The following is a 72,089-nucleotide window of genomic DNA, read 5'->3' as shown; positions in this document are numbered from 1 at the left end:
CTCTTGAAGACAGATATTCCTATAGTACTTTATTTGTCACTGCTGGACTTAAATGGGAAAGAACCAAATGCCAATAGGGTATGTGGAAAAAGAAGTTCCAAAGGCAGACATGGGTGTGCCCTTGGCTATCTCGGGCTGCCTTGGATGGTGGTTCTGGACGTTCTGGCCTCTCACTTTGGAAATTCTGCATGAAAAGGAAGGTGGCCAATCCCAGATCACAGAGTAAATGTATGTAGTATGTGAAAGCCCAGTGGAATCAGTCCGTGTAGCGTAGGGATGGTGTACAAAAAGCATTAACACGATTTTGGACCACATGATCTTTGCTCACTGGTGTTAGACCTAAGGATGTTATGTTACATGGCAAATGGGATTTTGCAGATGGAATTAAGATTATGTGCTTTAAGAGAGGGTGATTATCTTGGATTATCTGGATGGACCCAGTGTAATCACATGAACCCTTAAAAGCATAAGAGGGATCAGTCAGAGAGATGCAATAGAAGAGTCAGGAGAGATTCAATCCATGAGAAGGACTTACTCTGTCACAGCTGGCTTTGAAAATGCAGGAAAGGGCCATGAGCTAAGGAATATGGTGGGCTCTAGAAGCTGGAAATGGCCTTTGGCTCACAGCCAGGAAGGAAATGGAGACCTCAGTTATACAATTACAGAGAACTGAATTCTACCAATAATCAGAATGAGCAAAGAAATAAATTCCCCCCTAGAGCCTCCGGAAGAACATAGTCTAGCCAGCACCCTGACTTTGGCCCAATGAGACTCATGTTGGAATTCCAACTTAAAGAAGTGCAAAATAATACATTTGTGTTGTGTAAATTACTACTTTAATGGTAATTTATTTAGGACAGCAATAGAAAACTAATACAAATAGATTTCAACATGAGTACAAACTCTGACCTGCTCATTTTGGCTACCTAGAAAAGCTGTTTAAATCAAATTTACAAGGTCACTTTCTGGGTTCGATGGAAAGGAGTCCCCGATCAGTTGATAGGGCCAGTCTCAAGAGACATGGATGGCTAAGGATGGACACATATACTCCACCTTCACCATGCCTGGTATAGATTCTCTGTGTGTTTCTTAAGTAACAGAAATTTATCTTATAATTCTGCAGGCTATAAGTCTGAGATGAAGGTGTCAGTGGGCTGGTTTCTTCTGAGGCATATCCTCTTGACTTGAAGTTGGCCATCTCCCTGTGTCTTCACATGGTCTTTCCTCTGTGTGGGTCTGTGTCCTAATCTCCTCTTCTTATAAAAACCCCAGTCATAGTGGATTACGGCCTCTCACAAGATCTCATTTTACCTTAATTACATCTTTAAAGGTCCTATTTCCAAATACTGTCACATTCTGAGATACTGGGAGTTAGGACTTCAATGTATGAATTTTGGGAGACACAATTCAACCCATAAAATCATGATAATTCGGTGTCTCTTGGGTGAGGCTAGGACATCAAAATGTTTTACTGACTAGGTTTGAAGAGATGGTACTTTTTATAAGGGCTATAGGAGGCCTTTGGAGATTCCTCTGAGAAGCATTAACTAAATGATGTGTGATAATCTCATTTCAACCCTCCTTTATCTGCAGGGATCGGAGTGACTGAAAGGAGACCATCTTATTTGTGCAGAGAAGGAAAGGGCTCTGATTACCCTAAAACATAAGTCTCATTCCCCATGCCTTCCAGGCTCATGATGACTCAAGGAAATGAGCAGATTCTGGTAAAACATCTAGCTCTGTGTGTGGCATAAACCTATAGTTTCTTTGCTTTGCTCTGCCAATACTAAAATGGTGGTACCAATCCACAGAGACATCAGGGAAGCATTTTGGGAAATGATACCAGAGCTGGCTTTTAGCAAACCGTTAACCAAACGCCTGGCTCTGCAGTTCTCCCAAGTTTAGTGTATTTCCCCAGTGTATCAGTAAGGATTCTTTGATCACAGGCAAAAGGAATGGGTTCTGACTAACATCAGCGGAAAAAGAGACCACTAAAAGGATATGAGATAACCCAAGGGAGGGATCGGTAACCAGGCTTAAATGATAAAAAAAGGAGTCAGTGTGGATCAGAGGTCTAGCCCTAGGAACTACTTCCTCACTCAGTCTTACCAGGACGTCACCGCTGAAATGAATCAACTCCAGCCTTCTATCGTATTTGTTTTCCTATTGTGTATCACTCCACTTCACATCTGCTATGGATTAAAGCTTTGTGCCCACCCCCATTCATATAGTGAAATCCTAATGCCCACCGTGATGATATTAGGAGGTGGGGCCTTTGGGGGTGATTAGGTCATGAGGGTGGAGGCCCCAGGAATGGGATTAGTGCCCTTAAAAGAGAGACTCCACGGAGCCCCCTCACCCACTCCACCATGTGAGGACACAACCAGAAATCTGTGACCCAGAAGAGGGTCCTCACCCAACCACGCTGGCACCCCGTTCTTTGACTTCCAGCCTTCAGAACTGTGAGAAGTAAATTCCATTGTTTATAAGCCTCCGAGTCTGTGGCGTTTTGTTAGAGCAGCCAGACGGACTAAGACAGCATACAAAGTCTTAGGAGAAAGAATCCAATTGGCCTGACTTGGCCATATCTGTAGCCCTTGGCTTGATTTCTTGTCCCTCCAAGACTGAACAGATGAGCAAAGAAAATTAACCCCAAAAGGACAATGGAGTGCTGGCTACCTCAGGGTAGGAACGTTTGCTGGCTGTGACAACAAACAAGCACGTGCCCACTACACCCACTGTTTACCTGCACATCCGCACAGCCGACATGCTGGTTCTCTCAGGCCATGAATACAGTGGGGGGGGGGGGGGGGGGGGACCCTGCTGTCTCAATCAAACTTGCCTTCTTCTGTCCCCAAGTACAAGAAACTACAGAGGACTTATTTATCTGCTTCTTGGTCCAATCCCCCTCCCTACCAAGTGTATCTTATTTTTCCTGGAATGATATTTAGATCTCAGAAGAGCAGAGCAGCAAGGCAAGTCCTCGCTGAGGCATCAGTCATAGGAATGAGGAGCGGCTACGACAAATTGAAATGTCAGCATTATTAGCAATTTTGCTTGAAGCTGTTTGGTACCGATTTAATGATGAAACAAGAAATGGGGCAGATTTGCCCTGGAAAAGGGGATGATAACTAGGGATAATGGGCTAAAACTAAAGAGAATAAATATTAGACCAAGTGTCCTAAATGTGATAACTTTGGATTCTTCCCCAAAGAACGTGTTGAAATGCCTGGGGGAACACAAAGGAGGGCAGATATTTAATGTGCATGTGAATTACAAGATTTTGCACCAAAGACACAGGGAGGTGGCCACCTCCACATTTCCTTATTTACCCATGTCTCATAGTGAGGTTGGGGAAATCAAAATCTGTAATTAGTTGGCTGAGTTCTTGATCCATTCCCCTTCATGCTCATTAATTAATGGGCCTTGCAAATATCGGGGAACGCGGGAGATCTGTAAGGAAGAGTGTGCAATGCAAGGTCTTGTGAAGACAATGCTCTTTTAAAAAACTTATGTATTTATGAATTTTTCATAAATTCTGATGGTCTGAGTTTCTGCAGTTTCTACAAGTAGAGAGTTTACTTTGCAATAAACTCCCTTTTGTGGGAGAAAATCACTAAAATGAGACCATTACTTACATAAAATGAAAGCAAGCATTGATTAGTTTTTTCCATGTGCACACGTGCACACAGACATATGTGTGGGACTTGCAAGAAACTGGGTAGGACCACTGACGGTGGGGATCTAAATACCCTGGGGGTCCTCTCTCCAAGTTCCCTTGCACAGTGGACTTCCATTACCTCCTGAGCATTCAGCAAAGCTTTGTCAATCACTGAAGTCTGACTTCAGCTGAGTATTTGTGATATTAATACAGAGAGCAATGTCCATGCTTCCAGAGAAGTGGTTCTGAAGACAAAATAATCCAGACAAGCAAGTTATAGACATTTCTTTGGAAAAGAAAGTATTCTGAAGCAGCTGAACAAGAGTGTGCAGAGGACGAGCGCCAGGATGTACATGAGGAAGAGTTTACCCTCGTTGGGGAGTTCCCGAAATTACTTGGTAAGGGATCCTGAGAGAAAGGATAAATTTATTCTTCCATTCTAGACTGAGGGCATGTGGAGCCTTTAGAGCTGGCACATAAAAATAAGCCTACTTTTACTTCATGTTTCAAGCCCCGTGTCAGCTATCTGTACTTTAGAAGTCATCTCATTTGGGATGGGAATAGTTTGCTGAAAGCTTGTTAAAACAAGAAATCATCTTTGAAGAGGTTCCTTCAATATTTTGCTTAATGTAAAACATATTAATGTGCATCAATCTGTTGATCTTTGATGTGAATCTGAGGTGTCTTCTTTGAGTGATTTCTGTTGATCGAAATTCCTCATTATCGTTCCCAGAGAAAACCTCATCCAGATTTCATAGTCTCCAGGAAGGATCAGCCAAATATGGACGAGGGGCCAAGTCTGGCCCACCACTTGTTCTTGGAAACGAAGTTTTATTGGAACACAGCCTCACTCATCCGTTGTGTCTGTAGCTGCCTAGCGCTGTGACGGCAGTGTTGAATGGTTGCAATAGAGACCATATGGCCCATGAAGCCTGAAGTAGCCACTATTTGGCGCTTTACAGGAAAAGTTTGCTTTTTAGGAAAAGTCTGATCTATATTATCAGTTCTGGTTTTGTTTAAAGTGAGGTAAAAATTTCAAGAAACACTGGAAAGGTTCTAACTGCAGAATCTGTCCAGATTTCTGAGGATTCTTTTTCCACTAACAGCTAATCAAAATAATTGTTGAAACTTGCTCTCATAGAATGTTTCCAAAGCATTAACTTAGTTTTCATAGAAACAGCTCTTTTTCTTACTGCACTCATTTTTCATCAGTTTACACAATATTCCACTAAATAATGTAATTACAATAACAAGTGCAGCTGGCAGAAGCAGGTCTGGGAATAAATACAACTGACTCTTGGCAAGCAGACACCTCAGAGCAGAGAGAAAGGTAAGACTGTACAAAACAGCCACTTCACAGGATGGCACGGGCACGCATCAGTATGTTTAATAAAGGGACTGGACGGGAAGTGTTAATTTGGTAAGTCCGGTAAGTGGACATCAACCAGGTAAGCTTCCCATCCATGTGCTTTTATATAACAGCTCTCATTTCAGGCATTTGTCACTTTCACATGTGCAATTTTGTCACGGTTATTTCACAAATTCCTATCTTCTCTGCTAGCCTGTAAGGTACAGGAAGACGGGAATGTGTAGATTTTGGTATATCTCCACTATCTAGCACTGTGGTTGGCATATGGTTCATGCTCAAAACATATTTCTGGAATAAATAACTGAATGGAAGCAGGCACTCTGTAGTCCAAAAATCACGAATGCTATGAGGTTTCATCAAGTAATGGGGGGCTTACATTCCCTTCTCTGTTGCTCAACCGGCTCCTGAGGACAGGTTGGACTTTAGAAGGGGGTGGGGGCAGGGAGGCAGGGGAAAGGTGTCTCTGATTCTGATAGCTCACTTCCAAGGCAGCCGGGAAGTTTCATTATCTGATGCCCGGATGAAGGCAATGGGTTTAAGCCAAGAAGACCATTAGCAATTTGCATTCTGCAATCCACATCACTCTTGTATCTAGCAGAAACGAGAAACTTGCTTCTAACTGGCAAATTAAATATTGATAATGCAGAACGGCTCGACACCATCTTTCACAAGGCTGGCACTGTAATTTCAATGTTTCTGAAACTTCGGTCATTTGCATTCCAACGTCACAATTTTTGTCATAACTGCGGGCACTCTGTAACATTATGTAGTTAATATTTGTCTTTCAAGCAACTCATTTTTAACCTAAATAGATGTATTTGCCAAGGAAACTTTGTGTTGCCACTGTAATTGGAAAACCAGTGTCAGTTGTCATAAAAAGAGTTAATGGGAAGAAAATAAACCCATGCATATCTAACAATTATTAAGAATCTCTTCCATACTAGACAGTATTCTAAGAACCTCATATGCATTTGTTACTTTAATCTTTGTTTGCAGGGGCACACATATACACGGACATACGACTTATGGAATATGCAATTACCTCCATTATACAGAGGAGGCATTCGAGGTACAGAGGATTTCAGTAACCTGAACAAGTAGTAAATTACAGACCAGATTTTTATCTCAGCAGGGCCTAGCTCCAGGCCCCTCATTCTCAACTACTATATTTTGCAAACAATGTTTTTAAAGTCTAGATAGATGCTTGGCTGCTGCAGGCTCCAAGCCTGAGGCACACTCCCTTTCTGTTAAAAACAGGGCTTAGGACCAGTGAGACACTTGTCAAAGATACTGTAGTTTAAACTGAGAGTTTCTCATTGACATAAAAAGGGTTGAGAGAAAATTGAAAAAGGAATCACTTTCTAAATAGCTTCCCCTTTCTTAATGACTAGATGTTCACCACCTGAAATCGGTGAGTACCACACACAGGGCAGGTGTCTTACACTTTGCAAAATGCTGAGCTGGACACTGGGTGTAGGACACCTATTTCCCAGGATCCTTTGCCTGGCTCTGATCTCCAAGTTTGGAGGGCACAGCAGACATCCTTGGGGATATTTACTCAGCTGGTGATGACTCTCTCCCTGATGATCAAGTCCTCAATCGCTGCCCCTGGGTAATGAGGTTTATTTATCCTGCTTCTCCGGACACCGCTGATTGGACCAGAGTGAACAACTGAGCTAGACTGGGCCAATCACATGCCTTTTCCAGGAATTTGTAATCAGGGGGCATTAACAGTCCCTATACCTGCAGGAACCTGCAGCATAAATCTTAGGGGCTGAAAGGTGCCACAAGCTTAAAAAAGGTAGAGATCCGTTTTCAAAAGAAAATTCCAGAGTGGGCCCACAAGGAGAAATCAAGATGAGGGAGGAGGAAGAACTGCCTGAGTTCTGACAGCCTTCTGATGCTAAGCTCCTTGGGAGGCCTAGTTGTATGCATTTTACGCTTAGGCTAACCTGAATCAGTCCTTATTATTTGCTTAGCTAAATGAGAGGCAGTTTTCTTCTAAATATACCACCATGCCATCAACTATGGAACCTGTCCTTTGAGGTTTTTGTTGCTGTTGTTGTTGTTTAATGTGGGGCGGGGGGTGATGAGTGGGAATAGATATGCTGGATATCTGTATTCTCTGCCTGGTATTCCTAGTAGGAAGAGGAATGAGAGAATCATTGGGAAGAACACTATATTAACAATAGCTAATATTGCTGATTATGAGCCACACATTTTTTAAAGTGTTTTACATAAGTCATTTTATCCAACCAACAATCCTGTGAGAAAGTATCCCCACCTTATACACAGGGAAACTGAAGCTTTGAAAAAGGAGAGCAAATTTAGATCTGAGATATGAACCTAAGTCTATAAAACTAGAGCTCCTGACCACTCCTAACCACCTGTTGTACCATGCTGACTCTCATGGTATCCATTCGCCATATTGCTGATAAAGATTTTGGTCCATGAACAAATACTGACCCACCTAGGAGCCAAGCCTTTGCCTGCTTAGTAGTGTTCTAACCAAATATGTTAAACAGTCTCCAAACCAGCATCAGATACTCACAGCACAAAAGATGCCTTTGTAACCAAATATTTTATGTGAATGCTAACAAACATGGTCATTTGATCCCCTACCTTATGACCATACCATCTTTCCAACTGGTAGATCTCCCAACTACTAGTTGGGAGGAAGGCACAGGGCTACTGAGGTCACATAATTTCTCTCTTTGTTGTTTTTCTGTCCATTTGTCACTCCAGAACAGTAAATGTCAATGGCTGGGTTATGGTAACTGCACAGCTAGCACTACCCGACCTGTTGGCTTCATTCACCAGTGACCCTGGGGCAAGGTAGTAAATACAGCCCATAGAGTCAGGAGCACTTAATGTACAGATCTCATGGTGAGCTCTTGTGGATCAACTCCCCAGCAGAACCCAGTGACAATCTGAAATGGAAGCCCAGAGGAAGGCTCAGCCAAAACCTGGGATGGAGGAGTAAACAGGTTTTCTGTTCTGTAGTTTGCTCACTTGGGAACACGAGTTCCTTCTGACAAGGGCAGATCACGGGTCAGGAGTAACTGGATGAGGCCTTTCTCTGGGGAAGAGTAGAGACTAGGAAGCTCATGGACAGTATCTCTGGGGCTGAGCTGGGTGCTGGGGTGAGATGCACTGTCAGTAGCTGATGCTGAGGGGAAATGAATGAAGACTCATCTGGGCTGGTTCCAAAGAACATAAGGCAAAATACAAAGGGAGGGTCAAGATGGGTAGAAAAGGTAGAATGGGGAGATATGATCTGTGAGAAGTTGGCAGTGAAAGCATCTATGAAATTCCATAAGCCAGAGTTCAGGTATTTGCTGGGGCTTTAGATGTGGCTCCCATGGCCATGTGTGTGGGATGAAAGGGAGCACTGAAAGGAGTTGGCAGGAAACAACACCATGAGGGACAGAGAGGGCCCACGCGGACTCCTTTTGTGGTAGACTCCATTGGGTAATGCCACCAAAGATATCCACAAATCCTGTTTTCGATCAGGTGACAATGGGCCTGTCCCCTGGGATGACTAATGCCTGTTGTAGCCAATCACTGAGATCCCAGGACAGTGGGAGTGATTGGCATAGAGATTGGCCAATGCGATGAAAGAGAACCTCTATAGAGAAGGTTTCCGGGAATGATTTTCCTCCAATTAAATGCAAGAGCTATGAGAAAAACCTCTTCTTCCCCTTCCTCCCCAATGAGAATGTTATGTGAGGAAGGGATTCTTGTCCTTCCTCTTGGAAGAAGCAAAGAAAGGCCAACAGAAGCACAGAGATTCCAAAGCACTGCACTAACACCAAAACTCCACTAAGTGAGCCCTGGCATTGGGAGGTGATGAAATGTTTTTATACTTTAAATAATGCATAGTTTTTCTGTATTTGTAGACTATAACATCCTAACTGGAAAAAATAAAAACTGATGTCATTTTCAAGAGTGTTTCTCGAGAGTATATTCTCCATCCAAAAATGTTCTATGATCAGATGATTTTACAAAACATTGCATATTATATCCATCTCCCTGTACTTCACTTTTGCACATTAAAGGCTCTGAAAAGTCCTTCAGTTATCTAAAAAAAAAAAAAAAAAGTTTGCCTTTCTTCAACTTTTAAAAAATGAATTAGAGAATTAACTAAATCGGAGAATTTGTTTTAGATTTGTAATATCTTATAGACATGTACCTTGGAGTCCATTTTGGAAAAAAGTAATTTAGAATTTGTGAGAAAGAGAAAGGAGAGCAGAGGAGCAGGTCTGGGGCATGCCAGTCCCTACAGAGTGCCCACATGCACAAAACAGGAAGAGCAGCTATATCTTTCTGCATTAGCTGCTTCTTCCAGGAGGCCAAGAAAAAAGGATGCATTTTACAATTATCCACTTGCATCCCTGAATTCTGACAACGTAACAGAATGAACTAATGAAGAAATATGAACTCGACCACATGCCCATGGTCTGGTCATCTTGTACAGCAAATCTGGAAATGCAGCTTGATTGCTGTATTTAAAACATATTTTTGAAAGCGTAGCTGGCAGGCAGGCACTCTTGAATGGTGATGGTAACTAAATGGATAACTATTTTTCTCCCACTGACTCTCTTTCTAAAAAGAAAAATATGAGATTAAGGAAAATGCATTTCATTGAGATGGCCAAGTATTAGAATTTCAAATCAGAACCAAATTTCTTTCAGGGACCCTAAAAAAAAAAAAAAAAAAGGTAAAATAAAATAAAAGCCATCACCTTAATCAAGAAAGTTCTCTTTTCAGGTAGTATAGGGGCTGAGTACACAGCTACGACAGGAAGACAAGGAGGAGACAGAGTAAATATCCACAGATGTCAAAGGCCAGACAGCATAGTAACACTGGGCGTCTCCCAGGAAGGAACTAGATGCCTAAGATTCAAACCAGAAAGGAAGCCTTCACTGCATTCCCTTTGATATCATTTAAATTTTGAACCACAAAAATGTGTATTCCATCAATTTAAATGTGTTTTCTATTGATTCAAAACAGAAATTAGTTTAAGATATAAAAACAAAAACTACAATAGGAACAACAAAGCACCAATTCATGATATCAGAGATAATTTTATATGGGGCTATTGGAGCCACACGGGGACTAAAATATATGACCCATTGTATCAAACCACTGCTTGAATTTATTCAACAGAGTGGGGAGGGCGCCATTCTTGCTCCTAAACCACCCCCCTGTTGACAATGTCCTCATCAATGCAAAATAATAAACCCCTCAAACTGCACACAAGCACTTCATTACCTCTGGAGTCTTTCATTTGCCAGGCGAGTCTCATTTGCAACAGAGATTTCAGGATTATCTTAATTCTGAGGAATTTATCAGGGATTCTGGAGACAAAAACATGCATTCCTCTTTATCTAGCTCTGACCTAGTTCTGGCCATCGTCCTCATCCAAACAGGAAGAGAAATCTGAAGTTGCAATACATTATTTACCAGGATGAACCAGTAATTCAGACTGCAGGGAAAAGCAATAAGAGAGCTCGGGAAAGCTTAAAACATCTTGAAGGCTATTTCACGAAGGAGTCACAGCTAATGTAGGCACAGGTACTTAGGAGTGAAGTGGGTATAGATGAGAGGTTAACGGAGAGGGCCATGCTGGGAGACCACATAAAATAAATATGCATAAAAGAAGACATCCGCAACTCACTTCCTCAGTTCCATGCAACCAGACTCTGTTTTACACAAGGATTTAACAAACCTGATGCCAACAGCAATTGTAAAATGGAAAGAACTCTACAAATCATTGTCATCTTGAGACTGGCATTAAGTAAATGCTCTGAAAAGTTACAAGGCAGTGTATAAATGACATTCGACTGGTTTAATAAATTATTCTGATGCATTAGATTCCTTTGAGCACAATGGTTCCCCAACCCCAAACCTCGCTGTGATGCTTTTAAAAGCAGTGGGTTCCTCCGGGTTTTATAACACGGAAACACGATGATAAGGCGCACTGTCCAGTAAAAATTGCCAACTTTCATCAGCGACATTAAAACTGGGCCAATTATGATTTCAAAGTCATCCATCCAAAATATGAACACATTTTTAAAAAATACAATGGGAGGGGGTGGAGACAATCATACTATTTCTTAAAATACCATACCCACGCCAAGAAGGATATCAACCGTGATACCATGAGCAGAATGATGCCAACCAGCTGCATTTATAAGCAAAGCATCCTCCCCTCATCCAGGGAACACTTTTTATCCCAAACACACTTGAGCACTCAGAGAGTTTCATTCTTAAGAAGGTAAATAGCATATGAGGTTTAAAATTCTGTCTCTTTCTTCTATATACACAAATGCCACCAAAACTAAAAGGTCTACAGAGGACTTGAATGCTCCTAGAAAATGTCCTTGACATATTAGTGGTTCACCCACCCCAGTTAACAGCAAGAGAGCATTTTAGCCACTCAGCAAACAGCCTGGTATTCACATTAAGAAGGCAGCAAGACATCCTTTTGACCTTTGTTATTACTTAGACCTCGTGTTGTACATAAAAACAGTACAATGATGTCAAACAAATTCCAGAAGAGAAGTATTTATTGCTGAATCTAAATCAAAAAATCCATATCTACTATAATGGCACTTCAAAGGAAGATATACTGTATTTACCAGCTCAATCAATACTAAATTAGCTGGGATAAATATTTTCAACTCTACCAGTCTTAAGATGAAGCCCGCTATTTAGAACCCTGTGTCTTGGGAGAGACAAGGAAATTTTTGCTTATCATACAGAAACGAGAACCAAGAATTATTTCACTGGCAGGTGCACCTACCCTTAGTTGCTCTCTTTCACAATTCATCTGTTGTCTTGAAACCTACAAAGAAAGAAAAAGGGGGGAAATCAGCAGGTTCTGCACAAAAACAACATGAAAGAAAATGGAAAGTTGCTTCTAATCACTCGGCTCAAAGCAGACCCAGGATTAATTAATTATGTATTTAATTTTTTTCTTTAGGTCTACATAGCTGGAGCTTCACTTGGATTTTCAGTCATGTGATCCAGAAACACAGCTAGGATGAGCCAGAGTCTTGGAGAGAAATGAGGAGAGAGATCCCGTAGAGGGCGTGGGAGGCAAAATGTGCCCGGGGATGAAGGTTCCCCTCGGCGTGAAATTCCCTCTGGCCCTAAGGGTGCTGGCACTCTTCACCAGAGGCCCACTCACAATGGTTGGGGCTAGGCACTGGCCATCACACAACGTCTTGTCCCATGTCAAGGGCCCACAGTGTCACCTACATGCCTTGGCAAATGGGCTCCGTTTTATGGTCCAGTTCTAATCAGACTGTAGTTAAGTCCCCACATAACTGTATTGGGGAGAATTCTGAGGACAATACTTATATCAGACAAAGAAATTCTGATGAATTTGTGGTATCTACCGTAAGCTCAAAAAGGAGAGACTGGTGACACATATACCATGCCTCGATGACCCTGGCCCTACCAAAATGCGCTTCTTAAAATCAAGGATGCTTCTTTAGAGTGACCACAAAACGTATTGTCCAAACAGGAAAAATGGATGTGAGTTGGAGGAGAGGGTAGGGTGGCATTAGTGACTATGCCAGGGACAGCAGATGTGAAGTGGGAGTGACAAGGCAAACTGTGACATATGGCCACTCTACCTCTGTGGGGACTGGCTCACTCTACCTTCAGCTCAAATAGCCAGGCTGGAGTAAAATCTGCGTCTGCGTTCACAATGGATTCTGTGTATTTGTCACATATTTTTTTTTTTTTAACCAATGAAGCAACCCCTGACTCCTTGCATCTGACAGTATATTGCAAGTTTTTGAAACTTTCACTAAAGGATAAAAAGGTTTAGGAACTGACTTTTGATGTATATTTTATGTATTTTGTATTGAAAGCTTCTTTCTACTTTCTCCAAAACAAAAACAAAAACAAAAACAAGAATCTTTATTTTGGATTTGCCAGAATCCAAAATCTATAAATTGGTGTTTTGCGATGCCCTTTAACCCAGAAGCATCACCTCAGAGAATAGCACCTAAGAAAATAAGAAGAAATACAAACAGATGTTTATTTACATGGCAATTAACTACAGCATTATTTCTGAATGAAAAAAAATTGTAACTATTAAAATGTGCAGTAATGGGAAAATTAAAAATAAATTCTAGTACACTCATATGATGACACGACGTGCAGCATTTGGAACCACAGTTTGGAAAAACAGAAATGGGAAATGCTCAAAAGGCACCATTTAGTTTTTGAGAAAAGAAGCTACAAAGGTGCACACATGTTATAATCCCTGTTCTGTTTTAAAAAACTCAGTAAAATAGACCATTAAAAAGAAGGAAGAAAGATAAAAGAAAAGAGAGGGGGAACAACTGGGAGGAAATATTCCAAAATATTCAAAAGAAAATGGGTACAATTCTATAAATATATTAAACACATACACACAGTGGATTATACACTTGAAATAAGTGACTTTATAGTATGTAAATTTTGTCTCCATAAACTGTTAAAAAAAAAGGAAGTGGAGCAAATCCGCAGAGACAGAAAGCAGATTAGTAGTGGCCAGGGGATTTGGGGAAGAGGCCGTGAGGAGTGACAGCTTCATGGGTTTGTAGTTTCCATTTGGGGAGATGGAAAAGTTCTCACACTAGAGAGTGATGGCTGCACAATACTGTGGATGCATTTAATGCCCCTAAATTGTACACTTCACAGTGGCTAAGATGGTAAGTTTTATCTTATGCGCATGTTCCCACAATATAATAAGTGAAGCAGGTGAGGAGGTTCTGGTTCTAGGTAAGATGGAATAAGCACGGTTCACCCCGTCTCCACCCAGTCGGTGCAAGTGTTAAGTGTGCGTGGAATGCACCGAGCAACGATTTGCGCTCTCTGCAAGGTAAGCAACAGCAGGGGAGTGGGCAAGAAAAGAGATCAAAGTACCACTAGACATGTGGTAGGTTCTGCCCCCTTCCCCTCACTGGCATCCCCAGATATGGATTCAAGGTGCCCTAGAACCCAGGATTAAGCATCAAAACACAGAGAGAGAGATGCCCAACATCTGCTGAAGGGAAAGTTTCTCTGTGATCTGAGGTGCTCTGGTCCCAAGAGGTATCAAATCCCCACTGACTTTTCGCTCTGTCCTCTTTTCCACTTGGCCACAAAGGCAGGCTTTGTTGCAGGAGCACAGGAACAGGGTAAAAAAGCACCAGCTCTCTGGCTGGAGGACAAGAAAGGGGAGGCCTAGTAAATAAAAAATACTTTGAGGATCCTGGAAAGAGTTTGGAAAGAAGGAAAGAGTTTGGGAAAATGACACCATGTAGTGCTTTTATGAACTCGACACTCACCCCTGAGCCACACGTATATGCATATGACCCAAACAGATACCACAGACTTTGCAAAGTGACCTGGATGGCCCATTGCTTGGGTCCCAGACTGGCCACTAGCATGCATACATATGGGACAGATCCAACTATTACTGCAAAGACTTTGACAGCAAAAATGATATTGGAAGCAAAATGCACAGAAGGAAGGCAAGAACTTTCAGCCCGAATATAACTGGATCAATTGCCTAACACAAAAATATCAACAATTTCCATAGAGGAATAAGACCCAATGTGTCATAACGTTAATATTCAGTCTACCCAGGTTACAACCAGAATTACTAGGCATACAAAGAAACGAGAAAATCTAAACTCACATGGGAAGAGACAATCACAGACACTGACACGGGGATGACACAGATGTTGAAATGGTCAAATAAAGATTTTAAGCAGCTATTATAAAGACATTCCAACAAGTAAGGGAAAACACAGTAAAACAAATGAAAAAAAAAAAAAAAACAATAGACAGTGTTGGCAAAGGAATCGAAGCTACAAAGAAGAACAAAATGGAAATTTTAGCACTGTAAAAAAATAGCCTAAATTAAAATAAAATAAAACTCTATGAATGAGTTCAAATGTGGAATGGAGATAACAGAAGAGATTCAATGAACTTGAATACATAAGAATAAAAAGCATCCAATCTAAACAACATCCAATCTAAAGAAAAGTAAATCCAGGGACCTGTAGAATAAAACCAATAGACATAACATTCATGTCACTTCAATTCTAGAACAAAGATAGAGTTCACTGCAGAAAAATTATTTGAAAAAAATAATGGCTAAAAATTCCCCACATTCGGCAAATGGCACAACCCTATACATTTAAGCTTAGCAAACCCTGAAGAGGAAAACCCAAAGAAATTCACATCCAGATATAATCAAACTGCTAAAAACTAAGAAACAAAACAAAGAAAACAACAAAACAAAACAAAACCACGCTTCGAAAACAGCCAGAGACAAATGATGCATTATTTGTGAGACAGCGACAATTCAAATTACTGTGATTTTTCATTTAAACAAACAAAAACCAGGGAGGCCAGAAGAAGGGGGCACATGATTTTTTTAAGTGTTGAAAGAAAAGAAGTGTCAATCCAGAATTGTAATTCCATCAAAAAGAGCCATTAGAAATGAACATGAGATATTAAAGAAACTAAAAAAATTCATTGCCAACAGGCCTGCTCTCATAGAATTGTTACAGGAAGATCTCCAGACAGAGGTAATTTGATACCAGAAGAAAATACGGAACATCAAGATAAGAGGAGCAAAGGAAATGGTAAACATATGGGTAAATATAAATACAATAGACTGGTCTACTCCTCTTGAGTTCTTTCAAACATGTGTCATGGTTAGAAGCAGAAAAATTACAAAATCGTCTCGCAAGGTTTGCAACGTACCTAAGATAAACCAACATAAAGAGACAAGAGTAAAGGGGTACATATGTCAAGAAGGTTTCTATATTCCGGCTAAAATGGTAAAATATCGACACTATGTAGACTGAGAGAAGTGAAGTATGTGTGTACTGTAATCCTTACAGTAACCACTTTATAAAAAAAAACATGCTAGAATAGTTGGATGTCTATATACAGAAACCAAACAAAACACCCCAACCTGAAACTCACTCTATTTATACAAAAATTAACTCAAACAGGCCACATATCTCAATCTAAAACTAAATTGTAGTAGGTTCAATTAAATAGTGATGACAATATTTTTTTCTTAACTCTTTGCTGTGGTTTTCAAAGTATCCTTTAGGTCACGCAGGACACTTATAATCGGAAAATATTTTAGTATCAGTGGCTTGCAGTAATATGTGTTTTTACAGTTATTGTTATTGTAATAGTGATAGCTTTCATTTTAATTAATTAGCTAAATTGCTTTATCTAATAACAAGATTAATATTTTTAACAGGTGTCCTCAAACCCAGGAGGGTTTGTCAGACACATGGAAGCGCAATGACATTTAAAAAAACAAAGAGCCTATTGAACTACACAATGTGATGTGACGCCATGTTATAATGTTCCCATTACAGAGCATGTCAAATGCAAAATTCAACAGCAGCCATGAGAATAGCTATGTTGTCCTTCGAATGAAGCTGATTAAGGAAAATGAGATCTGGAGATAATAAAAAAAGGACATTTTGAGTAATTTCTATAGTGGACATTTTTTTTTGAGTTTTTGATTGATTGATTGATTTTCATTTTTCCTGGATGGCATCCCATATTGTTTTGCCAATATTCTTTTTTTTTTTAAGATTTTATTTATTTATTTGTCAGAGAGAGCGAACTAGCACAAGCAGGGGAAGCAGCAGGCAGAGGGAGAAACAGGCTCCCTGCTGAGCAAGGAGTCTGATGCGGAACTGGATCCCACGACCCTGAGCTCATGCCCTGAGCCGAAGGCAGATGCTTAACTGACTGAGCCACCCAGGCGTCCCTGTTTTGCCAATATTCTAATAACAATTTCCTGCTTCTCCTTTTTGGGCATTGTTCCTGTCCGATCCCATAAATACTCCGTGAATTGGATGTCCTCACCACCACACTCTACCTGCTGCCTAATGGAGCCTACATTTGCCATTATCTCTTTGGTTAGAAGTCAACTCTGTAACACCCGCATCTTCTGAGCAAGATGGCTGCTCACCGCCCCTTCTTCACCAAGTGATAGACTGTAACTGGCCAGTTAGGCAAGATGGCTGAGTCCCATCATAGGTCTGTTGCAACTGTGCTCATCACACAACACTCTGAGCAGGGTGTAATGATGCTCTGAAGGCTCACTAGTTATTGTTAGACCTCTTAAATTTTTTTCCCATAACCATTACGAGAGAGGGCTAAAGAATAAAAGGCACCTGTAAATTCTTATCATCTGTTATGAAGAAAGACCCTTCCAGTGCACTCTTTAAAAGCCAACCTTGAAAAATACCTTAGATGTACACTTCACTAAATGTCATTTCATTTGGAAACTAACATGCAATATTTTTTTTCCTCTCATGGCGGTAATGCACAGAACCAATATATTTTATAGCCTAAATGAAAAAAGGGAAAGTGGGAGGTCTGGTGCTGCTCCTTTAAGATGCTTCCAGAGAATCAAATACCACTCTCGATAGGGCTGCCAAGTAAGCACTTATGAAAGGTTAGAAACTGAAGCAATAAACTTCAGCATGAGACCCTTTGCTCTCCTGGTTGAACGGGATGTTTAATAGCAGGGATTCATCTTCTCCCATCTCCTATCTTCATTGAGCCAACCAGCCCAAAGAATCTTTCTCAGACTCAGCCTTTTTCATCTTCTACTGACTTTGAGCTCTCTCTTCTCAGTTCTTCCCACTTTATCCTGACCCTATTACTAGTTTGATTTCCCCTCCCACACATTGGACTGGATCTACAAGGGAAAGGACTGAGTCTTATTCGACTTTCTTTTTCTAGAGACTGGACAATATTTGGAATCCATTCATTTTATTTGTTTGTCTATCCATCCATTCCTCCATGTATCCAACAGCAAATGCATACAGACACTGTATATTCTGTATATGAGACACTGTTCTAACTACTAGGAATGCAACAGTAAAAACAAAAGACTTCTGGAGCTCACTAAGTGGGGAAAAACAGCAAATTGATAACTGCAATACAAAAAACATTAGCTACAATGAAGTATAAGACATGCCAATAGCACACAGGAGGGACAATCACCTTGTTTTAGAGAGTTGAAAAAATGTGCTATTTTTTGTTTGTTTTGTTGTTTTTTAGAAAACGTACCCAGAGAAAGAATGACGTAAACAAAATCCTTTCAAGGAGAGAGGAGAATGTGTGGAAACCTCAGTGAAATTATGAAGTGCAAGTAATTCAATACGGTGGAAAAATCAAGCAAAAGAGGAAATTGATGAGAGATTAAGTTAAACTGGGAAAAGTACAAGTCAAATGAAATAAGACACACAATAAATTAATGGGTAAATAGATGTGTAGATTGTTTGAAATAATATAATGTTAGAAATTCTAAATTTCAGGGCGATTGTGAATTATTCAGAAGAAAAGCACCAAAGAAGTCTAGCAACAGAGAACTCAATAAATCAAATCAGTTGGTACCTCATACATTTCTCAAATTCTCCATTTCCGTAGTCATTATAAATTCTTCTAAAATAAGATGGCATTCCCTATAAAGGCATGCTTCAAAGTACCTAGGGCGAATTCTACAGTTTGCCTTTTCCTTCATGCATTTAAGGATTATTGTATATATTTGGCATGCGTACTCTGAGTTACTACTATCTGACAAGCACTGTGTAATGGGAGGAGATACAGATATAAATGACACATGGTGAATTTTCTAAAAATTAAAAAAAATTAAAAAAAAAAAAGAAGGAAAGAAAAAGAAAATTCCCAAAGACAGAGGACGAGATGAATAAAATGGAGATTATAGTGCCTGGCACGTAGTAGCTACTCAATTAACGGTAGCTATAAATAACTCCCCAAGACACCAAAAGGGTAAACCCAGGGTGGCCATCCTAGAAAAAGTTCAACTCCAATTTTTCAGGGAAATTATATAGTTTAGTTTGCATTCCCTTCAGTGGAAAAGTGAAAAATAAAAAATAAATAAATAAAAAGAAATGTTGATCTGCCTACTGTACTTCTGGGTTCTTATATGAAATGTTTATTGGAGATCTGAGTTCAGGAAGACCTCAAATCCCTGAATATAATGCTGTGCATCACACTGGTTGTAATAAAGCTCATTGCTCCTTCCAAATGTATCCCACAATGAAGTGTGTCCTCTGAATCCAGGCAAACAGTACCATTTATGTCAAATATGAAAATACAGAGCCCATCACTTGTTGTGGTTGGGTTTTTTCATTTGTTTTTGTTTTTGTTTTTTTTGTGTAAGGGAGAAAAAAAGTGTGTGAAAGTGTGAAAGTAGTAATTGCTTAGGATTCAGAAAAGGAAGCAGGGAATAATCAATTGAAAAAAAAAAGAAACAAAAAGTCACAACAATGAGTCAAGTCAGCCATGATTAATTAACTCGATTCTCGCTCGTGTTGTATAAATGGAAGAAAATGCATTTTAGAGAACAACCTGGGGAGTCCACTCATCTCTTCCCCAACAATTTCACTTCAACTTTGGGAAGAACTAGAATTTGTTCCTTAAGTCTTGTCGTTGTAGAGGTCCCGGCTTTGGGGGCAGACAGCAGGGCGGGGGGAGGGGGGCAGTGGTGGAGGGGACAGGAAAAAGAGCTTGGCAAGGCTAAGTACTAACTGGGGGAAAAAGTAATGGGTTTGTTGTTATATAAAACCTTGAGCAGATAAGCCCAAAGACCGAAAGCTCTAACATATCTAATTGATGGCTAACAACGCTTGGGATATTGAGCATGTCCTGAGATCTCAAAATACTGAGTGTTTCTAGCACTTAAATGACCTATGGTATGGTATGTGCCAGGCACTACACATTTAGCAGTGAGCACTTCTCCTGCTGTTCCTGGTAAAACTGTATCATTTTGATGATATCGGTACTTCTATCAAGAGAGTCCCTGCTCCAGATGTAAGTCACTGGGGAGATCCAAGTGTTGGTTATCTGATTAAAAGGAAGTCAGAGGTCAGGATGCCTGCAGAACTTGAATGAGTCTCAAATAACAGGTTTTAAGGAGCTGTTTTCTTTAGGGAGAAATGCTTTTTACACTTCCTCTGCCATGCACCCACTTGTTAAATACCGCATTAGCAAAAGAGCAAGGCCCCCAGGTCTGAGACAAAGGAATCCAGGCAGACAGATTCGATACACACACAAACACCAAGCAAGAGGTGGCAGCCACAGCAGCACCTGGCAAGGATCCCCTTCAGCCTCCTGCATCCATCTGCTTCCTGCAAGGATGCAGTCTCTCTTGGAGTTGTTAATTTCAGGCCTCCAAGTGACAGGGCAGCCCCCTGGCCACAAAGAGGCCCGGCTGCTCGGACACACGCACACACTTGTCCAAGGGAAACCAGAGAACGTCTTTGCACCTGATAACTTGCAAGGTGGGGGAAACATATTGCCTATTATTTATTCTAATAATAAACCATTACCCCAGGCACATTTTTATTCTCCAGATTTAATAAGGTATTTTGTGAACCGAGGCAGAGGAGGGAGGGAGAAAACAATTGTGGTTATTAGGAAGATGATTTCTGTTTGTTTCAGACGCAGAAGTAATCATCATTCCTTTCCTTCATAATCAAGGGTTATAATTCCCCCCCCCACCCCTCCCCAACCTCTTGCTCAGGCCAAGAAAATTCAAACAACACTCACCAAAATGTCCTGAGGAACTAAAAGGGCTTGGCATGCTTCCCTGAGCCATTCTCCTAGGACCATCATTACCTTATAGTCAGAGAACTCCGACTATGGAGCAGGGAATCTCAACACCTCCTATTGTCCCCCTCTCCATATCCAGAGGTGGGAAAGAGTGGGGAGAACCGGGTGGGTGATTTACATATCGCTCGTGTATCTCTACTTAGATGGGATGGATATATGTTCTCAAGACATTTTCACATTAAGACGTTTTAAGTGGAGTTTTTTTTTTTTTTTTTTCCTTTCTGGTTAGATGTCGCAAAGCTCTAATGATAATTTTATCACAAGTTGATAATTTTATAATCTGCATCCCAATTAAATAGATTCAGCGGAGACACACACAGGCCACTGGCCTTATCTGGGCAGTCATCCTGATCATGTTAATTGAGAGACATCTGAAAGGCAGCTTAAACGCAGTGGTGAAGAGGACAAACTCTAACAGTCAGATTTCCAAGGGTCAACTCTCAACCCTGCGACTTATTAATTTAAGGAGCTTGGACAAATTCCTCACCTGGACCTGCCCGCACATCCCAAAGGGTCATCGCGAGGTCTGAATAAGTTAACATCTGCGAAGCAATTAGAGAGTGATTTGGCACACAGAAAGCACCAAATAAGTGTCTTTTCACTGTAAGAAAGCTAACTTAATCCAAAGTCTATTGGTTGCTGTTGCTGTTATTTATTCTTTTGTATAGGTTGACAATATACTGGGTCTGCCCAGCTCTGTGCTTGGATGTTAGGTGGACAACAGCACAGTGACAGAAAACCAAGGATTTGAAAAGTGGCTGATGCTTCTGGAAGTTTTGTGCTGCAACATTAAAAGTTCACATCCACAGATCACAAGAGTATGTCAACAAAAATAAATCATGTAACAACCACTGTACTATCAGAAAAAAAAAAAAAAAATAGCAAAGTGAACCAAGTCCCATTGGACCAATTTTCCAGACAAGGAAATAGGGGCATAAATGACTTTCCAGTCGAAGGCAGCTCAGGTGAACATCCCCAGGCTGGCTTTCTAAGCTATGTTACTATCTGCATCTAAAGAAATCTTTACATAGCCGTAAGAGGTCTTTACCATTCCTGATTTCTGCGACTTTACAAAATGTCATCATTTAAGAAATGGGAACAATCCTGTAGCTGGAAAAGCTTGAGGAGTATTCATTTTGTAATTTTCCAGTTCAGTTGTCTGAAAGGGTTGCCTGGGTGGTGGCTGTTATTTTTGCTCTGTGTGTGTGTGTGTGTGTGTGTGTGTGTGTGTGTGTGTGTGTATGTGTGTGTGTGTGTGTGAGAGAGAGAGAGAGAGAGAGAGAGAGAGAGAGAGAGTCATACTCTTCCTGGTATGCTTAATGGAAGGATCGCTGGAAGATATACGCTTCATGAAAAATGAACGCTTATAACCCCTAAACTTAAAGAATCTTTACTGGAAGAATTCAGTTTACAAAAGTTCTGAACAATGAGGAAGCATTCATGTAAATTGCAGGCAATTTAAAAGGAAAATCTAGGTCATCTGGCTGTTTGCTTTGTCATCATCAGTATTAATTAGATGCTGGAAGTAATGACTGAGCTCAGAGAGCTCTTCAGATTTAAAATAATAATAATAATAAACCAACAGAGCACAGCTTTACCTTCGGAAAGAAAATATTTTCACAAGTAGCGTTCTGAAAGAACCTGAGTGGGAAAACCTTGCAATTAAATTCTGCAAATGCGCTGTGAAATAATCCCAGGGGAAGTCTTATCTGTACTTAATATTCAAATAAATATTCTTTTTGTGTGCCGTGCATTCAATAGGGTGCATTTTATTTAATTTAAGTGTGTAACGTAATCAGTATCATGAGGAATAATCACAAGGAGCAGTAGAACCCTTTAACTAGGATAAATGGGCTGGCTCCACAGTTGAATGGGCAATCGTGGGCGAGGAAGGAAACGCAAAGTGCAGAATCCCAAGTACAGGTTTCCCTGGATTGTCCTACAGGACCTTGGTACTCAAAGTTTGGTCCATGGCATCATCTGGCAGCTCATTAGAAATGCAGTTACGTCACAGCCCACCCCAGACCAACTAAATCAGAATCTACGTTTTCCAGGACCCCGGGTGATTCACATGCACACTAAATCTGGAGAGGGATTGAGGTCAGGTGAGTTGGGGGCTGTGCTCCTGTGTCTTGATATATGGTAGGCGCCAAAAGGCTGCCAGAGCAGGCTCACTCCCCTAATCACCCCAGCCCTGAGGACAGGAGGAGAGGGGAGAGGACAGGGGTCTTTCAAGTAGGGACAGTGCATAATCAATGCACAGCAGGTGCTTCTCTCTTTGTTGGACTGAATTCTGGCCATTTTGTGTCTTTTCTGCTGACTCACATTACCTTCCCAACTGAAGCAGTTCTTGCGCTGGCCAAGAGCCTCCTTCCACAAAGGTAGGGCATGCTCTCGGCCACAGCACTTGGAGACTTTGGAAGTTACAGAAGGTTTAGTGCAGGGGCTGTGCTTGTATCTGGGGACATCAAAAGGATTTTCAGTTCACATGGACCCAAGGCAGGGTCCCTCAGAGAGCGTGAAAGGAAACTCTGTCACCACCAACAAAATGGCAGGTGAAATTCAAGGATAGACCTCCTTAACAATGAACAACTTGTTCATTGTGATTATTCAGGAACACCCTGCCTAATTCCAGCAGGGAATTATCAGAGAGCTTGGGTCGGGGAGAAGTAATGCTCCTCTAGCAGACCTAATATAAGAAGCTATGCATGGGTGGTGTTCCCGGTCAGGAGCTGGCCAATTTGTAATTTGCTCATGACCGTGGGTTTGAATCTTTTCTTAAAAAAAAAAAAAAAAAAAAAAAAAAAAAAAATTTGATTGATTAAAAAAAACAACAACAAACCAACCAACTTGAAGGAGAACAGGAGGAGATACAGTAGCCAGGAGGACAGAAGCAAAGAAGAGCTGGTTTCCTTCGGCGGATTGAGCAGAGCTGGGAAGCCACGCTAGCCTCAATAATGAGTGCCTTAAATAATGAGGAAGTCCGTCCAGTCAACTTGGCTGAAACCTTCCTCTGCAGCCACTGGCAGTGCTGCTGGAGAAGAGGAAAGCCTCTGTGATTACACTAATGAGGAGGAGATGAACGGCAGGTCACCACGGGTGAGGTGCTCAGGTTCCATGGGTATCAGGCAGGCAAACAGGGACCACCACGGCCGGGCAGGGAAACAGGGACCACCACGGCCAGACAGGAAACAAGCTGCCTGCCTTCTGTGGGCAGTGGGTGACATGTGGGATGCCTTTTGGCAGCAGAGAAAAGTGGAGTATTTAAGTTTTCGTGATAACGGGCATTCATTAAGTCCTGGCTTTGTAAGGTGTACTGAACTAAGGGCTTTCTCTGCATTATATCACAGTGGATCATTGTATCTGCTTGATGAGGCTGAGAGTATTTGCCTCCCTAGTTTGTGGCTCAGAGAAGTTAAGCCACCCGTTTAAGCTGACACAGCAAGTGAATGGCGGAGCTGGGATCTGAGGCCTGACAATGAGGCTGAGGGTCCATTTTCTTGATCACTTGCTCTTCCTGCCTCTCTGCCTTCAAAGCTGTGGGCCACGTTCTTACAGCACAGCTGCTGGTTATCTGTTTTTCAGCCGCTTTGCCACCTACCTGCCACCCCGGCGCCAGCTCTGGAACAGGCCACAGACCGAGTGAGGCTTCTCCCAGCCCAAACCAGACCAAACATGTTCCCTTTCTGGGGCAATACTCTGCTTCACACCCATAATCTCCTTTCTCAAGTATCTTCTTTTCAGGATAATACCCACAGTTCCTCAGCTTTGCCTCAAGTGACTCGGATTTGAGTCCTATCTCTTTCCTGATCACTTCCTCTAAAATAAAGGGGGGAAATGGGGCAGAGAGAGGTGAGTTCAGTTCGTAGATCTGCCAGTTAATTGTTGGACCTTGAATACGCTCCATAAATTCCTGCAGTGGGTTGAATGGTGTCCCCCATAAATTCATGTCCACCTGGAATCTCAGAATGTGACCTCATTTGGAAACAAGGTCCTGGTAGACGTAAGAAAGGCAGGGATAGAAATGAAATCACAGTGATGGTGGGTCCCTGATCATGAGAGCATCCACCAAAGAGAGGGGAAAAGGACACACACAGACGCACCCGAGAAGAGGCCACGTGACAACAGAGGCAGAGAATGGAGAGATGCGACCACAAGTCAAGGAACATGAGGAACGGCCAGAAACTGGAAGAGGCAGGGAGCCCCTGGAGCCTTCCCAGGGAGCTGGTCCTGCCAACACCTTGTTTTCAGACTTCTGGCCACCAGGCTGTGAGAGAATAAATTTCTATTGTTTGAAGCCCCCCAGCGTGTGGTAGTTCCTTACAGTAGCCCTAGGAAAAAAACACACTTCCTCTGCCTCAGTTTTTCATCTGTAAGGGAGGTGGGAAAGTCACGCCCTCAATGTGCAGCGGAGCTCTGCATCATAGCATCCCTGCGACCAAAGAGCAGCCCCTTCTAGCTCCATGCAGACATTCAGAAACAATGCCACATGGGCAGAACTGAGACAAAGCTCATGGGGGTCACGCACATCCAAACCACCAGGCATGACTTTTGATATCATGACTCTTTGATATCAATCTATCAATAACTTATTCTCCGCCTAATTTTCTGAATATCCATCCCATAGTCCTCCACCTTGCCTCGAGGGGATCCCATAGGTTTCCAACAAAGGTGTCCTAGTTGACGGTCTTGCTGCAATTCACACGTGGTGTGTCTATCCCATTCTCCAAACCAACCACTCCGGTGAGAAGAAATGACATGCACTGGGTCTAGGTTATCCTAAACAAACTGATACACAAGTCTACTGACTTGCTTTCCTATTTAATAAATTCACAAACCATGCTTCTGACAAGACTTCCCAGATGTGAGTTGCAGATTTACTAGAAGTTACCAGCCTACACTTTCTAGGACTTTCCAGCTTCCTTCCATCTGTTTTGAAAACTGCAAAGCTATCTGATGGTTTCCTGTTTCCAATCTCGTATCCCTCTTCTCTTTGCCACACAATCTCCATGCTATTTAATGATCCATACCCAAGTTATGCTATAGCTTTAGGATATTAGTCTAGGTAAAATATTTAGGTTTATTTAGAGCTAACGCTGCCCTAAGACTGTTTCCGCAAAACTGCCTCCAACACCCCTACCAAAGTTTATCCCATTCTGGTTGAAGATGATTTCTCTTGACAGAGAGCAAATGAACCAATGGGGAGTTCTCTTTCTTCTTTGCGATACAAGACTGTCAATCCCTTTCCAGTTCTTTCTGATCAAATTTTGTTTTTCAATTTCTCTGTTTTACATTAGCATTACTAGCAGCCCTGAGTTAAGTTTGTGTGAAGAAAGGGATTGCACACTGATGTGGTCATTTACACTTGTAAATAAGGAAACAGAGGCATAGCATGTAGCTATGGGGCAGAGCTGGGATCCACATTCAGATCCGACTCATACTAAGCACCTTCTCTTATGAGCCTTCTGATATTAGCACCTTCTCTTATGAGCCTTCTGTGCTGATCATAAACTTTTGGATATTCTAAGCTTTCCCTACTGTCATCACCAAGTTCCACGCTCCTGTTAGATTTTCTAGGTATGTCAAGTTTGAGGATAATTCACAGCTGGTGCACATTTTCAAAGAAGCACAGGGGCACACGAATGACCTCTGGGAGTCTTTTACAAGTAGAAGTCACGATAATGTTTGGATGAATTTTTTTCAAGGTGGGGGGCTCCTTATTGTGATGGAATGAAGAACTTATGATGACCAAGCATCAGCAAGAGAAATTCCACCCCACCCATCCCCCCCGGCAGCCCTAGCTGAGGCAGAACAATCCTGCAGCTGCCCATTTACACCCAGTCAGAGCGTGAGCGGTGTGCCAATTTGATTAGAAAATGGCTTACACGTAGAGCCAGCCCTGTCTATTAGAGGGGGAGCTGGGCTAATGAATCTTGGAAATGGGAAAGTCTGTCCATCCTTCTTCAAATCTGTAAGCCAATTATTATATTGGATCTTGACTTCCAATATTTCTGCAGGCTTCTAGGCAGTGAAACTGTGCCAAGCAACAGGCAGATGAAAAACCATGTTTCTCAGGGCTGCGGACACCGTTTCTGTGCTGGAGATTAAATAAAGCGTGCTTGCTTGCCTGCTCTCTTTCTTCCTTCTTCCTCCCTCATTCTCCTCCTTTCCTTCCCACCCCTTTTTTTTGTTTCTTTAACACCAAAAACTGCAGTCTATATATTACAGAGGTGAAGGGAAAGAAATCTGTAAGTTTTCCCTGGTAAAATCAAATAATTTGACCATTCTTCTTCCATCTAGAAACCTTTCCTTGCCATGTCTTTTGAGAGTTGAATTCTAAAAGGTGGGACTAAAATCTACATATGCTTGTTCCCTGGCTAGCTTTATCCAACTACATTGGTCTTGGTCAGAGGAGAATAACACTAAGGATTAGAGGAAGTATAGTGGAGAGGTATAGAGCAAAAACTCTAGAGCCAGACTGCTTGGGTTTGAGTCCTGGCTTGGCCACTTCCTAGTGCCTGGCCTTGGGCAAGTTACTTAAGCTCTCTGCCTTCTATTATCCCATCTGGGGGGGGGGGGGGAAGGTGGGGGGGTCTTAGCAGTGCCTAACTTAGAAGGTTTGTATTAGGCATATATGAGTTTATATCTAAAAAGCACTTTGAGCAGTTTCTGGCATAGAGATAGTATTATACAATGCTTGTTAAATAAAATAGATGCAATTAACTTATCCAGAGAGACAATTCATACTCTCTATTCATTCCCTTGTTTGTTAGTTGAACAAATACTTGAGTGTCTATTGTGTGCCGGAAGAGTTAAGTAAGACACTTCTGCCTTCAGGAAACTCTCACTCTTCTAAAGAAGGTTGACTGTTTCTAAGCACTTGAAGGTATAAAAAGTGTTAGGGAGAAAGGAGCTGGGGAAGTGGTGCCCTCAACAACCAACCATTAATTTCTCAGCAAGTGTCCTGCTGTCCAGACAGAACAGGAATATGTGAGCCGTGGCTGCAGGACAGCGAGACCTCTGGCCCTGTTCCCTCCAAGGGTTTGGGGGAGGGGGTTTGGCTGAGACTCCAGGGGTAATGATGCCTGCTTCCAAGAAGACCAGCAGCTGACCCTTTGCAGCCTGCCTTCAAGGCCCAGCCGGACTCTGTATCACACGCTGCTCATGCAAATCCTTGCCTTGCAACTAGAAGACACAACAAGCAGACTGCAATGTCCAGAACAGCAGGTGTCACATGTAAACTTACTCTGAATCTGATTTAAAGGTGGCACAGTGCCCTCCGGCAACAGAGAGGTGGGGGCTGAGAGTTGGGGGAGCAGGGAGAGAGCTCAGAGGTGCCTGGGGCCAGGACCTGAGAAGTATGGCAACTGTGCTTCTGTTTGATAGATCAGCCTGTCCTCGCCCCAAGGGTCCAAGCCACTCCTTCCTCCCTGTACTTGTATGCAGACATGCCGCAGCTGCAGGGAGAGAGGAGAGGCTCTGGGAGTGCTGCTGTGAGGTATGCATGTGTGCACACGCGTTTGTGTGTGTGTGTGTGTGTGTAACAGAGAGAGACAGAGAGGAGATGAGGTATGTTGGGGGTGTAGGGAGGATGAAAGAACAGGAAAGGATATTCAAACTGTTCAGAGATCTATGTACTGCCCTACACTGTCCTCCATTCATCGTAATTCTGCAATTTTGAAAAGTAAATCAAACCGCTTGGCAAAACCATTCTGTCATGGCACACGAATTAAATTATTAATTGGAACACATTGAACATGGCCTGGCAGCAATTAATATCCTGGAAGTCATGAAGGGGGCAGGAGAAACACCTGCCTTAAAATTACTGGCTTGTTGCTTCCCCGTTAAGGAGGTCTTGCTATTCCTTAGAGTGATCGTAAGAAGCTGGGCGTTAGGAAGACCCAACATGGGAGGAGCGCATCTTGCTGACACTTCCACCCTGAGCGTTGGCTGAGTCCTGCCAAACAGCAAGCACCCGAGTTTGCACACAGCCCACTTCTCTGCTCTGCTACAGCGTGGTGCAGGATCTGCTGCAAGACCCAGTGTGCCCAGCCCACCGGTGCCTGTGCCAGCTCACCCTAGACCTGGCTTTCCCTCCCAAGCAAGGCTGAGGCGCCCCACAGGAGTCTGGGGATCCCTGTAGGTGCCTGTGATGCAGGACAGATCCGAGCTCTTTTCAAACAACTCCTGGTTGCAGGGGTTTGTGAATCCCTGCCTGCCCGGGGCTGCTTTTGGATGTGGCCGCTCCAGTTTGAATCCCTACAGCGCCATCTGCTGGCCAAGTCCTCTTAGTGCGGAGGAGCTCCTGACCGCCTGGGACAACAGAAAGGCAGAGACCCTAGCCCTGACACCAAGCACTCCCCACGACCTCCAAGGAGAAGGAGCCACCTTCTACTGGATCTTCCCAATGCATGCTGCCTCTCCTCGGCCTCGAGCCCAGGAAGCATGTGACTGCAAACCTAACACCCTGGGATCTGGTCCCGTTCCAGCTGCTCTCTCACCGTGTGGCCTCTGAATGTCCCATCCCCTCTCAGGGCCCCAGTTTCCTCCTATATAAAGTGAGGAAGTGGACAGGGCGATTTCCAAGGCCCCGTCCAGCTTTGGCTTTCTGTGAGGTGTGACTTTGAGCCCAGGCTAAAGACCAGCACCACCCAGAGAGAATTGCAGCTTATAGCTCTTCACTCAATCTTGAATATACGGCCTAAAAGGCTTAACAAGCGAGGTCCGGACGCTGTCCAACATCTACAGGAGTTTCTCCGTGAGGGCCTATAATTATTGCCTATTATTAAAAAAAAAAAAAGTGCATGAGAGAAAAGCTATGGATTATAAATTCATGGTAGATTATGTTTTAATGTTCCCCAAACAGAATAATAATTGCTAAACTGCTTTGGGTATCAAGCTTCATTGCACTGAACTGCTCTCCAAGAATTATTTTTAAAAATCACTTATGGTAGCAGGATGGCCCAATGTCACAGAACTAGGCTGTCCATGGCAGTCTCGGTTGGAGCCGCCATGCACCCATGTGCTAATGTCGGGGCAGTATACAGTGCCAATGCTGTAAATTAAGGTGCAATTTGTAAATGCTTCATTAATATTTATTAAATGATTATTAGATGCTCTTACAATCTTTAATAAGATATTATAAAGCATGTCATTAAAATGCATTAGGAGCACATTCTTAGCAAGTCACGCTATAGCCTGCTGTTAGGGAATGCCTGGTTTTATGATCCTCTTCCTAAAGCTTTCTCCAAGATGTGATTATCATGAAGACAGAGAAACTTAAGTCGTTGCCTGTTCTAAACACCCCCAGGATGGTGGCAGATATCACCGCCATGGCCTTCAGAAGCAGTAAGTCTTACATGCTAACTCCCTTTCCTCTCTGGATGATTAAAAATGGCAGCCTACTATATTGTGTTGAGAAGGATTCTGAGGCTCTACTGGAGCTAAATGGAAAAGAATACAGTAATTGGTAAGTGATGCCTACTGTGTACACTGTATCACTGGAGAGCGGGTAACACCCATCTCTGATCTAGGAGAAGGAAGATAACCCAGTCAGAGGTGTCCCTGTGTGTGCTGGGGACATATCCATGCTGAATGTCATTATCTAGGTCCCATTTTGGTTGCCTCATATCCACATGTACATGAAGGAAAGCATGAAAAAGGAAAGTATCTTCTAAAGAATATGTATGGAAAGATGGACAAAAAATAGATCTCTATTCCGTTAGCACCAAGAAGTCTCCCCTCTGTGGCCCAGTAATCATTCATTTCCTGAAGATCAGTAGGCCTTTCCTTCTGCAGCTTCCCCGTGCATGTTCTCTTTTCTTCGAACCGTCAAAATCTCTCCCCACCTCAGTGCCTTTGCACAGCCTGGCCTCTTTGCTTAGATTTCTCTTACCCCTACTTGTTAAATGGGATTCCTCCTTCTTTTTCATGCCTCAGAGAAAATAACCTTCTGCAAGAGCACTGCACTGCCCATCTTGGGTCCTGGCTGCATTTATTTATTGCCAAGAGTAAATACTCAAAATCCAGAGGGTAGGGTCCAAGCCCCACTTCTGCAGCTTTCTCGCCACATGAACTTTGGAGCCAGTGATATAACTTCTCTGCCCTTCTGCTTCCTTGGGTGTAAAAGAAAAGTGGTAAGAACAGCACCCATCTCATGAAGTAAGTGAACTCATACACAAAACACATTGAGAAAGTGGTTGGCATATAGTGAGGACTGGGTAAGTATTCATTTTCTCGTTTTGCCCCCTTGATTCTATTTGCTTTCTACGTTTTTTTTTTTTTTTTTAACATTTTGTTTATTTATTTGACAGAGAGAGAGACAGCCAGAGAGAGAGGGAACACAAGCAGGGGGAGTGGGAGAGGAAGAAGCAGGCTCCCAGTGGAGGAGCCTGATGTGGGGCTCGATCCCATAACACCAGGATCACGCCCTGAGCTGAAGGCAGACGCTTAACGACTAAGCCACCCAGGCACCCCTGCTTTCTACTTTCTCCTGTTAATTGTCAGCTGTACTGGACTATCACCCCATCTGGAACCTACCATAGCACCTGGCTCATCACCGATGCCCAATAAACATTAGTTGAATGTTATAACAGGGGCTTCAGTAGGGTTCTAATGAATAAAGCATAATTTCTGCCCTGATGGAACACCTGGGCTATGAAGAAAGAAAATGAAGAGCAACATTTCAGTTAAACCTCAAAAGCTCAGAGCAAGAGGGATGGTGTGGTGAAGTAAGGACATCTCTGGGGTTCCACAAACCTGAATTTGAAAACTGCTCCTTCTCTGCTCCTTCTCAGAATACAAACTTGGGCAAGTTATTTCACCTCTCTGGCTTCTGTTTGCTCATCTTTAGAATGGGGGTAATATGGGGCGCATGGGTGGCTCAGCCTTTAAGCATCTGCCTTCAGCTTAGGTCATGATCCCAGGGTCCTGGGATCGAGCCCCGCATTGGGCTCCCTACTAAGTGGGAAGCCTGCTTCTCCCTCTCCCACCCCCCCCTACTTGTGTTCCCTTTCTGGCTGTGTCTCTCTCTGTCGAATAAATAAAATCTTTAAAAAAAAAGGGGGTAATAATATTCACCTTCATGAATCAGGAAATATATATATATAGAGAGAGAGAGAGAGAGAGAGTAAATATATAATATATATACACACTGTACATAAATTTGCTATCTAGATATAATATTCAAATATATCTGTTACAGATAATCAAAGATGCTATTATTACATTATTTTACTTAGTGTTATTTTTATTCTTACAGGAGACTTGGACAATACCGTGGTGAACATGTAATGTAGCCTGTACAGATAAGCAAAAAAAAAGGGGGGGGGGTTAAAGTGAAAGAATCAGGCTCAGATGTGGCCACAAGATCCCAGAAGAGCTTTAGACCCCTCAGGAAGTATCTCTGGTTTTCTAAGAAACACTGTGAGCTACCAGCAGCCTATTCAAGCCCTTCAGGGAGGGCTCCCACTGGTGCCTGCAGGGGTCCTGCCAGCATGGATGTGGTGGGGGGGCACGGGAAGGGATTGTCTTGAGTCCCCTGGGCATCCCCTGGCACAGAGACTGTGGCAGAACAGCAGGGCAGGGAGCCTCCTTCCGGGCTTCCAGCCACAATTCTTCCCTCTTGTTCCCTACAACCACACAAACATGTGTACGGCCAGACCCCAGGGAGCTCTCTTCCAAACCACAATACTGTTCTGGCGATGAAGCAAGTGGACGCCATGTTTCTGAAGTACCCCACACCCCTCGTTGGCACAGGCTTTAGAGTTTGAAAGAACGGAATTTGAATCTCACCTTCGCCACTTTCTAGCCACCAGACTACTTAAATTGTGACACTTAACTTCATTCAAACCTTTTTTTCCCCAATGTTTTTAAAGATAAGGGTGCTTATATTATAAGGTAGCACATGTACAATTTAAAATGGCGATTTGACACTGTATTTATGTCTTATATTACAATTATACATATACTTAGCACATGCTTACAATGTTCAAAATGTTAAAAAAAACAGTAGCTATTACCATATTTTTCATTTTTATCGAGGTTGCACCATTTCATCAAAATAATCATGCATTCCCATGATGAACCATGGTATGACCCATAAGGCTCTATCATAGGAGAAAACCCTGTCATACTGATTTGGTCATTCGTTGTCACCCAATATGACAAACTAGTATTTTCTTCTGTTTTGCTCAGTGATTCTAGGTGCTCAAGCCAATCTGCTAAAGGAGCCGGAGTACAGGGAAAAAGAAGGGCAAGATGGGAGAAACACTTAAGCTTATTCATACTCATTCCCTGTTTCATTTCCTTCACCCAGCTCATTCCTTCCCACCCCTTCCTCCCTATGTGGGTGACACTCTGAAGCTGGAGAGCCTTTGGGAAAGTCACCTACTGGTGCTGGCAGATAAAGAGGACCCCAGTGGCCTGCACAGGGCTGTGTGGCCTTAGCCAAGACATTTTAGAGTGAAATTCAAAGCACAAGTGAAACCAAAGGGCCCCAGGTGGTAACCAAGAGACATGGGAGCCAAAGCAGTACTTGCTGGGAAAGAATGATTCAGTTGCCAGCCAACTGGGCTGAGATAAGGTTCTGTTACCTATTTATGCATCTGTTTATTCATTTATTCTACAAATAGTATGAAGTGCTAACTAAAACCAGGTTCTGAGGTAGGTACTGGGGAACAGTAATGATGGAGGCAGGAAGGTAGAGATTTCATAGAGCTATGGCTCTGAGAAAGAAGGATGTTTTCCTCCTCCTCTGCCTCTTCCTTTTATAATGCGATCACACAAGCAATATCACATTTCATTCCCTTTTCTACTTGTTCACTCTTTATGTTGACATCTCTGGCTTTCAGTTTGCTTTGATAAAACACAGATAAATCCTCCTACATTCCCTTTTTTTTTCTTTTTTCCTTTTTCTTTTTAAACATATTTTTTGGTCTTGAAATAAGTTTAGATTCTCAGAAGAGTTCTAAAAATAGTACAGTGAGTTTCTATGTACACTTCCCTGGCCTAAGAAATCACAAAGTGTGATCATGCCCTAGCAGGAATGGGGATGCCAGAGAAAGATACGGAAGGGGCATGTAACCTAGTCTAGAAGGCATCATAGCAGTCTTCCTGAGGGAAGCAGCATTTCATCAGAGACAGGAAAAAAGAGAAGGTGTCAGCCAGAAGAAAGGGCAGACTGCTCCAGGTGGAGAGAACAAACTAGGTGAAGGCTGGGAGGTGAGAGAGAGCAGGGCTTACCCGGAACAACTGAGAGAAGGGCAGCATTGCAGGACCACAGATTGCGAGCTGAGGTTGCAGCTGGGTAGACTCGGGTGGTGCAGGGTTAATGAGGAAGAAGACGTGGGAGTTTTCTTTTGTGAGCCTAACCCGGTGGGGAAAGCCCATAAAGATGCAGTGTTTGGGACTGGGCATCCCTGCTTCCCATAAGATCCAGTTCCTCTTTGGCCAAAGACAGGCCCTTCCCAGAAATGAGGCTGGGATCACAGTTCTGTGTAGGAACTGAGTATCACAGCACATCTCACAGAAGCAAGAGGATCACGGGTCAGGGTCACAGACAAGGCTGCTTTTGAGAACCTAACAAAAGCTATGAAATCTCTGAGAAAAAAACAAACACATCAAAAAAAATAGCATGATTTTTCTCAATCTCTCTCCCTCTTTCCCTTTCTCTTCTCTCTCTCTCTCTCTCTCTCTCACACACACACACACATTTTCATGAAGTCCATGAAACTCAGTTCAAAGCTCCAAAGAATTCATTTTGTATAAAATCTGAGGGCCCTTTTTAGCCCAAGCATCAAAATTTCCCAAATCGACCTTTTTTCCTTAAGCAACAACTATAAAACTAAATGAGGTAAATGCACCAAATTATATTATTTCATAGTTTTCTTCAGTATAGAAAATGCAAAGGCATATAAGGGAAGAGGAAAGGGTTTAAAACAACAGCTTTATATAAAATATCACCAGGTGTATGAAGAAATCCCAGGAGCACTCCCCACTAAGAGAATGTGTGTCATTTTCAAGCTCAACAGATATTATTACCTCTCAGTCTTCACACCTACCCATACTCACCGCCCCCCAACACACACACACACACACACACACACACACACACACACACACACAATTATGCTCAAAAAAGTGTCCAGACAGATGAATCTAATGGGGATTGACCTAAAGCAATCCCTGGAGCTTATACTTCTCACTGAGGGTCAAGATCTCATCTGAGCTGTTAGAAATCCCCTTGCATTAGAAGCAGTCAAGGAAACATCTAGAACAAGGGCCAGGAGAAAGATCCTCCTTCCTTGAGGTAGCTGCTGATCTGAAATGATCCACCAAAGTATGGCTCATGGAAATTTGGCAAGAGATTCGGGCAGATCACTAGGTGGGCTTCACTTCATGAATCCTATATGTTAGAGATGGATGGGTGCCATGCCGGCCGGCTGTCAGACGTGAGTGACAGCCTCCTGATTGGTACTTTGTAAATGTTCATTCTCTGAATGCTAAAGGCCTCATGAAGAGGAGGGGTGCACACCTAATTTACAAATCACAAGCAATTTGCAGATATGGTATTTTGGCAGATTTGTTCCTTGTCTCACTCTCTTCCTACAAAGCCTCTGAGACTCCAATTCTCTTGAAGTAGATAAATAAGAGAAGAAATAAGAAAATACATTATAAAAAAAGAGGATGATGTTCTTCTCCCAGAGGGTTACAATTCATCAGTGTTTGTTTGGAAGTCGTCCTGTCCCAAGGCTGTGAAAAGGTGAAGAGAATGCTATTGAGCATCCAGAAAAGCAAAAAGCTTTCCTGGCCAAGGTCAAGTATATATCAGCCAGGAGACAAAGCAACACTCATTTCAACCCGAGGCCACAATGTACCTTTACCCCGGCCTCATGAAAACAACAATTTGCAGTCGTCTATAAAACACGTCCTTTACTTTCCCTGTTCCATTGGCTTCTTCTGAACTCAGACTCCTGAGTTAGCAGTATCTGGCTGTATTTTACAAGCATGTGTGTGCGTGTGAGTGTGTGCACTGCATTCTAAGATTTGGGGCCAAGATTTATCTCATTCTCTGATGGCATTTTATCGTTATCAGAGAGCAGTAAATTTCAGCTCCGTTAGCACTGCATTTAAATATGCTCCCGCCAAGATAGAAAGGTGCCGGATCTATAGCATGCTATAAATTTCCATTATTTGCCATCATTCTATACTTGGGCCTTGGCAGAGCCCAGCCGAGCCTGCACATTTTGTTTAGATAGCTCCTCTTCCCTACAGGGAAACTTCGCCAACACTTGAAGCAGATACAATTTGCTGGCCGCAACTCTGTTTGCACCTTAACAGCTGTTTTGCTTTTTTATTTAGAGAGAACAGGGTTGCCGCCATCTGTCTTTTGAAAAATGAGTTCTGCTCACAGCAACATGGAACCATAAAAAAGAGAGAGAGAAAGAAAGAGAGGCTGAAGGATGAAGCCAAATGTCATGATAAAGAGCGGGTCAAAATGAACAGGAGACAAAAATAATGATGAAACATTTACCACTTGAAAAAAAAAAAGAAAGAAAGAAAGAAAAGGAAAAAAGAAAACAAGTCAGGAATCTCCAGGTTGGTAAATGAGGCTCAAGTCTCTCTAACAAGGGCTGGCAGAACCCAAATAATGAATAACCTCACCTACTAGGCACTCGGATCCTCTGTCACATACGCTGCTCGTAGAATCCTAAAACTGCCCGGTGAGGTAGATATTTTAATCAGCTCCAATTTAGCAGTGAGCAAAACACAGTCATAGGCATCAGTCAGACCTGGTTCAAGTCCAGCATCTCCTTCTAGTTCTGCCTCCTGTGTCAGGCCTGTTTTCGCACCCACCAAGTGATAACTGTCTACCCAAGCGAAAGAGTATCTGGAAAGATTAGGTGAGGAGATGCCCACAAGACCCCATGTGCAGCACTTGGCACACAGACATGCTTACTAAATTTCACCTATAACTGTTACCAGAGCAGTTAGGTGACACAGGTTAAGTCCAAAGACTCGTGTTATACTCGAGCCCAGACTTAAATCCAGTGGCAAAATTCAAGGCCAGTATTTGAAAATATATATCTTACCGCCATTCTCTAAAACTCAAGTGTACCAGCTAGTTTATAGGATTACCGGTACCACATGAACTCCCAATCCTCAGTGACTTAATACAGTGGAAGGACATTTCTCACATTTGCTACATGTCTGAGATCGACCTGGGGGTGAGGAAGCTTCTGTCCCACACAATCACTCAAGGACCCAGGCAGATGGAGACACCAGCATCCCAACAGGGCACTTCAGGTTCACTGTGGCAGAAGACAATGCTTGGAGACCTTCCACCCTCTCCCCGTGCTCTGTCTCAGAAGTGACACACAATCCACTGGCCAGAACTAGTTTCGCAGTTGCACTTAACATCATTGGGGGGCTGGGAGTTGTGGTCTTCCTTGTAACCAAGAAGAAAACCTTGTAACCACATGGGGATAAGCACTGGTGTTGTCTATCACACAAAAAACAAAGCAAAACAAAACACATGACAATGATGGACTAACTGGGTCTTTCCCCTTGACAGAGATTTTCGTTTCTCTGAAACATGCTGCTTATTTATAAGCATTTGATGTTCACGATTCCTCACTATGGAATGATATATGCTTCCGTCCCTAAACAAGAAAATGGCATTAAATTTGAGTTACTGGGAATAGAATGGAATGGAATGGAATGGAGTACACGATGGAGTAGTGAGATTCTAAACTCCCAATCATTGAAGAAAATTTCAAATATGATCACACTTCCTTGTTTACTTAAAAGAATCTTTCCAACAAGAGGAGATGAATCACAAATGGGTGTCTCGCTGGTTCTTAAGCTAGCCAGAAATTCAAAATACTATAACTAGTCTCTATCCAAAGCAGCCCTGAAAATTAAGAAATGTTTGATACTGGAAGGGAAGAAATGGTGCTCCTCTTCCTAGTCTAAAAGTTATTTACCAAAACCTCCTGCTCCACACGGAATCTATATGGCAGTTGGCTCTGATCCCATAGGTCTCGAATAGGGCTCAGGTCTCTGTGTTTTCACAAACTTTGTAAAGTGATTCTGACGCTCAACCAGAGCTGGGAAGCCAAGCTCCAGATCCACTCCATAGCCTAGAACAATCTCAGGAAGGTAAGAAGGAGTTCCTGGTCTACAATCCCAGACCACATACTCACTCATATGACACTCAGTGCCCTCTTCTACAATATGATGTCTTTGCAATACCATCTGATTGTGAAGATTATATTAGAAGATACATTCAATACCTTTAAATATAACTCTGACAAGATGTAGCTCCTTACTATTACCATGACAAAGCCAGACCATTGACAGCGGACGAGGGGAGAGGAGAAAAAGAGTATTCACTATGTACTCTATTCCAGACCCCAAGTTTATACTAAACCATGAAGATACTAAAATACAATAAAACAAAATGTGGTATACACATACATGACGCACTATTCAGCTTCAAGAAAGGAAATTCTGTAATATGGGACAACAGAGATGAACCTTGAGGACATGATGCTAAGTGAAATAAGCCAGTCACAAAAGGGCAAATACTGCGTGATTCCACTTTTCCAATTGTATGAGGTATCTAAAAGAACCAAACTCATAGGATCGGAGAGTGGGATGGTGGTTGCCAGGGGCTGGGAGGGAGGAGGAAATAAGGCATTATTAATCAATGAGAATAAAGTTTCAGTTAAGCAAAATGAATAAGCTCTAGTGATCTGCTGTATAACATTGTACCGATAGTCAATAATAAGGCATTGTACATGTAATAATTTGTTAATAATATAGATCTCATGGTAAGTGTTTTACCACAATAAAATAAAAATTTTAAAAGTTTTACCCCCAAAAACACTGGAACTCAAAAAAAAAAGATAATACAATTTCTGTTTTTGTTTTTGATATTTTATAATTACAATTCCTGCTTTCATGAAGCTTACAGCCTGGTAAACAATTTACTCTTTAGTCTATTATCCACTCTTTCTCGCCTAGATACAATTTCCATCACCTTGAAAGCCTGGAGATATAAGCCAGAATCTTTTTCCCAAAGCTTTTGATGCATTTTTGGAAAGATCGTTGTTCAACTTAGACTTCAGCCTACACATCGCTTTGAACAGATTTGGTTTGTTAGCCAAAGTTTCAGAACTTTGGACAGTTCTTTTTAATTTCTTCTCCTAACAAATTTGCCACTTCAATTACATTATGCATTTGTTTTTACTCTGCTGAGTAAAAACTGTTAATTCCCTGAAACACTCTGTAATTCCCTGAAACACTCCCCTTCCTTCTTTTAAAGAGAACCTCATCGTGGGGATAGAAAATAAAGGATTTTGTTAAGATCATCCTCTTTCCTCTCTGATTCCAAGAAATAGAACATCAATAGTGATGCTGCAATAGTAGATGGCATCAGGGCTTCTCAAGCTTGGCTCTATTGACATTTTGAGCGAGATGATTCTTTGTTCTTGGGAGCTGCCCTGTGCATTGCAGGATGTTCAGCAACATCAACTGACTCTACCCACTGGCTGACAATAGTAACTTCTCCCAGTTGTGAGAGTCAAAAATGTCTCCAGATATTGCCGCATGTTCTCCAGGTGGGACAGGATTACCTCCCATTGAGAGAGACTGGTTTTGGTTTATGGCACATGTACTATGAACAAAACACCGGGTTAAGTTCTTAACATACCTCACTTCATTTAATTCTCTCAACAGCACTGTGAGAGAGGAACTATTAGTATATGGATTTTTAGGTAAGAGAACTGAACCAGTGAGTCTCAGAGCTGACGTTCCAAAGTCTATGCCTTTTCCTATACTCTGTGTAGTTCACACAAGGCAATTCACCTACTTTCTGTTCATCCATGGAATGAACTGTATTGACATAGAAATGAATTGTAAAGCATATTTGATATCTGAGTGAGAGTACTAACTCTGTAGGGAGTTATACACGCCCCATGTTCCATTCAGACCCCATCATGTCATGGGTCCCCAAGACATGCAGTAGCAATCCAGCAGGTATTGAGTGTGGATGGAGCTCTATGTGGCACCAAAGCTAGGAGAAGGCCAACTTCTCTCCTACCTTTTCAATACAGTGAGACAAGACTTCAGCCACTCCTCAGTTTTCAATAACTGATTCTCTTTGGGGAATAAGTCTGGACCTATAAGATGTGTCTTACAGTGGATGTTGAGAACACCTTTCCAAAGAATTGTCCCTTTACCTTTAGCCACATGCTTGCAATGGAAACAGCTCTGTTTCTATAAGGTACACTCAGCCAGAGCTAACTGGACAATTGATTCAAGCTGGACTAATTGGAAGCTTCCATTGATAATTCGTCATTTGATCAAGGAAAGATAAAATGATAAATCATTCTTCTGCATTCTCTTGCATGGTGGAATGTAATTTCTGTGATTTGGGAGATTTTGGAAGCCATTTGTTACTTTATGGACTGGGAATACTATTGGACAAAAAGGTAGAAGAAAGCAAACGCATTAGAGGACACAGAGGAAGAACGAGCAGGAGTGTCCTGGTGGCATCTGTACTTCCTTGAAGAACAGCCAAATCCCTAAGTTTAGTTCATGCCAGATTTCCTTTGGTGCTTGAGCTAGTTTGAGTTTGGTTTCTGTGACTCATAAATACAATAGCCCTTAAGCTGGCAGTGAAGAGAAGGTGAAGAGTAGGCACCAGCATACTTCCTTGGAATCACAGCACTAAGAGGAAAGGGTCCAAAAGAGGGGCTCCCCCAGGATGCACAGGCTGGAGCACATAGAAAGCATAATTCTCAGCATCTTGTAGATGGATGCATAGCACTGCTTCTCTTCCTTGAAAGGAAATGCTGATTTTTCTTCTTATTAGGTGTTTTGAGTTTCTGCCTTAAAAAACAGTGTACTCTAAAGGGGGGGCAGGAGATCAGGTAAGACTCCTTCCCATAAATGTATAGGATTGGTTACTGCAACTTGTTAATATATACAAGGATTAGTCAAATCATGAAAGAAAATCCAGAATTTCTATATAGTGTGCATAGCTTCCCAACAATTATAAAGCAAACCACTCTAGCTTTCCTTGTTTGAAGAGCCAGCTTAAAATGGATTGTCCATGACGAAGAATAGTCTGTTGAGTCTCGTTTTCTTCTGGAGCACAAGCCCCTATGCATGGCTTCAGGACTGATGGATCACACTGTCAGAAAGGAAGGAGGCAGACACATGGTGTTCTGAAGTCCTTATTCCACTTACTGTCTCTCCAGGTAGCTCTTGTTAATGGAGCTTGGGAAATGAGGGAGAAGTAACTTTGCATGTCATGAGGGACTAAAGCTTACTGGCCTTCTGATATCCCCACATGGCCCCAGATATCACCTGGTGGGTGGAGATGAGTTGTGTTTTGTGAAACAGAATAGAGTGAGAGAGACCTAAATTTCAGTCCCAGGTCTGTCAGCCAATAACAATTATACAACTTCATCTACTAGGCACTCAGTCTCTCAGCCTCAGATCTTTTATCCTTAAAATTGGGGCAATTTATTTTGGTCATGTAGGGTTATGGACGAGTTAAGTAAGAAAGTGGAACAAAAGCTCCTGCTAGGGCTCTCAGCACTCAATGATGGTCAATAGCTGACAGTGATCATAGTATCATCCTAAGATTATTCTAGGTCTTCAACCGGCTGAATACTGGAGATGCATCTCAATGGTGACACCATCTGCCTGTCTCAGAACCCATCTCTTTTCTTCTGAATGATATGGTCTGACCTGGAATGTCTGGCCCAGACCAGACAGATGAGATCATCACTTCAAGATCTACTTAGAAAAAGACACCATCAAAAGACATGTGAAAGACAAATCTGGAGAATGGGATGGTGATGGGAGAGGAGTGGGAAGAACACACAGCATAGCTTGAGCTAATACCATCTGACAGCATCTCACCCCTTCCCATTTCCCATGACTGACATCACTGACCCAAAAATGCCTTACAAGAATTAATCTATTACAAGTAGACACAGCAGGAGAGAGCCTGCCTGGATTCAAATCCCAATCTGTCACTTAAAATCTATGAGACCTTGGCAAGTTCTTTAATATCTTTGGGTTTCAACTTTGTTTCCAAACTAGAAATAATAATAGCATTTCACAAACTCATAAAATTATTCAAAGAATTAAATATTATTAATATTTAAATATTAAATGTTAATATTATAGCAGGTCTTAGAACCAGGCCTGGCATAGAATGAGGGATCTCTGGGGGACTGTTAATAAAATAAAATAAATCCAAATTATTGCACAGGTTTCGACCTTTCAACTATACATTCACAGCCTGAAAGTCTCCCTTCTTCCATTAACTCTTCCACCCGGGGAAAAAAAGAAGTGTTTTAAATTAAAACCCCACAGATTGACTTGAAATAAAAAACAAACACACACAACAAAATGTAATAGAAAAGAATAGTTAAAGGGAGTTGATTTCTCATCTTGCCCACTGCCCTGCTCTGACTCACTGTGATGGGAGAACTCTATTAACACTGTCTTCTGATCAAGAAAGGAGATTCCAAACAAACAGGTGTCTCCATCCTGGTATAGCCTGCATTTCCCTCATAGACAACAAGGCTTCCAGCCACAAGGCTGTAGGGATGTTAACGGACCCTGTCAACTCTCTCTGATGGCCTCTTCTGGAAAAGCATATAATAGTCAGCGAGTGTTTTCCATGTGTATTCCTGGGTAAGGATCTAGACTGGCCAGGATGTAGGCTTGATGGTAATAAAGCAAGTGCTTTCTTGTGCATTCTCCAAATGCCCAGGAAAAGCCATTTTCTCCTGGTCCTGGAGAATCTGCCATTTAGTCCTACATTGTCAGTGGATTTGTGCTGCGGGACTTAACAATGACGCATGCGTGTAAGGGGTCCTTGTAGTATCCACAGCTTATTAAGCCTCAACCCTCCTGGAATGATCACATGTTTTTCAGCAAAGAATAGAGTTGATGCCCTTAGGCAAACCGTTACAGAAGTTAACTAAATTTGAATTCTCCTAGGGCCTCTTTTATGTATTCTTTTTTTTTTTTTTTCTTAAGAGTTCTCTGAGCTTGTATCAAGTCTAATTGATTTTTAGCACAGGAAGCCTTACCTCCCAATATAGCACTGGGCCCTTATTCCTTGTAGCCAATGGCAAAAGATCCATTTATAAATTGTTAAACATGTTCACAGCTAAACGACACCAAAATAGCCCAGGAATATTTTAATATTCATAGTTTGCTTTGATTAAAATACAAACTTTTCACATTAGCTCTAGGATTATTTTTCATAATGCAGGCAGGTTACAGAGCTGAGTGCCACTTAATTTAGTGTTTAATCAGGAGAACTACTGTGGCATCAGGCTGATTAGGTTGGCTCAACTGCTGCCTGCTCAATTTTTCCCCATAATTGTGGGATATTTTTTATGGTGACAAGTGCCCAGACGGTAGAATTCCAATATGCTATACATCAGCTTCTCCATTATTGGATTAGCTAGATGTGGCATCGTTACTGCGGCACTACCATCCCTATCATTGATCGCATCGTCCTTTCCATTCCACAATTAATGCAAGTCTGCTGGATTGATCAATCTTCTCATGAGCTTGGGCCGCAGTCAATATATTCTTATGGCTGTGTGTTAGTGATCTGCAGGGTTTCTCGTGAGTCCTGTGGATTTGTCACTGTGGCAAGAGATTTTCTCATTTTAAGATGCCCCTGATCCCATCAGGCTGCCAGACACGTTGTTTTCAAATTACACAGGTGTAGAAGAGAGAAAAGGGAAGGAAGGAAGGAAGGAAGGAAGGAAGGAAGGAAGGAAGGAAGGAAGGAAGGAAGGAAGGAAAGAAGAGGGAGGGAGGAAATTTTTCAACTATAAGAGTTTTCCTTCCTTTTTCCCTCTCTCCCTCCCTTCTTTCCTTCATACAGCTGGCTAGCTCTTGATTTATTACTATGTTAACTGAATTTTACTTTCTAAAATTTTAGGATATCCATTCAAGACCCACAAAAGCCAACCAACTAAAAATATCCTCAAGGCAAAGGGGATAAAAAAAAAAATACAGTTTGCAAACAAATGATCTCTGGAAATAGCTCCTCCCATGTTGTAGTAGATGGACTGTTTCCAAGAAAAACTTCCACATAAGACAAGGAAGCATGATAGCTGCAGGTGTGGCTAAGAATTGGATGACAGGTTTGCTATTAGCTGAATGTAGCTAATGCTAATTTGAGAGAGGGACACAGAAGCCCAGGGTTATAATTGGTTCCTTTGTTACCATTTCTGAGATTTGCTGCCATTTCCTATGCTTCTCAGGGCACCTATTGTATTAGGAGGCCCTGGCTAGCCATCCTGATATCGTATGGAGGTGTCCCCCCTCCCATACTTATAATTCCTAATTCTGAAGTGTCTCTTCGCAGGCTTCAGACATGAACAAGAGCTATTGTAAGAACAGGCAGGCCACGGTGGCAGCAGCCCCTCCTCTCCCTCACAATTCCTAAGTACCTATATGAAGGGAAATGAGACAATCTTCTCAGGAGTTTACCCTGTATTGCCAAGAGAGTGAGAGCAGAAATTACACAAAGTCACATTCAAGAAAAGAGCTTCCGAACAAGAAAGAAGAGAAACATGCTAACTCTATTGAAAGAACGGCTAAATCCATCAGAAGATGCTGGAGCATGGCAGTGTGATAGCTATGTGTGGTAGGCACCCTCAAAGACATCCCTGCTCTAGCCCCCATAACCTACAAATATGGCATGTTACATGACAAATCAGATTTCGTAGATGTAACTGAGATTGTGGGCCTAAAAAATGGAGAGATTATTCTGGATTTGGAGGAGCATGCAATCTAATCACATGAGCCCTTAAAGGCAGTGGACTTTCCCCAGATGGACTGGGAGAAGTGTGGCAGAAAAAAAAGCCAATGAGTTTCCAATTGTGAAAATGGCTCATACCCTTGATGGTTCTGAAATGGAAGGGACCACGTGCAAGGACCAAAGAGGCCTCTAGGACCTAAAGGGAATCCCCAGATGACATCCTGCAAGGAAATGGTAACCTTAGTCTTGCAGCTGCAAGGAACTACATTCTGCCAATCTTCTGAGTAAGCTTGGAAGTGGATTCTTCCCAGAGCTACCGATAAGTGTTCCTCCAGTCAACATCTTAACTTGGACCTTGTGAAACACCCAGCATAGAAGCCAGTTGAACCAACTGATCTTCTGACCTAGAGAACCGTGAGATAAAAAGTTTGTTATTTTAAGCTGCTAACTTTGTGGTAGCTTGCTATGGCAGCAATAGAAAAATGTGCTATGGAAACACAGGAAAGAAAAGATCCATATGGGGAGATAGTTTGAAATGATGGACAGAGTCTCTGCACAGAATGATTGGGTTCAAAATGTTGGTCTACCACTTACTAACTATGTGTCCTTGGGCAAATGACTTAACCAGGTTAAGTATCCCCTGCTTTGTAGACTTCAACTACTAAAAACAGGGAGGGAAGAGAGAGAGAAAGAGAGAGAGATTGCCTGTGCTTTCCAGCCAAAGATTATCAAACCACACCTGTACCTGAAAATTTGGGTTTATTACCTGTTGCAATGAAGGAAAATGTACACCATGAGGAACCATGGGGTGTCTTAATAAGATGGTGTCACGGATGACTTCACATAGGATTTGGCTTGTGTTAGGTGCTCTTGGGGGAGGGTTTAAGGAATCAGGACTTTCCTCTGGATTGGATACCATCAGCAAGCACAGCAATTTTACTATTGGGAATTTTAGTAAATCTTATCTGGAAGGAAGAATATACTACCAACTAAAGCTATAGTTGGTAAGGAAGAAGCAGTCATTCATATTAGCCAGAACTGGGAGATAACTGGTCATTTTTGTGGTTTAGACAAGGTTTATGTTTTTGACTGAGTTCAGAGTGGTCTTGTTTTGTCTTGACCCATCAAGATCATGGGGTAGCCTTGTCTGATGTTCACATTTTCTGAGGTTGATTCTGTTTAAAAGAAAATTAAGGGCTGTCTGTGAGTGTCAGGCTGCCTCCTACCAACGCCCAGCCTTAGGTGATAGGACCTGCCAGGGGCTGTTCTTCTATTTCTCAAGACAGTAAATATAAAGCACTTATCACAGTACCTAGAATGGAGTAAACACTCAATAAAACCAATAGTTTTTTTTTTTTTTAATTACTATTGTGTTACAGAATAACTCATAGAAAACCAGGAGCCCTGTCAATTACCAAATGGTATCCCTTACATAATTCATCAAAAGCTCCATAACTTGTATCTCTTTTTCCCTTCCTTCTCCCTCCATCCCTCTATTATACAGGTCAACATGGTCCTTAGCAAGCAAGAAGACTCTCTCATTAGACAGGAAGAAGGAGACTAGAACATAAGGAAGGAATCATTAAATTCTCTCAAAAGATAAGGGAAAGGCTATTACCACTCACCTACTACTAACTTATTTTCTCCACATGACAGAGGAGAAGATATGCCTTTGCTCAAGGGTTCAACCTGTCCTGTTCCAACAGGTTCTGACAGTTGGCCAGTGTACTTATAGAGACAGATGGACTGGCTTGTCTTAATTTGGTCCAACCAAGGTTTTGTGTCTTACAGTCACTTCCCCTTTCTTGTATGCCAGCTCATCATACATTTTCCTCAATGATGTGACTTTCAGTGTAGTTTCCTACATAGGGAAACTTCTTAGACAGTGGAATACAAGTACTGGAGCCTCCCAGGAAAATTCCTTCTAAATTCAAGTCATTAAATGGAGACTCATTGTATTTATGAAATGTGTTTAGAATGTATTCATTACAAAGAAGATAGTCTCTCTCGGAGCACTGACACATCTGGTTGCCGACTCGATGAGGCTAGGTCATAACCAGACTAAGGTAACTCTACACCAGAGCAATGAATTCTACTAGTTCTGTGATCTGGTCAGATCTTGTGGTGTTTTAGCCACATCATCTGATGTTTATGTGTTTACTAGACATAAACATAGACCTGGCTATCTAAATTGAGTCATTTTAATTTGCATGTTTGTGTATATATATATATATTTAAACATTAAAGTATACACACACGTAAGATTTAAAAAGATGTTCTACTGAATTTAAGACAAAAGTGGTTTCCACACTGGGGAAATGGTATATATTTTTAAAGGGAAGCAGACAAATATAGTGATAATCAGTTCTTCCAACAACCATTTCACTGACTCACTGAAAGCAATTCACCAAATAGTGAATTCTCTGAAAAACCATTAGTGAGTCTTTGCAGCTTCCATGTAGAACCTGGTCAAGGGGTTGCCTCTTACTTAGTCTTATCCCAAGCAGCTCTAGCCATAAAATTAGGATTTCTGATATGTAGATTATATTTTTTCTAACACATACTAACTTCATTGTATTCTTTATATTTAATCATTAGATTACATTAGATTATCAAAAGGCCTTCCATTGATGCTACATGTATCAACCTTTGGGCTGATATCTAAACAAAAGGTTCAGGAAAATACCTAGTTTTACTTTAGAGGTCCTTTAACCCCTAATATTTTATGTAAAAAAAAAAAATGAGTATATGTGTAAATATGTATCCTGAGGGGCAAGATTCAAAAGGGGTTCAGAAACTTTTCCCTAAATGGTTTGAGTAGCATCCTCCATTTGTCTTTAAACCCAATTTATGCAATGTTCCTGCAGGATTAATCTTTGCAATGCACAAGCTGATTGTATTACCTTTCTTTGAGAAACAAACCACAACAGAAAAAAAAAAAAAGAGTCTCTAAGATCTACTTGTAGCTTACGGAATAAAATCAGAACTCCTTTTCTTTGCATTCAAAGCCCTTTGGATAGTGTCGTCCTCTCCCTTCCCAGGGCCCTCCTGCATTCTGACTCTAAGTTTCTGTCTCACATTATTGTGACCTCAGGCCATGTCTTAACATACTGACTACACTAAGATGTTGAGAGAAAGTCCTGTCTGGCTAGACTCCTCTGTACCCAGCCTAACAACCCCATGAAGAAAAGATAATTTCTCCACAGAGTTTAATAGCCAAGCCCTACATGGGACTCTGAGTGGCCTGCCTGGATCGTGAGCCCATCTCTGAATGAATTGTTAGGCCCAGGGCTCTCAGTTACTCTGAATGTTCAGGCCACACCCACGTGCTCATCCTGTGCACAAGTACAAAACAGAACTGCTCTTCTCAGGAAAGAAGAGCCTTCCTACTAGAAGAACGTGTAATGGGCAGCTGAATAGAGATTTTAAAAAATAATAATAATACAGATGTTCACTAACTCTCCCAAACTGAGTTAGTTCTGAAAAGCTTCTGCCAAAAAATGACTGAGTCCAGGTCAGGGATGCAGGGGACAGGAAATGTACAAGTTGATCTGGAAATGCCTTGTCACGTTGAAAAGCAAGGGAGCTCTCCACTCAGACAAGAAGAAGCCAGCTGAAGATGCTCTCCGTGACCAGCAACAGGGCTTCAGAATGGAACTTAGGAAAAGCCACTGCTCACTTCCAGAAAAGTCATGCAAACTAACTTATTCATTTGAAAAATGGTAAAATATAAAGAAAGATGCATGCATCCTATATTTCTTACATGACCTGTACCTTAAGGTAAGGAAAAAAAAGAGAGAGAGAAAGAGAGGAGATTTTTCTCTGTAGAAGTATTCCATCTAATAAACGAAGAAAAAGTGATGACAATGGCTGTTAGCGGCTACTAAAAATCCCAGGAAAGATTACCATCCATACATGTCATACCTGCTGGTGGAAGTTACACAATAACACTGATGATGTATTTGTGCTTAGGAAAAAAAAAAAAAAAAACTCGTCAAACTTCTGAATCTCACCACCAATTTGCAGGAAGTATGGAGGATAGAGAATGCAATGAGCAGGGCCAGACAGTGGGGTGACTCTTCAATAACAACGATCTAATGTCCTCAACAAATAGATTGCAAAATAATAAAAACAACAACAACAACAAATTGTAGAGGCAGTCAACAAGACTTCAAATACATCAATTGATTTTAACTTGATGTGTATTAATATTACTCTAATTCCTGATCAGCAGGCAAACTTAAAATATTATATATATAATATGTATAACGTATAAGATTATATATACACATATATAATACATAAAATTATATATATAATATATATATACGTATATATATTCTATCAGTGTTCAAGTTTACCTGATTGACACAATAGAATATTTGATGATATCAAGGAATTAATGTTAATTTCTAAGGCCTAATAAAGTTAATGATAATTTTGTTTACTTAAAAGTCCCCATCTTTTTCATAGGAATTAAATAACTGCATGACATTTCTCACATGGCTAGTAAGTTTGAAGCCACAATTTGAGTCAACTTCTATCTAATTTCAGAGCCCTTGCTCTTAACTACAAGAAAGGAGGAAGGGAGGGAAGGAAGGGGGGGAAGGGAGGAAGGAAGGAAAGAAGAAAGAGAAAGAAAAAAAGGAAGAAAAATTATCTTCTGCATGGGAAGATGGGCACCCAAAGTCTAATTCTGGCTGTCTATGAGTCATTTAAATTTTAATTCACATTTTCTAATTTTCAAGAACAGACATTGTATATTCCTAACTTTTAAGAACCAATATAAAACACTTTTAAAAAGTCCTCACCTTTTTAATATACATACAGAGATTTTTTTTTAATGTTATGATATGTAAAATCTGGTTATATTAAGGAATTACTGCTAATTTTAATATGTAATAATGTTAATGATAATATGGTATTTTCCTTACACAGCCTATCTTTTGAACACACATATTAAAATATTTAATAATAATGTAATGTTTGGGATATGCTTCAAAATATCCATGGGATAGACGGAGGGATAGATTAAGTACAACAGAAACAAGCCTGGCCATGATTTGGCAGTTGTTGAAGCTGGGTGATGGATGTATATACTATTAAACTTTTCTCCCCACTTTTGTTTATCTTTGAAATTTTTCATAATCAAAAGAATTTAAAACCACCATTTAAAAAAAAAAAAAGACAGTGAGTTTATCTCTCTGAGGTATCACCACATCACTTTGGTCCACTGATGACTATGGAGTGGAAAATATAACATCAGTATTTGTAGGGATCTTGAAGAAAACTCAGGAGTAATTCCAGAACTGAGTCCATAACTCATGCCCTTCCTACTTTCCAACAGAGCCTGATGTGTTAAGTCTTTTGTGCAAACAGTCTGTATCCATCCATCAACTGTCCTCCATTATTGGAATAGTCTGAGGGCAAATGACACAAAATGTGAAAGAGGATTGGCATTTCAAGACTAAAAAGAAATATCATTATTCTTTCATAAAGACATAACCTGAATAAAACCTCTTTTGGTTCTCCAATACACCCAGCTTGTTCCCATCTGGGCCTTTGCAACCCTCCTGCCTTTCTGCAACTTTTCTCTCTTGTTCTTCCTGGGTCAATTGTTTGCAGTGAGCTCAGACATCATCCCCCTTCATGATGCCTCCCTTGACCACAACTGCTCCCAACCCCAAATCATTCTGTTTTAATCACTTTCTTCCCCTTTCCAATCCGTTATCACCATCTCCAGCATCTCATTTATTTTGCTGGTTTCAGGATCACAATGGTGGCGGGTATTGCCAAGTATTGAGATATTGTTCAACAATGAATCTCCATACCTAGGACAGTTCTTGGAATTTAGTAGGTAATCAATGAACATTTGAAAATTAAATGTTTCATAGTTTAATCACTAAGTCATCCCACCTATTGGTTTAGCTGCAGCCATTTTATACTAAATATGATATTTTTTTTCCCTCTAAATCTACGTATCTCCTACCTTGAATGTTAACAACAAAACATCCTCTCTCTATTTCAGTGATATTTTATTTTGCTAGGGCTTATCATTGATAAGTCTAATTGGAACTAATCAGAAACATTACAGTAGATGTAAGAGCTGTTTTTACATTTCTGTAACAGCCTGCACGAACGTGCACAACCTTCAGACAATTAAAAGGATGTTCTGATAACTCTTCCCTGCTATTATTAGAAGATGAGTTATTTGTGCTAAGAGAGCAAGAAACCCTACCTCAGAGAAATAGGAAATTGAGTAGTTTGCAGTGGTGAGAACAACAAAGTTAACATTCAATTAAGTCCCATCACAAGATTTATACTAATCATTAACCAAAAGCTGTCTTCAGTTCAGTTTCAGGAAATTGAACAATACCCTGACGAAGAGAAAGGCCCTTTAAAAATTAAGCAATAATTATGGTATGTTTGCAAAATGCAGTCTATCTTTTGTATCTGGAGTTTCTTGGCTGTGTAATTTGCATACACATTAAACTCTGTGGGAAATTGGAAAGCAATTCAGAATTCAACAATTAAAAGATACAAATTAAAATTGTTAGCATTAACTTAAAGTTTATTGCTGGTGCGCTGCTCTTGGATATAAATGAACTCTGATCGAGCAGTTGTTTCCTCTCCTAGATGTTCAATGTACTTTTCAAATTCAGTCTCCAGTTCTACCTTTCAGTTGATTCTGTTGATGGCACTCGATATTCATAAATATGCTCTTTTAATAAATATGTATTGGCTACAGATAATTTTTTCTCACTAGAAAGAGAAGTTGGTCAAATCACTCTGGTGTTCAAAAGGACTTTCCATCTCTTCAAACACTTTCAAATTATTTGGGGGAAATGCTCAGATAATTCTGTGTTTAAGCTAATAGTGAGAAAAGACGCTGCTTTACATAGGTGTAATTCTGAGAGCAAAACATGGTCAACACAAAAAAAGAAGATGCTTCTTGTCTTTTCACTTTTCATATGCATCTATATTTTATTTACTATAAACATACAAGCACATATATATGAAAAAACACATATGCATGTATGAATATGTATGAACAGTGTCTCTCAGCTTCTGAATCTCAATGTGCAAAACAAGGATGATAATAATCAACTCATAGGCATGTTGTGAAGATTGAATGAGAAAAAAGTTAAATCCCTCACATGTAGAAAGTGCTCAACAATTGCAACCAGTTATTTTTGTTAAGTGACGGCATGTGGGGTCTCTGGAACAAAATTCCAGCCCCGCCACTTAATAGCTCTGTGACCCTGGACAAGGAAACTCACCTGCTTATGCCTCAGTGGCCCCATGAGTAAAATGGGGATACGGTGCCTACATCATAGGGCTGTCAAGTGATTAAATTAGTTAAATATTTGCACAGCACTTAGAATTGTGCCTGAAGTAAATCCTACACACGTAATTGCTAAATAACAAATACATGTGGGTAGATAGGTAGATGGATAATGACGTATCTATCTGTATACACACACATATATAAAGAGAGTTGTCTCAGTATAAAACTGGAAAAATTCCAGTGTTATGCCAATGTTGTTGTAAACTAGTAATACTGATTATCAGTGTGCTTATTTTCGTTTAAAAGCAGGAGGTCGGAGAAAGCATTCTTATATTCAGGATGCACAGGAAATCCAAGAGCTGTAGTTCATCAGAAGCTGCCATGGATTCTGCAGGACCAATTCTGAGAAAATTAGGATACAGTAAAGTGCCCCTGACATAACTAATTGAATATACTCGGATCACTGATGGTCCTTCACGTGCCCCAGGGCCATCAACATGGGGACCAATTATCAAGTGTAGTAAGTGTAGAAGTTTAGATTTTTATGCTATAAATACAGTTCCAATGGGAGAAAGTGGATAGGGGTAGAAAGTTTCAGACCCACAGGAATGAGGTTATCATTCCTTTATACATGTTCTAATAATTTGGTGGTTCACACATCGGGGCATTGAGAGAAGCAGAGAGTTGTGTGTTGAGTTATAAAACTGAACAAATCTGTGGTGTTAGCATCAATAGCTCTTATTTCAAACTTTCCTTTTCTAGTTCCACCAGCAAGATTATTAGCTTGGGAATTTTAGAACATTTAGAGCAGTCTATCCCACATAATAATAATAAAGTATAGAACCCCTCCCAAAGTCGGCCATGTACAAGAACAGAGCCACCACCTCCAACACACACACATTCACACACACACGCACACACACATACACGGGGCTACTTTCAGATCACAGTCACTTTGTAATCAATACAGGTCTGAATAATGCAAATCATATCCTCTAATTCATTGATCACGTTATATCCGATTCCTCTTGTGAAAACCTACACCATAGAAGAAATGCCCATAAGAGTGAATTGAGACATTAACCTAAATCATAGTGTCATAGTGTTTGTTCTTAATTTTTAATTCTCCACTTAACCAAGTTAAATTTTAGCCACAGTTACCTGATACCATATACATGAAATATCTACATATATCTACATATACACATATATACATACATGCATATATGTACATATTTATACTTTTTTTTTTTTAAAGAATGGCCGATTTACACAAAGGAACCAAGAATCAAACGTACCATCAGGGACATATACTGATAAAGAGGTACCTATGTTGAGTTTAGAATTTTGTTTTGATAACACCTCGCCCTGTGCCTACCATCTAAAGTGGATTTTTACCAGTCTCTGAAAGCAAATGGCTTACCTGTAATTTGGCCACTAACGTACATAAATGTTTCAAGCATAACAAAATACATATTTCAGAAAGAGCTGTGGAAAATGATAGCTTTAGGACTTTCAGGATAAAACCGAGATCCTTTCTGGAGGAGAAGCATAAAAGAGATTAAGTGGACGGTACTTTCTTTGAATTATTGATGTAATCAAAACACTAGCAGATTCACAACATCAGTCTTCCCTGTGCTGGGGTCGACATCGAATTTTAGTTGGGTTTTGGCTTCTCTTTTTTTTCTATTAAAAAAGGAAGGAAGAAAAAGCAGTCCTCTGCTGTTTACCCACAAGATACAGAATTTTCTCACAATTCATAACGTGCTATTAAAAAGGAGGTAACTGTAGTGGTTTTCACATAAAGCATTCGCTCCATCACAACCCAGCATTTAAGCTCAGTTCTGTGTTTGGGTCAGCACCTGGGCTTTTGAGATCATTAGAATATAGACACATCTCTAACCCAGCACTAAAGGCAGAGATGGCTCCATTAAACTGGAGGGCAGAGCTCTATCAGAGGAGGCTCTGCTCTCCATAGCTTAACCTTAAAGTGCTAATATGCTATTTTCCTCCCTCTCATTCTGCAGCCTGGGAAGGAGCTTCCCGATCCCGCCAATACCCCAAGCCCAATTCCCAGGCTCCCCTCATCACCGGCAGATATCATTTCAACAGATGTCAAGAACAGCGAAAGTGCACTTAGGCCTATTTGTTAAATTCCTGAGGGAGGTGGTGGATTGGCGAAATTCAGCCAGTAATTAAACCACATACTTCTTCTAAAGCTGCCTCTACCCCCTCTTCCCTACATAATCTCTCTGCCTTACATCAAATCGTTTAGGCACTTATTGGCTACAATCAATACAATATGAGATACATTAATTCTGTCCCTGAGAGACTTTCGGGGAAGAGGAGGTATTGCTTCACAAGCATTTTGGAGTGTGCATGCAAGCATACCATCAAACACAGCAATATCGCCTTCGTACTCTCCCCTGGCAGATTTATGGTCTCCCTACCCCCCCCCCCCCCCGCCCCCGTGCCCATGGAACTGGGCTGCTGCCAAACACACGCAAATTGGATTGGAGCGAGAAACATTAAATATATTACCTAATGCACACAAATGCTAAATAGTGCAAATCGCAGTGAAGAAGTGGCCTGGCTGAGCAGAATTTTAACAATTAAACTCAAGTCTCTCCATATGTTCCCGCACCCCTCGTGCCTTGCTATGGAGAATAAAATTATGAGGAGGAAAAGCCCTTTACCAGATATCCCAGTCACAGATTCTGTTTCTCCAGGGCAACATGACTGCTTCCCCCACTCCTCACTCCCACCCCTTGCTTGATCCCTTGGTCTGCAGTACATTTAGGAAAGGCTCCGGATTTCCCAACAAACAAGAGGAAACACATTCATTATGGGGGTGGGGGGCTAAGTGACGGTTTGCCCTCCTCACTGTTTTTTAATAACACAAATGTGTTGTTTTTAAGTTGAAGATATGGATTCTCAGAAGGATGGTTTGAACGGTAAGCCGGACTCCCGGGAAGGTGTGTGCCACTGAGGTCTACAATTCCAGCACCACCAGCCGTCTTTCGGCCATCAATACCACTCAGCCTCAAATGATTTTATTTGACAAGTGAGACAAAGAAAGGAAAGCCGATGGTACAGTTCAGTCCATCAATGGACCCTACAGGAGAACCGAGGATGCAAACAGTGAACTAACAAAGGAAACTGAGGGTCGACCAAGAGAGCCAGACTACCGCAAAATTAAAATCTATCAGAAACTCAGATGAAAAGCATTCCCAGTGGTCAGGCTCCTGGCTTCATGTTTATTTTTTTTTTTTTTAAGATTTTATTTATTTATTTGACAGAGATAGAGACAGTCAGTGAGAGAGGGAACACAAGCAGGGGGAGTGGGAGAGGAAGAAGCAGGCTCATAGCAGAGGAGCCTGATGTGGGGCTCGATCCCATAACACCAGGATCACGCCCTGAGCCGAAGGCAGACGCTTAACCGCTGTGCCACCCAGGCGCCCCTCCTGGCTTCATGTTTAAAGCAAAGAAGTAACTGGGGGAGCAGGATTCTGTGATTTACGAAGAAAACCATGATAATTTTCTCATTAGTGACACCCTGCTCAGGCAATGGGCAATGACTCTGATGAGAGACCAGATTTTTTTTTTTTTTTTTTTCTTTTCTATTTGGAAGGGAAGGAAGCAGGCTTTCTGGTCAATGGCTGTCAATCTCGACAGGATACACAGTGAATTCTAGATACAAGGCAGTCAGGAAAGCTGGCCTCTGAAGCCCCTTGCGGCTCTAACAGCATATGGTTCACATTCTGTAGCTTTTATCCTTAACTGTCCTCATACCTCGTCTTAACACCCATCCCGTTCTGCATTTAACACCATAGGGAAATGCCATGGCTACTGAGGAGACATGAGCTGACTTCTGAAGGGATGAACAGCCTAGGTAAGAGACTGCCTCCCGATTAGTCTGGGTCCGCTCAGCTCCCTACAGGGCGGGAAGTGGCAGCCATACCTGTTTCCTCTGAGGAATGGCTGAAACTGTGAACGGTGAAGACACGTGCTGATGTTTTTTGGAGGTAAGTCACACTCTCTGCCAATGGTTATCGAGGGGCGGTGGGTGAAGTAACAGCATTTGAAACACTGGGAATTCTGTGAACAACACAGATTTTGGGATCCCGGTCCCACAGATTGAATCAAAAACTCTGTGGGTGGAAACTAACAAACTGAATTTGGAGCAAAATATTTAGGTGATTTTATGCACATTAATGTTTGAGAAAGGGGCAGATGATGACAATTACCTGGGGAGCTAATTTTACAATTTCAGATGTCCCTTTATTTGTGCCAATCATTGTGCTAAAACCGCCAGGAAACTTTAAGATCCCTAATGTGCAGATGATATCTTACTCATAGATGTATCCTTGGCATCCTGTCTATTGCCCGTACATGCAGGTGTATGTACCTTAGTAAATGTTTGCTAAGCTGGTTGAAGAAATACAGATGGCCGAAACCCACCCTTAGTCTAATGAATTAGAATATCTGGGCACGGAGCCTTGGAATTTGCAATCAATGAGCACCTCAGTAATTCTCATTCACAATGAAGTGTGAGAACCGCTTGTCTCATCTATGCGATATACCATGAAAAATGAGAGCCTTATATTATCAAAAGTCATTTCCAAGTAGGTATAACCATGATTTTCCATTTGCAAAGCTCTTTGGTGTACATTCGTATCCTGGATCTTCACAAGTAGGTTGAGCTGGAATTACTCTGAGATAGACGGACAAGATTAGCAGACTTAAATAACTTGTCTCAGGTCACATCCACAACTGTAGGATGATATACTGACTTAGTAAATCTGTGTAACTTGTATGGGGCAGAGTGTTGCCTTTCTATGTAACTACTATCAGAATTTTTCAAAAGTCTAGCCCAGGGATTCCAAAATTGAAAGTTCCAGTCCCATTCATTTATTCAGCTAACGTTTGTTGAACACCTACTGTGTGCCAGGCACTTTGTTCATTGTTAGGAATACATTTAGAGCCAAAAGAACATGGTCTCTGCCCTCCTGAAGTTGAAATTCTAACACAGAAGAATTAAACAATGCTTTCCATAGAGGTTGCAGATATGTCACCGGTTTGCCCTTGCCTTTTGGCTTTATTTATAGTACATTTTTATTTATTTCTTGGAGAGAGAGAGAGAGATTGAGAGAGAAGAAAGCGAGCTCAGGGAGGGGTGGAGGGAGAGGGAGAGAGAACTAGCAGACTGCTCGCTAGGCTCGGAGCCCAATGCAGGACTCCATCTCACAACACTGAGATCATGACCTGAGCCGAAACCAAGAGTCAGACACTTAACCCACTGCATCACCCAGGCACCCCTATAGTGCATTTTAAAATACCTAAAAAACGTAAACATTTATGTTGTCAGTTTTATCTTTTTTTTTCTTTTCTAATCACACCTTCTGGCTTGAATTTCATTTTCTAAAGGATCCATGACAACATGAGGTTATGTAGAGATTGTATAAGATTCGAGAAAGAGAATTCAGTCCACATTCCTAGCCGCTATGGCCTCACTTCCCATTTAATCCTCAACCTATGTTAATTTAGATGTCCTTCTCTTCATTTCCTGGATGAGCAGCCACCTGTTTAGCTTCCAAAACTAGAGGCTAGTTTCTAGAAGGTGTCTTCCCATTGGCCCTTCCTGGAACTTCCATCTCTTGGTTTTCATCAATGCCTCTGTCCTGGGTGGGTTCTGTCACTTTGTGCCTTTATTCTCAAACCATTCTGCAGAGCTAACTTCTGCCCACCTCTTAAAGGGTGGTATTTTCTGGAACTGGACCTTCTTTTGTTCTTATACTTGATATCCACCCATGTGCTACGTGTAAGTGAATGAGCAACTCATAAATCAGTTTAAGCATTGCTATGCAGTAATTAAAGAAAATATTGATTGTTATGTACCAATATGGGGGGAAGTCCTAATTACTCTGTTAAATGATAAGAAGAAATTGTGTATCATTATATACTATATAATGCTATTTTTATTAAAAATAAAATGACCTTCAATAGAAAGATGAATACATATGCACATGGACATATATAATTATAAACATATAGGCATTTCATGGACAAATTATCTAGATCTAAGAAATATCATGCACGCAACATATGCAATTCTAAATTTTCTAGTAGACATATTGAAAAGGTAAAAAGGAAATAAAATAGGTAAAACTAATTTTAATAGTATATTAAATTTAGCCAAATGTCATTTCAACATGCAATCAATTTATAAAAAGAAAGTGTCAATGAACTATGTACCTTCTTTACGGTACAGTCTTTGAAATCCAGTGTGTATAGTATGATACTTGCTCAATTGCGACATGAGGCTAAAAGCCTCCACATTAGATGAGATTATAGAACATTTGCATCAGCACAGAAAATTCTACTGGATAGCACTAGTCTGTAGGGCTTTGGTGAGAAGAGAAAGTCCTCTTACCAGAGAAACAAGCAGGAAAATGTAAGTTTATCTCCCAAAACTTAGGGGGAGATCTATTGTTAGGGCAACATGAACTCTTTGGGGTGTTTTAGTTTGAAATCTGTTTTCTTTCTTAGATACTACGTTTTTACTGCTCTAACAACTTGCAGACTGTAACCAAAAAAAAAAAAAAAAAGGATCTCTGGACTCACATTTGATTATTGGTTTCACCGTTTACTGGCTGTGAGATTTACGGTAAGTATAGCCTCTCCATACATTTTTTTTTCTTTTTTTAACTAGTAATATGGCCATTAGGAGGATTAAATAAGATCATGCGTGGACAGAGTATGTAGCTGGCACTTAGTAAATTCAAGTTTCCTTGGGGGTCTCTTTCTAGCCACCATAAGCATTTCAGTTCTGACCTGGATAAAATGTGATTACTGTGAGCTACCCTCTCAGGAAAGCTGTATTTCTGTATTTCTTCTGTCATTTCATTGACCACACAGCCATCCCAGCAGCCTTATGATGGTTACCCTATCCTATTCCCTCCACTGGCTGCAGCAGGAGTAAGCATTTGCGGAAAGTGTGCTCCCTGTATTTGGATGAGTTTCTACAAGCGAGTTCACATTTCTAGATTGCAAATAGGTCATATAGCCTCCAATCATGACTGATATCTGGATGAAGCAGAATCTTCATCTATGAATGTGGTTGTATGTGGGTCTGTGTACCTGTGTCCATGTGTGCATACGTATAGGTGTGCGGGTGTGGGTGCCTGTGTCTTGAAAGTTTTCTGTTACTCTTCTGAGATCAGCTCAGTGGCTTGGGAAATAATGTGGCCCCTAATCAGAAACCATGGCAGCTGCAAGACTTTGGGCAAATTTTTCACCCTCTCTTGTTCACTGCTTCTTTGGCTAAAAAAAAAAAAAAAAAAAAAAAAGGGCCTGAACCAAATGGTCCCTGAGATTCTTTCTACCATGAATATTCCATGATTCAATGAATCTGTGTGTAACAAGGGCCAAGGTTCTCATTTTTATTATCACGGGTAATCAAGAGTTGGCAAAACACTTCAGTCCTCTATCAAAATGCAGTTCTCTTAGTGAGCTCCTCATATTAGACTTCCTACACTCAGACGAGACTTTGATAAATGGAAGCAGCTAATAGACAGCTTGGACAGCACCCAAGAAGAGGGCCAACTCTCCACAAGGCTCCATTTGCAAGTTTCACACCACTTAGAATTGACTCACCAACCCTGGAAAAAATAATAAATGGCATCCAGAGGCATAAAATAAGTATACGGCATGCAGGGGGGATGGGTAGGTGAGCAGAGTTTGGGGGTAGATGCCTTTTCAGGTCCCTCCTCATCTTGAGATTCTAGGGTTCTGCTAGACTGAGATTTAACTAATCATCAACAAAGAAGTGCAAAACATCCAAGCATCTGCCCTACAGCATATCCTGCTATTTTCTCAGAGGCAAGAGGGATGCACTTTCCAGCAGCATCCAGAAGATGATTCTCTTTATTGTCAGGAAAAGATGCCCACAAAGAATTTGAAGAAGAGGCAGGGAGGGAGGGACAGAATGAACAAATACGGTAAAATATTAAAACCTGGTGATTCTGGTAGGAATACATAGGTGTTATTGTACTGGACTTTGTACTTTACCATAAGTTTAGCATTGGTCAGAATAAAAAGAAAACGGTTTCAAATTTTCAAAAAAAATAAAATTTTAAAAATCAGAACTAAATATACCCTTTAAAGTGAGTTCCTACAAGGCATTCTTTTACTTTTAAATATTTATTTATATATTTGAGGGAGAAAAGGAGAGCAAGCACTAGCAGAAGGAGGAGCAGAGGAGGAGGGAGAGACAGAATCGCCAGCAGAATCCCCACTGAGCACGGAGCCTGATGCAGGGCTTGACATGGGGCTCAGTCTCACAACCCTGAGATCATGACCTGAGCCAAAATCAAGAGTTGGATGCTTAACTGACTGAGCTATCCAGGTGTCCCAGGCATGAAAGAAAGAAAGAAAGAAAGAAAGAAAGAAAGAAAGAAAGAAAGAAAGAAAGAAAGATTTCTTTGGTCCAGTGAGTTTAGAAACGGCTTCATTCTATATCATCCTGCTAGGGATTTATGATTCACATTCATTATATATTAAAGGTATTGAGCAAAAAACCTTGCAAATACCTCAGGTATTTGCAAAAAAAAAAAAAAATCTGTTCACTCTTGTTCATCCAATGTATCCTATACTTGCTTTTAAAACCACGGAACTGCGTGCGTGCATGCATGTGTGTGTGCATGCATGTGTGTGCATGCGTGGGTGCATGCATGTGTGTGCATGTGTGTGCATACATATGTGTGTGTGCCTGTGTACAGTGTCTATCAACCTAACATGGAATTCATGTTTCAAGGACACATACTGGTTCACTCTTTGATTCATTTATTTACCTCTAGTTGAGTGTTTACTATATGCCAGACATACAAACAAAACAAAAACAAAACAGGGGCGCCTGGGTGGCTCAGTGGTTAAGTGTCTGCCTTTGGCTCAGGGCGAGATCCCAGGGTCCTGGGATCAAGCCCCACATCAGGCTCCTCTGCCCTGTTGGAAGCCTGCTTCTTCCTCTCCCACTCCCCCTACTTGTGTTCCCTCTCTCGCTGGCTGTCTCTCTCTCTGTCAAATAAATAAGTAAAACCTTAAAAAAAAAAAAACAAAACACTACATAATAAGAAGATATATCCTCTACTCATAAGTAGCATACAGCCCAGAAGAGAGGCAAGAGAAAAAATATGATTTAAGTAGAAGAGGATTATGTGTTTACACATCTTACCACGAATGGAGAGGTAAGAAATGAATCTAGATCTGTGCCTAATAGAAGATTTTAGCAGTAACCTACCCCAACAGGTTCCTGGAAAATTCCTGGGTCTAGAGAAGGAAAACTCAAAAGAAAATCATTCACTGGGATCTGTCCAGCTTTGCTCAGAAAATAGATCATCCTATCACTCCGGATATTTTCCCCTGAATTTTTCAAGAACTCCCCTCTCCAATTTTGATTTTCCTCAAAATATGTTTATAGGTGAAGAAGAAGAGGTAATGCAGCAGATTTACTGGAAAGCCCTGACATCCTGCCCAGCATGGATAGTCCATGATTCAACGAACCTGGACTTCAGTGACCTGCTGTACCACTTTCGATTTAGTGACTAAGACTGAGGACTTGAAAGCTTTAGGGTGCAAGGAACACAACCTGGCTAGCAGGGGCTTCATCTGTAACGGTAGCTATTGTGTGCTTGACTAGAAGTCTGGCAGGAGATGGTCCCAAGCTGGTTTATTGGCTCAGCAGTACCAGCAGGACCCAGGCTTTTTCACACACTCCCAAGTGACATAAATACCCTCACAAGTGCCACTGTACAGACGATGGAACTCGCCCAAGGTTTCCACATAAAGGAGGAGGCAGGAAGTTAAACCCAGGCAGTCAAACTGCAGAGACTGACGTGACACCTGTGACACGTACTGCCATGTAAGCATTCACACCACTTGTCTGATACTCAGTAGCACAACCGGACCTCCCAGCCTGACGTCCTTCTCCAGCGGGCACCACCATGCTCCACCCAGGAGCAGCGCGTGCATCTCACAGCGTCCACGCGTGCATCTCACAGCGTCCACGCAGCCCCTGTCACAGCGCACAGGATCGGACCTCCATGCCTAGGAATGTGACACTGTTTTCCCAGGATCCCACAGACCTCGCCTCTTCCCCCAAGAGATTTATAATTAAGCCTGCGAAAAATTAAGAAATTAATATAAAAGTTGCCATGTTGCCAATGCTTTTATTATACTTTAATTTACTAGAAACATTTTCACACCACCCCTGGGGAGTAAGTGCAATGCAAAATTGCTTACATCTCTCTTAAAAGCTGAAGTAAGCGTTTCCTTTTCATCTTCTATAATCATATATATATAGAGAGAGAGAGAGAGGGAGAGAGAGAGAGAGGCTGGCAAGTCTGTAGACCAAGAGCAGCAAATAGGTAATTATATCACTCTAGATATTTCTCCCCCTGGCTTTTGCAAGGATTCCCCCTCATAACTCTCTACTTTCCTCATAATTTATTTACAGGTAAAGAAGTGATGAACTAAATTCATTGGACAGACAACTGTGTATCGATCTAATTAAGTTACTAGTGATTCCAAAGAGCTGTGCAATCACCAACAGGATAAAGCAGGTCACAGGCCCAGAGGATGGGGGCAGTGAGAGCAGGGTCGTGGGCCTGCTGTGCCCAGCCTGCCAGGAAACTGTAGAGGGAAGCGCCAAGGGTTTGGGGGCAGGAAAACCACAGTCCAGGTCCCAGCACAGCCACTTCCAGGCAGTACGGTTAGGAAAGTTACAGAAATGCTCCAAGCCTCGGTCCCCACGTGTTTCAAAGTGGGATACTAGAAAATCTACCTCTCCCGTTTATTGGGAATATCAAATGTGACAATGTACGTGAAAGGGAGGCACTTCATTCAGCTCCTGGTGCAAAGCATGTGTTCAGCTCATGAAAACTCTGATCTGGGACTATTCATATAGAGAGTCATTCTATGGGACAACAAACTAGGGGCGAGGCCACCTCAGAGACCATTCTATCAGTGACCGTCATTGACAAATGAGAAATAGACCGTCGCAGTAAGAGGGGTTAAAAGATGAAGATGAAGAGCCAAAATCTGAGCCCCGAAGCTGAAATTAGACTCAGGTTTCTTACTAATGGAATTGACAAAAATCAAAACTACACGCTGGAAAGCGGTGGTGACAGGTTTCTACAAAGATCAAAACGTGAATCATCTTGGTTACCTGGAAAAGGTTTTTCAAATTGAAAGCAACTCAACTTGTCCCTGGGTCCTTGCTTTCTGGCTACAGAATGGCTCCCAGGCTTCTCAAACTGGATGCCAGGTAATACATAATCCAGTAAGATAAACATGGACATCTCTCTGGGTCATTAATTTGGCTCAATGATCAGCATGGGAGCCCCACTATGTTATATAAACCAACATGAGTATATTATGGGAAACAATGAAAGGTTTATATGGATTTGTAAGCTTCAAAGAGATTATATGACATACCGCTCAGGGTATATGTATATTCTCTTCTGCCATTAAAGGGCTAACTTAACTGATCTCAAAATGCGCTCAACATCATCACTGTTGAACATTTCCTTCCCACATGCCGATCTGCCCCAATTTAACTTCACTGTGCTCCTCAAATTCTCTGTGAGAGAAGTGGAACCTTGGTCACGTTATTTTTCTTCCTTGAGAAGTATCAACATCTCTCTTCTTTTAAAGATTTTATTTATTCATTTGAGAGAAATAGAGAGAGAGCAGGGGGAGGGGCAGGGGGAAAAGCGGCCTCCCTGCTCAGGACCGCGAGATCATGACCTGGGCCAAAGGCAGATGCTTAACCAACTAAGCCACCCAGAGGTCCTTCAACATCTCTTGATAATTGAAATCTTTAGCAAAAACTTGCCACCTCAAATTTATTAAAGCTATGTTTCAAAACTTTGATTCCTGTGTCAAATGTCAGCTAGGAAAACAGTTTCCTGGTCACAGGCAGCCACTGAACCAAGGAGTGCAAATGAAAATTGAAGACTTCAAGAGTAAGAAGCAAACTTTGTGCTGCTCTTAATATACCTTTCTCTGTTTGAAAATGGCAAATGAGCTTTCAGAGGAAAAAGAAAGGATTTTAAAAAAGAAAAGATATGCCAAGTGGTTACATGATAATAGGCCTTCATATCTAACAACAAATCTAGTAGCTAACATATATAGAAAAACTAATGTTCCAGATCTCACACTCACACACACATGCACACACACACACACACACACACACACACCACTTTAACATGGGAAATAATATGTGGGTGCAGAAGTAGCCTGTCCTGTCACTGGCTCAGTGGCTCTATGACCTCAGAGCCAATGGGCTAGGTGGTTGTGAATCGGTGGTACAGCCCATTAGGGCTCCAGAAAGGACAAGAAGAAAGGGGAGGAAGAGGACAAGCAGCAGCACCTGGAGGTGCCCCCTTCCATGGAGAAATCCAAAGCTTCTGCAGACGCCCCTAGCAAACTTCCAGTTGCTTCTCTTTGACCAAAACTTGTCACATGGCCACTTGCAGCTGCACAGGGGGCTGGCAAAGCAAGCATCTGGTTGAACACATTTCCAGCCTGAGCAAATCTGGGGTGTTTGTAAGCATGAGAAAACGATGACATCCTCACCAAGATAATTCTGCATTTCTGGAAAATGTCCATCCAGTGTTATGATGAGTGATCAGAGCTCGCAGTACTTAACAAACATGAAGATGCCTTAAATGTTTATTGACTCATGTTCCGTTGAGACATAAGTTATTTCTGTGACCTGCGGGGAGGTGGTGGGCTCCCCAAACTATAATAGAAAGTCACACCCCTTCCACCCTGCTGCAGTCCTGCTGTCTCCTCTTCCGTAAAAAGCATCGTAGTATGCGCTTGAAGGTATTGATTTTAATTAATCACAACGTATAGCCCCCTCAATCAATAGACAGGTACAGGGGGAAGAACAGAAGTTGTAAATCACTGTTACTTCTTCCCTTCAGAAAACTTTCCTTCAACTTGAATTCAGTGGCTCCTTTGTGCATGGATATCACTGAGATTCAACTAATGCGTTCATAATTACAGTAATAGCTACTCTTGACGGAACGCTATTATATCCCAGTGCTTAATCATACTGCGCCTCATAGAATCCCGTAATGTTTTACTTATTTTATTGCATTTTATTATTATTCAATTTTAAAGAGGGGGAAACTGAGATCAAGGATTAAACCACCTTTCAAAGGTCCAAATACTGCTCAGACCAGAGCCAGGCTTTGGATCCAAGTCTGCCTCTTGCTCTCACTTTATTTGAGCCCGTTATAATCATGTTGAGCATCTAAGCATGGTTTACACAGATTCTGGATACAAGCTCCAGAATCAAGCTACTGGGGTTCAAATCCTGCTTCCACACTCAACCTGTGATTTATGGCATCCTACTTAAAACTCCCAAACTTCAGCTTCCAGGCCCCAGAAATGGTGACTATAAGAGCATGAGGTTGATCAGAAGATTAAAATAGATAATATGTGGGAAATACCTGGTAGTACCTAGAACAAAGACAAGACAAGAGGAAGGTGCTACATCCTTATGAGTGAGTTCCTTAATCTCTGTAAGTCTCAGCTTCCCCTTCTGTAAAATGGGGATAATAATACCTACCTGCTATGAGAATTTAATGAGTGTACGTGTATCTAGGGCTTATAACTGCTCTGGGTAGATATCACGTGCTCACTAAGTGTCAGCTGTCATCATCATCATCATTATGACATCTGTATGAGCAGCCACAGCAAATTTCAAAGACCAGTTGAAAACAGAGCAACAGGAAAAAAAGATTCTTTTTTTTTTTTTTTTTTTTTTTGCACGAAGTGAGACAGCTAGCACCACAATGGAGACATTTAGTGCATGCAGAAAGTACAAAGCAATGCACTCCAACGCCAGAAACTTGTTTTTCAAGAAGCTTTTCTAACTGAAGCAGAGGGCACAGCCAAGCCTAGCTAATTAGCTGCACTGCCTTATGCCATGGGGCCCAAGGCATCGCGCCCGGCTGTTGTGTTGGGGGCTGGAGCCTGCAAAGTCAGCTGTAATTGACACCAGGAGCAGGGACGTGGGGAAGGTTAAGGGAGAGATGCACTTGGAGGAGCCAGGAAACAGAGACACAAGACAGTGCGAAGCGCCTTGCAAGGAAATACTCCACCACATTGCAGGGAAAAGTTTGGGTTTGTTTTGTTTTGTTTTGTTTTCTGGAGATGCTGGGAGACACCCTTCTCACGCTTTCTCTCCCGAGAGGCCCTCTGCTCATGGGTATGTTCTCAGACCAGATTGGGAAGCAGGTTTTCCAGGTACTGTAAACAAGCCTTAGGTCCCTTTGATCCATGCTGCCTATGGGAAAAAAAGAACTTCCCATGTTTTTAATTTTTTTCGAAGACACGGCCTCTATTCGGCATTTCTCATCCCCTTTCAATCCATTTCAGACAATATTCACCCAGAGCTTGCTAGTGTGCCTGGCACTGTGCTTGCACGAGAAAGAGAGTGATCATCAACCAGACCCTGCCACCGAGAGGCTTTGGGTCTAGCAGGAGGCAGTATGTCCTGAGTTAGGAACTGCAGACAGATGTCAAGCCAACAGCCACGAATGTGTAAAAGATGCCTCTGGAAACTGGGTTCTGAAAACAAAATTAGCTTCATGTATTCATGGGAAGGGTTGGGCTTGTCGAGGCAGGGTGTAAGAGAAGTTAAGAGGGTGTGCTCCAGAGCCAAACTGCGCATGTTCAAATCCCCACTCTCCATATAGCTAAACGGATTTCTTCACCTCTGTGCTTCACTTTCCCTTTATGAAATGATAACAATGCTAATCTCCTAGAACTGTGGAGATAACCCATGCAGAACTCCTAGAAAAAGTAGGGACTTAGTCAATGCTAATATTACTATCACTGTTGTCATCATTATGACCATTATCTGCTCACTCAGGAAGTTCCTAAATACCCACAAAGCATACTTCAGAGGACCATCAGGAGTATGAGAAACCTTCAGCCTACGAGCATGTGAGTAGAGCTAGTCCCAAGTTGAAGTGCCGAGGAAGGAAATCCGTGGACTCTGACTCAAATTCTGACCGTGTGGCTCAGTTTTCTCACCTACACAACGGGAGATGCACACCCGATCAGCTTTGTCCCCGGTGTCATTCACGTACAGGCACTGGTAAAACAATTCCCCCCCAAGAGATCCCATACTGAAGCTGGGTCTACAGATGTGAACAGCAAGCCCCAGCCTCGGTTGCTCATTTGAATAGTTAATTTTATAAAATTGGCCAAGCTTGGGTTTGTAGGATTTCACACGTACCACATCTGACTGGACCAGGGGAGGCTGCGTGGAACAAACGCAGGCACCCCCGGGTTGGCCAGTATTCCAGCTCAGTCGAGATATCTTCTATGGCATGATGCCTGGCAGGCCTGAGTCCGTTATTACGAAATGAGTAGGAAGAAGCTGCCACTGGAGAGACGGCAGAAACACGGAAGCTCAGGCACAAGGAGGGCCAGGACCTGGTGAGGCAAGTGAGGCATTCGTTCAATGCACAAAACTTAAGGGGCATCAAAAAATGCAGTAATCAAGATGCCTAATATCAGGGTGCTGTTTTATAAGAAAAATTAATGCAAAAATCCAATGATGATCATATCAAAAATTTGAATAAAAACATGATCCAACTCTGCACGTGCATGATTCACCTCACTGGCCGCACCCTGACCCAACTCTGTCACATCCTGTCATTATTTACATTGTTGATACTTTATGTATCATAGACTTTTACAGGAATCTTGATTACTGAGTCTTTGGGGCTCTCTTAAACGCATGTGTGCCTCACTCTCCTTACCTTAGTCCCGCTGCGTGGTCCGACAAAGCCAGGGCCGGGTCCTCAACAGAATGAAATTACCTTCCAGTTCTCTCTGAGCCCTGAAGACTTGCTGAGACGGCTTTCTGTTCTTCTTACTCCCCCATATATTCTTATATAATGGGGGCACCCTGCCTGCCAGAATTAAGGGCAGAAAGAGAAAAAGATTCTTTTGGAGTGATTCAGGGAAAAAAAAAAATGAGAGGCTGGAGGATGTGCTGCATTTCTCAGGTAGCTGTGCCTGGGACGAATGCACTGGGGAGCACTGACTGTGAGGGTGGCAGGGAGGTGACAGGATAGGAAGCCAAGGGAGGACTGGAAAGTCTTGAAGAGGGAAGAATAGGAAAGGAACAGCATAGAGGACCTTTCTGAGATCTGCGGAGCCACTGCCTCTGGTGAGTTTCAGAGTCAGGATTACAGAAGGAATGTAAAGGGGGCTCCAATAAGGGGGCCCCCTCTTGATGGTCTTCCAGAAATGCAAATAAAGGATGTGATTTATACCACCAGAAACTCGACCATTATTTCCTGAGGTGACATCAATCCATAAGAGGACAGCCTGGGTCCCTGCATTCATACCAGTTATGATAATCCCCCATTAATAAGTGCAGTTAGACTGCCTGAAATCTGAAAGTGACTATCACACACATATTTCAACACACTTGACTCAAAAATCCCAAAAGGGTTTATTTTTCAGTTGATGGCCCAGCTCAAGGAAAAAAAAATGTTTTTTTGATAACTGTCAAAAACAATAAAAAGCCCTCACCATTTACAATATCTATCTCACTATCCCCTGGGGAAGAAAGAAATAAACAGACTCTCCAAATAGAAGCTGAAAAAAATCAACGTTAAGCTTCTGGTAGAAATAGGAGTTTTTCAGCAAAAGAGAATTCCTGGTTGTGTCCAGAACAGTCCATCACTTGCATATTATACCGTTGGTATCACCGGGCAAAATGCTTCCTGACTGATTGATGTGTTATTATCTCTTACAACTGAATTATCTCTGAAATGCCAACCATTATAATAGGTACTGCTTTTGTCTGACAACAAAGCTGAGCTTTATTTTGTCTGCATGGCACATAAGGAAATGCATCAACTCGATTCAAGTACTTACTGTTAATCACTCATTCTATTAATGGGGAAGCACCTCGGACGCACCACCCCTCCACACACATTTGAAGCTGATGGTTGTACCTCTAACTTCATTGAGAAAATAGAAGCATTCAAACAGGAACTTCCTCACCCACCTGCCACCAAAGGTACCAGCCTCCCTGTGTATCTGCGCCCTGGTTTCCATGTGTTCTTGTGCACGAGCTGCCCCTGCCCCCCCTTCCTATCAGGCCAGCTCCTCCAATTAGACTCTTGTGTTCGCAAGGGATTTGCTCTTGCAATTTTCTGCTTGTTCTCCTGCATCATGAACATCTCTCCTTTTCCTAGAACATTCCATTCTGAATAAAAGTATGCTAGACTATATTTGCACACCATGTTTTGCAGCAGCATTGTTCACAATAGCCAAGGGGTAGAAGCAACCCAAATGTCCATGAATGGATATGGAAAATGTGGTATATCCATGCAATGGAACATTACTCAGCCTTAAAAATGAAGGAGATTTTGATACGTGCTACCATATGGATGAACCTTGAGGACATTATGCTGAACCAAAGCAGCCAATCACGAAAGGACAGACACTGTATGATTCCACTTATGTGAGGGATTTACACTAGTTAAATACATAGAAACAGAAAGTACAATGGTGGCTCCCATTGATGCTGGGGGGTGGAGGGGGATGAGGAGAGAAATGGGGAGCTACTGTTTAATGGGTATACAGTTGCAGATTTAAAAGATGAAAAAGTTCTGGAGATCTGTTTAAAATAATATTATGACTGCTAAACCATAAACTTAAAAAATGGTTATGATGGCAAATTTTATGTTTTTTTTAACCACAATGAAAAAAAAAATGTTGTAAACAGCTCCCTTGAAAAGAAAAAAAAAAAAAAAAAGCCACTGATCTTCCGCTCCCCTCCTCTCTACATCAGTTCACAGCAAAACCCCATGCAAACTCTGTTGTTCTCCAGCTCACTACAGGTGATTGGACACATGCATTAGACACCTCTGTGCTCACTGCACCCTAGTCCGGACCATCAGCGCCTTTTGCCAGGGCTATCATGATGGTTTCGTAATTGGGATCTCTGTCTTCATTTTCCATCCCCATGCCCCATATCCCACATAACAGATGGGGATCCTTTAATAATGTAAACTGGGAAGTCATCCTATTGCTCCAAACTCTCCAAGAGCATCAGCTCAAAACTCTCCACTCTTCATGGCACCTGTTCCTTCTACCTGGTCTGCCTCTCTCCTGGTGCTTCTGTGGCTGGCACCTTCCTTTTAGTCACATCTCAGTATATGTATGAATTTCCTAGGAAGGTTTTCTAGGAGAATCCAGTCGAGAGTTACAACTCAGCTGCCCTTTAGTGTAGATCTCCCTATTTTATTTTGTTTTTGTTTATTTGTTTTAAGTAGGCTCCATGCCCAATGTGGAGCCCAACGTGGGGCCTGAACTCATAACCCTGAGTTCAAGACCTGAGCTGAGGTCAAATGTCGAACACTTAACCGACTAAGCCACCCAGGTGCCCCACATCTCCCTATTTTAAATCTCTGTATAGCAAATATTATTTTCTGATAATTTCCTTCCTGTTAGTAGGCTTATTATTTATTGAATGTCTGTCCTCTGCCCCCCGCCCCAGATTATAAGCCCCAGGACATCAGGGAATGCATCTGCCCTGTTCATTCCTGTATGTCGAGGACAGTGTATAGCCCTCGTACTCAACAAATACTTGTTGAAAAACAAAACAACAAAAAAAAAAAAAACAAACCCAAATACTTGTTGAATGAATTTGTTAAATATCCTGACAGGGTTCAGGACCCGCTGCTCCAAAATAGGGCAATTTGGGATACCGAATATTTCCAGCTGGGGGAATTTGAGAAATGGCATGTGCTGGAAAGACTCCCTGACCCTCCCGTGAAGCAGGTCCTCAAACTCTCCTGTACCTGGAGGAAAGGAGCATCTATATCTCTGAAGACAGAGGGATGCAGACAGAATCTGGATGAACAGGCCTTGCTAAGTTTCCCCCAGCTTATTGCACTTAGCTGACCACCTTTGTTCCATCATGTCTTCCCACAACTTTTCGCTCTTCATCAAATCTAGAATAAAAACAAACCATTTCTCCAGGCCTTCATTTCCTTATGAGGGCTCCCATGTCACCTAAAACTTGTATTAAATAAATCTGTATGCTTTTCTCTTGTTAGTCTGTCTTTTGTTACAGGGGTCCCAGGCAAGAACTAAGAACAGAAGAAAAAGATGTTTTTCCTTCCCTAAATACATGGCCACAGAAGAGCAGGAGTAAAAGTGTGTGTGTGTGTGTGTGTGTGTGTGTGTGTGTGTGTGTGCACGCATGAGTGTCTGTGTATATGTGTGTGTCTATCTGTGCATGTGTCTCTATGTGTGTATGTTTCGGACAGAGGAAATAGCACAGCACAGCCAAAGGTCCTGTGGCCTAATGTAATACTCTCTACATAATACTCTCTTACTGGCAGAACCTAGCTCCTTCTACAGAGGTTGAACATGCCAGGTAGTCCCTTTTCCCAGATCCCCTTAAAGTTAGGGCACTTGACCCAGTTCTGGCTAATGTGACTTCAAGGGATAAGCCTGAGGGCCAAGCCACTGTGTGAGAAAATGAAAGAACATGAACATTTCCAGGGTCTAGGTCATTCTTTGATGGCAGTGTTGAGTCGTTGAACCTGGCCTATCTTCTTATTATATAAGGACTTCTTATTATATCAAATTACAAGTGCCCTTATTGTGTGTGGTCTATTTGCTTGGAAAATCAATCACAGGCCACTCAAAGCATCTTGAGGGACACACAACTTCATGCCCCCTGGTTAGTGCAGCACCTCACACATGGTTAATGCTCAAAATTGGGGCCAGGACTAGGACGAGGGGCAGACCTGAAGGGGCACCATAAAACTCAGCAATCAAGAGAAACTATATTTTAATACAATCCAAATGAATGTAAAAAGTGCACAATGAATAAAACGTCGGCAATAACCAAAGACAGACTCTAACCCTGTCCTTGCCCGGCTTTGCCTTGCTCGCTTCATCCTGAGCTGTGCTCTAAAGAACATTTGTTGAGTAACTGCCTAATCATTTTTAACCGTGATCTCCAAGTTCTTCATAAGAACTTCACTGTCCTCCTCATTGGGGCTCAGAGAGGTTAAGTCACCTATTTGGAGGTCACACAACTGAGAGTGCTCTGAATGACTCCGAAATCAGTGCTCTTGTTTTTTTTTTTAAAGATTTGTTTATTTATTTGAGAGAGAGAGAGAAAACACGCTCAAGTGAGAGTAAGCATGAGCAG

This window comes from Ursus arctos, unplaced genomic scaffold, assembly GCF_023065955.2.
Source record: "Ursus arctos isolate Adak ecotype North America unplaced genomic scaffold, UrsArc2.0 scaffold_2, whole genome shotgun sequence".
Taxonomy (NCBI): domain Eukaryota; kingdom Metazoa; phylum Chordata; class Mammalia; order Carnivora; family Ursidae; genus Ursus; species Ursus arctos.
This window is presented reverse-complemented; position numbering follows the sequence as displayed.